This window comes from Macrobrachium rosenbergii, chromosome 43 (genome assembly GCF_040412425.1).
Source record: "Macrobrachium rosenbergii isolate ZJJX-2024 chromosome 43, ASM4041242v1, whole genome shotgun sequence".
Taxonomy (NCBI): domain Eukaryota; kingdom Metazoa; phylum Arthropoda; class Malacostraca; order Decapoda; family Palaemonidae; genus Macrobrachium; species Macrobrachium rosenbergii.
This window is the reverse complement of record NC_089783.1, coordinates 52,042,690-52,106,624: the sequence shown is the minus strand read 5'-3', so window position 1 is coordinate 52,106,624 and position 63,935 is coordinate 52,042,690. Positions and strand designations below refer to the sequence as shown.

General features: G+C 36.5%; 1 protein-coding gene across 1 annotated transcript; it reads left to right on the top strand.

Moving 5' to 3' along the window:
• Window positions 1-18,877: 18,877 nt before the first annotated feature.
• On the top strand, window positions 18,878-34,418 carry LOC136828901 (uncharacterized). The gene is made up of 2 exons (XM_067087219.1): window positions 18,878-19,011; window positions 33,230-34,418. The coding sequence occupies exons 1-2, from the start codon at window positions 19,000-19,002 to the stop codon at window positions 33,854-33,856; spliced, it is 639 nt and encodes a 212-aa protein (XP_066943320.1). The 5' UTR covers window positions 18,878-18,999; the 3' UTR covers window positions 33,857-34,418.
• Window positions 34,419-63,935: the final 29,517 nt, after the last annotated feature.

The window sequence follows — 63,935 nt, the reverse complement described above, 5'->3', positions numbered from 1 at the left end:
CTGTTTCTAACTGTTTTCAGTTCTTAGAGAGTATTTTTGTTTGAATGTGACAATTTGACTTCAAACTAGTGATTGCATTCAGTAATGAAATTGTTTGGCTTTGATCTTTGTTTTGTGTTTTCTTGTTTATGTCTATTTTTATTTATACATAAAGACATATATATTTCACCTTTCATACGTATATATTTGTATGTAGTTTGTGACTTATATATGTACATGTATACATATACATAAATATATATGTATATATATATATATATGTATATATATATATATATATATATATATATATATATATATATATATATATATATATATTATATATATATATATATTAAAGAGATTGAATTGGAGAGAACATTTTTCCTATCATATCTGATTTCTCCTTTCATCCAACCCGGTGAATGCCTTTCGTTTTGTCATTTCCCCGTTTTATTTACTGTTTAATTTGTTATTTTGCCATTAAAGCTGTGCTCTGCTTCCAAAACTTTCCTTTTTTTTTTTTTGAATATCCAGTAAAATCCATAAATTCAACTCTTCCTTTTTTATGGTCAGGAAATTTTTTTAAACCCACATGGAGCCTTGATATTTTCCCTTCTCTACTAAATCTCGTTTTTTTTTTTCTTTTTTTTTTGCGTAAAAACATCAAAAGCCCCAAAATTTCTCTCCTCGTGACCGCGTCATTTCCAGAATACGTTTTTCTCTGACTGAATTGTAACCTTTGTCGTTTTTTTTCTTCTTCTTTACATTCAAGGTTTTTATGCTTTACTGTGTACTGATTTAATCGCCATTTGTTTGGAAATCCTTTTATTCTCTGATCTTGCAGGTAAAATGACATTGTTTTATTTTCCCTTTTCATTGCAACAGATTATACATTCCTTCATAAAGATTTTAATGAAGGATAACCTGCCTAACCTTAGATGCAATTTTTATACCGATATAGTTTGCGTAATGCTATTTGCGTAGAAGTTAGTTTCATATTCATTTCGTAAGTTGGTGCTATTGAATATTTCATTTTTCCGTATAGGTCTCCATATCCACATAAGTTTGATTTTTATTTTTTACTCACTGTAGCTCATGTGATTCTTTCAAATTGACGCCATATTCTTTGGAAGCTGGAATTTCAAGTTGATGACCCCCTGTGTGCCTGTTCCATATGAACATGGGTGTATCTTCTGAATAATAATAATATATAATAATAATAATCCTCTGAATAATGATAAGAATAAGGATGACAAACCAGTGATCCAAAAACTATGGAATTCGACATTACTTAGATGAGAACGTCAGTAATCAATTGTAATTCGTATTTCGTTTATCACTTACAAAGTTCAGTGTCGATACTAATGTATGATTATACCTGGTCATGTTTCATCGTTTATTAGATTTTACCTAATTCACTTTGAAAAACAAATAAACGCAGTTTTCAATCATCAACTATTGCTCTTTTGATTAAAAGTGGCTGGACAACCGGTTAATATCCAAAGAAGTTATGACAAAGTTTGATTTCATAAATCCGAGTTTAATGTCATTTTGACGCCTGACAGCAGCTTGTCAGCTTCAGAACTAATTGCAAATAAATTTTACAGCTGTCGGGGATTACTGAGTCGAACGTGGTCGCCATTTTCGAAGGGCACTTCCCCCCTCTCTCTCTCTCTCTCTTACTGAGTACAGTAATCGAGGTTCCTTTAACTACATATTCCTTGAGATATATATATATATATATATATATATATATATATATATATATATATATATATATATATATATATATATATATATATATATATATATATATATAGAAATGAAGCACTATATATATATATACATATATATATAGAAAGTATTTGAAAACAGACTTAGGCTTTTGCAATTTCTTTTGCACACAACGATTTTGTTTATTATTAATTTTAATCTTGTTGGTTTTTCGCTGCGTTCTTCATGCAGTAGTTTTCTTCATTTGGCTGAGAGGGAAAATCTTCAGGCAAATTTATACTCGGAATATGAGAATGAAATCATGAATTATTTGAATAAGTATACAATTTCGGTTATCAGTTGATTATAGAATTAATGAAAAGTTCCTTGCACAATAAGCTGTACACACACACACACACCTATATATATGTGTGTGTGTGTTGCGTGTGATGTAAACATATGTACGTGTATGGACACGTCTTTATAAAATATGACGTCAGCAAAATTAATTTTCTCATATATTCTTTGTCATCGATTGTGTTGTAGAGTATTACCAAACTACGAACACGCAAAATTCTAACATGCTAATGAAAGCATCATGAGAGCATATCATGCTTAAAAGCATGCTTTTCTAACACGATAATAGCAGCGAGAGTGTAAAATCTTTTCCAGCACTCGCGTCCGGAAAGCAGTTACGAAGCAAGCAAGCAAACCGATTCCGGCGGACATGCAAGCGGGTAAACCTAGCCCGGGACTCCGAAGGCAGTGGCCGGCGCTTTTATTAGAAAATATAAACTTACTGAAGCGTAGGGAAGCATAACTTACTATCAAATAAGAGTCGGCGCAGACTCGCCATTACTCCTATTGCTCTGCCATTGCACTGAGCGGCCGACAGCCCGATATGACATAGTCCCTTTGCTAAATGACGTCACGACTGTACTATTTAGCCACTGCGCTGTCGAGGAGTAATGAAAATGGCAATTCCCGCTCATTACTTTCACGGTATTGTTGTTTTGTTCATTTCGGCTCGTCTAAGGCTTTTACCTAATTACTTGGTCCTGGCTAAATTGAGGATGAAACAATTCTTTGTATCCCCAGTTTACGCAGATCCAAGACATGAAAATATGAACAAGAACAGGTAAGAAATGGGCCAAAGTTCCTTCGGCGCAATCGAGTTTTCTGTACAGCCGCCACAGCGTGTAATCAAGGCCACCGAAAATAGATCTGTCTTTCGGTGGTCGAGTAATGCTGTATGAACTGCGGCCCATGAAACTTTAACCACGGCCCAGTGGTGGCCTATCCTATACCGTTGCCTGAAGTACTATTATGGCTAACTTTAATCTTAAATAAAATAAAAACTACTGAGGCTAGAGGGCTGCAATTTGGTATATTTGATGATTGGAGGGTGGATGATCAACATACCAATTTGCAGCCCTCTAGCCTCAGTAGCTTTTAAGATCTGAGGGCAGACAGAAAAAGTGCGGACGGACAGACAAAACCGGCGCAATAGTTTTCTTTTACAGAACACTAAAAAAGTGGAAACATATTTAATTACATATCTCAAACACCATGGTACTTGACTAGCAAGAAAATTTAACTTAAAACTCGAACACTTTTAAAACATGCCAAGAAAAGTTCCTCTCAAAAAAAAAAAAAAATTCCTATGGAAAAATCCAAATTTTTTTGTGGGGGGGAGCCATTTACGACGATCATTACAAAATGTTCCATTTACGGCATTCAGCTAAAGCAGTATAACGTTGATCATAGATCATAGCACATTCACTATGTTAGCAACGTCAACGATTGGGAAACACACAAATCTTCTGATTTAATACCCGAGATATTTTCTGCGCTTTATATCATCTGGAATATGAACACTTCGGGAAGCCGATGAAGGCACTGTCTAATTTCTTGTGGTTTCTTTCCATCTCAGCAATGTTAATGTCATCTAAGTGACAGCAAGAACCATCGGGATGTTTCTACATGTTCCAACAAGTTTATATTTAATACATAGTCATAATAGTTCAGGAACCCGAGATCGATCACAGGGGTATGCCAGCTGAAAACGACACACCCTGTTTAACTAACATTTTAATCCCTTGCTGAGGAAACGGTGACTTCCACAAGTTTGTATTGCTTTGGAAAGCAAATTATTTATGTCTTTTATCGTTGATAACTTCTCGTTTAATTTTCTTCAGATACTGCCTTCAGGAATGCACGATATCCATTTGGCAAAGGAAGACATCAAGAGTAATTTTGGGGAAGCCCATACTTCGTTAAAAGAAGAAGAAGAAAAAAATATATATATATATATATATATATATATATATATATATATATATATAATATATATGCAGATAGGCCTCATATAAGCAAAGAAAAGGCAGACAACAAGACGGTACGGAAACCGTATCATACGTAGAACAGAACAGAAAACGAAGGCAAGAGAACAGGAATGATACGAGCAACTAGGAGAGAGAAATAACCCTGCCAACAAAAGGACATAAGACATATCCCATAACTGAATTAAAAACGTGAAAAGCCCCGCGCTCCTTTCTAGCGAAATAGAATATTCAAGTAAAGAGATACAAGGTCGTTTCATGTTCCAAACGAAGGAGGATGCTCACCAAACTTCAGACGCGAAAGCAGGCCCCCGCCTTCAGTTGATGACGCAATCACCGGGAAATATGTTTCAGTGGATATCCATCCTCGGAAATCTAAGTAAATCAGCGCGATGCAAGACCGTAACTGGAGGCTGTCAGGATGAAAATTTGCCCGAATTGCCGATAATTAAAAAAAGAGCGAAAACAAAAGCTGACATAAAACGAACCGCGGATCCTTCGTGTCTGTGAATGAAGGACAAGTAAGAGTGTCCTTTTATGACGCCCTTGGAAATAAATTTCCCCTGGAACGTGTTACAGGAAAGGAGTGGATGGCTGCGTTCGGCATGGCGCCGCCCAAACCACATCAGCGTGAAAGAAACGGCAAATAAATAAATGGCGGGCAATTAAAAGCTCAGCACCCAGCCATAAGGGAATTGTCATCGTCCGACCGCCCCCTATCCCCAACCGGGAGGAGGAGGAGGAGGAGGAGGAGAAAGGCCCCCCCCCCACACAACCTTTCCAACCCCTCAACCCTCAATCCCCAACGAAAAGCAGCCGTATAACGATTCCCCTGGGTGTTTTAGGGGAATTCCATGCCATTTACAGCTGCAACGTGAAATGTCATTGAGCAAATGGACGATTTAGGTAAACGATGGACAATCAGGGATATCTCTTGCTCTCTCCTCATTTTGCAAATCAGTTGGACCCTTTTCGATGAGCTGCTGCTTAGGTGAATATGTATATATATATATATATATATATATATATATATATATATATATATATATATATATATATATATATATATATATATATATGTATGTATGTATGTATGTATGTATGTATGAGTTTTATCACATCACCGTGATTCATATACAAGCATTAAGCCGCAAACGTCCTTTTAATATCCAATTCGCCCTACCTCGGAAATGACATATTTTCATATATGTTACCCAAAGGGGATTTTTTTTTGTTGATGTTCAGTTCGTCGTCTCGTGGGCTCGAACTGCGGAAATTTCTGAGTTCTTGTCTTCCGTGGTTCGAGCCCACGAGACGACGAACTTATTGTCAACTAAAAAATGCCCATTCGGGTAACATATATGAAAAAATATTATTTCCAAAGTGGAGCGAATTGAATATTTGTATTTACTTAAACCATTTTTTAATATTCATGTATGGAAACCCACGGTAAGACCTTATTTATCTCTTCCACTAGTCGTAATTTCTCTCTCTCTCTCTCTCTCTCTCTCTCTCTCTCTCTCTCTCTCTCTCTCTCTCTCTCTCTCTCTCTCTCTCTCCTGAGAGAGCTGCCAAAGTCACAATTTAGGATAAACATGAAACCGGAAAAATAAGCAAAAATCAAATAAAACTTTCAAGATTTTTTAACAGATGTACAATGGTCTGCAATCTATGGTGACATAAGGTTAGCTCGCAATTCTCTCAATTTGCCTTCATGGTAACAGAATCCCATGTTCACTTCCGTCTTCATCTAACCCATTTTCATTTACTCTCGTCACCCCATGACCTCTCGTGACCTTGCCCTTCTCCTGCCCCTTCCTTATCTTGATCACCGACCTTCCTGGGCCATTCCTCCAACTTTTGCATTGTGCTTAAGCTCTTCCGTTTCTTCCAGTATTCTCTATCTTCACCTTTATCTTATTATTTCCTTGCCTCGCATTCCTTCCTTCCTACCCGGCAGGTCACATAACCAAAGACCCATAAATGGGGGTACAGCTTTAATGGTATTTTTTTATCTCTCTCTTTCTCTCTGTCCATTTTTCAAAACTCGTTTTTCTTAATCCATTTCCAATCTGCTGTCGTCGCCAGACACTTCCCAGATGCCATTGATCAAGACATCTCTTTATTTTTCATTCAGATTCGAGCCGAAAAGTAGGACAACATTGAAAGGGGATTATCATTGGCTTGATTGGGAGAAGCCAAAATGATTTTTCTCATTACGGACCTCAACCGAGTGCGGTTGTGGCTGCGTTTATACTGTACGTGAAATTACTATCTCTGTTTGTGTGTGAATGTACACTTCATGGTGCTTAGGGATACAAAGAAAGTGACAGAAATATGTAGTTATTTGTTTTGAAAAGACATTTGCCGGGTATTCAGAACGCCTTAAGGTGGATATCGACAGCACTTCTTCGGAAGTAATGCTTTGAGAATGAAGACTTCGAAATTTCCCAAATCTGCTGAGTTCAGAGCCCATGTACAATTTAAATAAAAAAAAAAAGTACTTTGCGTTCGTAGTTTGGCAAAATAAAATAGAAGTAGAATAGAATAAAATATTGCTGGAATTTGGTTTTATATTCTCTTAGCGCATGTACTCGATGACGGTTTAATTGAAAAGTATAAATTCTGAATTCCTAAAATAAGTACGTTATGCTCTCCGTTGCGTGATTTATTCTCTCTCTCTCTCTCTCTCTCTCTCTCTCTCTCTCTCTCTCTCTCTCTCTCTCTCTCTCTCTCTCTCTCCTAACAACAGTTAAGACCAAGGGCGTGAAAAATAATCCTCTTTTCCTTGGTCAAAAAAAAGACAAAGGAAATTCAAATCCTGTGCATTTGTTTTCTTTGCGTGTCATTGCTGAAGGTATGTTTGGGTTTGCTCGTACGTATGTGTGGGAATGCTTGTGTGGAATTGTTTGTGTATCTGCATGTGCCGGATGGAATCTCTGCAATTCCTTATATCTGCGATTGTAGTTGATTTTGTAGGTATATGCGTGTGTCGGTCTTTCTGCGTGTACGTTCATACATGCTTGTGTACATGTGTATGTGCGGGAAACATCACTATTATTATTTCCACTTAGCATGAGATAACAAGGTATTACAAATCGATCTCTAAAAGTATAAGTTAAGCGAAGTACCTTCCCACAAGAATGACGAAAAAAAAATAGTTACGCATCAAAATCAAACGAAGAAAAGAAAATATAAATCATCAAACACTGGAAGTCAAGCTCCGAAAAAAAAAAAAAAACATTCTTAAAAAATATGTTGAAGATTCCGACTTCAGTAAAAAAAAAAAAAACGAACACAAAAATAAGGAGAAAAAAAACCGAAACTTTGATTTCGAGAATTAAAGAAAAAAAGACATTTTTCAGAATGGGATTAAGAGACGGTCATTGAGGACTAGAAAAAGTTCTGTGGCCGGATTAGAGAAATGTTGGAGGAAGCGAAAGGAGTTACGCCAACTTTCCTGGCTTATGTTTTCGTGCTCGGTTAAACATTTGTCAAATACGTCATGGAAGTATGTAAACACTCATCATGTCTGTTGTACTGAAGCTTCCAAAGAACAGTGTCAGTCTGGTGTAAATGATAATGGGCTGTAATAAAGCATGAAATCCATTATATGCAAATTTTTCTACACGCATGACATACACCCACGTAGTTATCGACAGGCATCAATAAAACCTTTTATAAAAAACCTATTTACCTAATAGGAAAATTTTCTTCGTTCGTATATTCCTTTATAAGAAACTGACGGAATGTTACGTAATTTAAGGATCTTTAAAAAAATAATAATTTACTGGTTTTCATGAGGGTGGGGTCAAGGGTAGGGGGGTGTTCATGTCCATAAAATTAAATATTTGGGAATATTTTGGATCACTGTGGTGATGTCTCTTTTCAATATGAACGACTTTCTTTATTTTTTGTTTGTAAGAAAGCAAACAATTCTCCTTTCACGCACTTCACATTGCTCTTGTGAGGTAGATAACGGAAGAGTATTGATATCTTATTAAAATAATAATCTGAGCCTAGATATGAATGGTAGTAGCCAAAGAAACAAGAGGGTCCAAAGTGCACCTCCATTACTGTGCTAGCAGAAACCCCCTCACAATATGGAATTATGGGTATGGTGTGAGATCTGAATCAGTTTTTAGAAAAATTGGAAAACCAATAGTTTTGACGATCTCTGCTGTTAAAAGGTTAGATTGATTAGGAATTTTTTTTTTTTTTTGAAATAACACGTTTTTAATGGAAAACCTTGGTTTTAACTCTGCAGGTTAGATTGATTTCCATTTTTTTTTTTTTCTGAAATGAAGTTTTATCTTGGCCCCTTTGGGCCTCTTTGAAATAAGTTATGGCCCCTTTGGGCCTCTTTAGGAATAACTCCCCTCTCTCTCTCTCTCTCTCTCTCTCTCTCTTACTGGTCTAACTTCTCTCCTTCTGTCTCTCGCTCACTCAGTCAAACACAGACTCATTACTCAGTAATGGCCAATTTCAGGGTCTCCCAATTATTATGCCAGTTAACTAGCATCTGTGTTCATGCAATATGTTTCTCGGATTTATATCTCCGTTCCAGCTAGCGCTTAAATAAATTCAGCCTCATTTATTGCCTCAGTGAAAAGAAGCGTAAAGGCAGGGCTAACTGTACGAAGAACTGAGGCACAATACTGGTATTGTGTACCTGAAAAAAATTTAGCTTTATGTAGAGAAGAAAAGGTATTTGCCGTTGCAAAAGAACGTTTGTTCCACAGCAAAGAGATAAATGATGATTGAGCTTTAAAGAAATGTCCTTTGTTTTGGGCTAAGATAATCATGCCATTAAAAGATGGAAAAAGAATTAATTTAACAATAAGGTTTAGTAGATTTTATGTATACATGTATATATATATATATATATATATATATATATATATATATATATATATATATATATATATATATATATATATATATATATATATATATATATATAAATGCTACTTACTGTCAATGACAGTTGTTGTCATGTAACTCCTTCTCCACAAACTGACCTCTGGCTTTTAACACTTTCCCTTATTACTCTTTCCGTAGACGTGTTATACAAGAGTGTTCCGAGATCACAACGCTTCCCCAAGGCTGAGGAGCCAAGTCCGAAAAGGTCGATTTTAACCTTAAAAGTGATGTTATTATCTCTCCCAAAATCCAACAATTTTTTTCAGTCACGAGGCCCATCTTTTCTTTGTTTTCGTGAAAATCAAAACATGACGGTTAACATACTGCTCTTAACAAACAAACAGGTAAACAAACTGAAGTGAAGGCATCAGTTTAGCGGAGGTATCCATAGAAACTCTGTGAGTCCTTGTCTTGCTCCAGTTTTCTCATCAAACCTACCAGTTTGGTATTTACAAGCCACAATGCACACTTCAATGCCAAGTAAAACTAAATTGCATGTTGCTTATTATAGCATATTTTTTCCATTTGCTTCACATGCATTTATACGTTAATGTGCGTGTATGCTTGTACATGTATGTTGGCGTACTGTACAAACATACATCACAAGCGCATGATTATATTTTACGCATATGAATTGTAAAAACACAAGTTATAATAGATGGCAAAACTGTTATTGATTCGAAACTACTAAATTCCTTTAGTTGCAGGTCATTACAAATTGTTCCTAATTGTCCGCATAAATCTTTCTACAATTAAGCGTTGACCTCGCCAGAGGTATTAGCCTGTTATGACCCAGTTAACCAATGTTCTTTCCTAAGATTACATAATTACTGCAGTGTTTATTAACACCTTTAATTGCTTGATTCCTCCAGCACTCAGGGCATTCTCCCTTGGAAAATTCACTTCATGTTTTATTTTTACGCTATCTTATTAATTGCTAGCATGCAATGTTCAAGTATTGGGAATATATTTTTGGGTGGGTCCCTCTTCATTTTAACCAGTTAATTCCAATATATAAAACATGATTTTGGTGTTCTCCGTGAACAGTGCTGGGCACAGGTTTACCAATGGTATTAATAAAACCCTGATACAGCATAACAGTTATTATTTTTATTATTCGATAGATGAACCCTATTCATATGGAACAAGTCCACTGACTTGAAATTCGAGCCTCCAAAGAATATGGTGTTCATTAGGAAGAAGTAAGAGGAAGTAAAGGAAAATGCAGAAAGAAGAGATCCCACTTATTAAAAAGAAAAAAAGAATGAATTAATAAATAGGTGAATAAATGCAAACGTATTAAAATGCAAGAATAATAGCGTTAGGTTAGCAATGCATTGCATTTGAGCTTGGACTTCTGAAGTTCCAACTGCACGACATCCGAAGGGAGATTGTTCCACAGTCCAACGGTTTGAGGGATAAAGGACCTCTGGAACTGAGAAGTTCGACAGCGAGGCACTTAGATATTTTTCATAATAGAAGGGGAGCGATAAAAGAAAAACAGTAAGATTTGACGGATAGGACTGTGAATAAAACCATTTGCATGTTCTGGACGCATGGTTTGTCAAGAGTGAAAATAAAAGACGTTAACATAAAAATCATAATAATGATAATAATCACTAAAGATTTAACAGTGACAATATTGCAGGATAAAAATCACGATATAATAGCGAAAGGTATAACAAATTCCTAAGCAAGTGCGCAAAATTAAATCTCTGACTAGGCCATGCTTTAAATCATGACCTACGGATAAAAAATGTCACCTTGGGCCATCATAATTTGAAGTAGGTTAATGAATTCGGTCGGATGCTTTTGGGGAAAAACACTCGGGAATATACGAAAGCGAAAGTCTTTTTAATACTTCGCAACTTTATTTGGTGGGGAATTAATCTGAGAGATGGAGATGAGTAGAATAGGCCTACCTCTCTCTGCTGCCAAGTCCGCAGTCTCCCACCACTCTAGGATCTGAACTTTCAGCTGAGCTTTTTGGGCGTTTTATAGCACCATATTCTTTCTCAATTTTCACCTCTTCTGTATGATTACTATTTAATGGCTAGAACTACTATTGATTCCCGGGGATCTGCTCCATCTTCGCAATCAACATGGCATATGGAGCGCAGGGATATCAAATTGGATCCATCATCTCTTTGCCGATAATGGTTACCAAGACCGTTAGATAAATCTAGCAAATAATAAAGGAATTCAACACTACAGATGCAGATAGTTGAAAGTAACCATTGACAACACCAACTCTGTCAGCGTATGTCTTACAGACACCGGTGAATTCTTTAAAACCATAATTTGGAGGAACACAGAGAGAAATAACACGTACTACGTATTTAAACGCCCCGCCCTCTAGTCATTCTACGCAACCAAGTCAGTAAATATCCCTGGATTTCCCCAATTCCTATTGAATCAACATAAATATCGGATGTCTATTCAGTCTTAGATAGGGGATTGATTTCCAGAAACTGGGGACCCAGCAACTGTAATCATCAGAGCTGGAAATATATTACTAAAGATATAAGACTCGGTAACAGAAAAAGGTATATTCCTCTTAACGAAGTCCTTATGCGCGCATTCAGATAACAGCTAGTCAGGGTGTAATTGGATACTGTGTTTGCAATAAAGGCGAACTCTCTTACACAAATCAATATGGATAGGGAAGGTTTTCAAGATAGGTTCCAATAATCTTCTGGTAATTTGGCACTTATTTAAAAACTCATCATAACTAAAAGCACAACCTTACTGGTTTTTCCCGACAGAATAATTTTGTATGTAGAGCGTTTGGATATTTTTTGACAAGTTGGTTCTTCATTGCGTCAAAGAAACGAGAGTGCTAGAACTTTCAGAGTGTGAGATTTTCCAGCTTCTCCTCCTGGTTAGAATGTATATTCAACTCCCTTAAAGCCTTCGCTTTCATTTCTCATTAAATGTCCTCTCACTGTTACTGTGAAATACACGTACCAAGCTTACAATTAGGTCAGATCCTAAGATTTGGTCGATGACGAGTGGCGCAAATGGAATAAATCAAACAGTAAATTGAATTCCTTGAGCTCTGGGTGAGCCAGTGCTGGACGGAAGTACTGTACCTTGAAGGGAATGGCATGGTCAGCTTTGAATTCGCTTTTCAATGGAGGCTTTACTAGATATAGAACCTAGTCTCCATTTTTTCAATAGGCATTTCTGTTGTTTCTCGGCTGGGAAGACCCAAATCCTTTTTACTCCCTGGATTAAATCGCCGCTTTCGCCCTCTGCATTAAAATGATGTAAGCATGACTGAACTTCCTACAAGTATGATGTTCAAAAGAGCACTCATATTCTAGTAGAGAAACTCTTGTCTTAATCCCTTTTGGAAAAAAAAATAATTTCAAATGTACTTAGGGTAGATTCATGATCATAATAACTCGTTTAACATGACAATTTCGAATGCATTTGATTGAAGAAATTGATTTTAGCCAAACTATACAAAAAGGCTTTACTGCAATATTAATAATTCACTGATGCACTCTGAGCCCATTTTCGTTCATAAGTATGAATTTGTGTTCAGTACCAGCCAAGATTTTCCACACTCTAGGCGTCTTCTCTCTATATTTCATAGGAGAGGGTGTGATCGTCAGCCTGCCTCCCTTCAATGTTTCCTCTTCGTAGTTTCATCTCTCTCTTCTCCAAAAAAGCATTCACGTCTGTATTTATCAATCCCTCACTTCGTCAATTTATCCTACGTCTCATAAAGTCTACTCTTTCAGGATGTTGGCCCGTTTTCACTCTGAGGACTGAAGTCCCAGTTTCTTTATAATTGTTCTTGTTCCCGTCAGACATGTAGAAGATGAACACTTGTTGTCATTCAGTTGTCTTCATAAAAATGTTACTTGAACACTGGGGTTAACTATTGTCAATAAAAATCTAAATCAAAGATGGAGTAATAACAGAATCTCTGAGAAAGAGGGACGGTGATAATGATGAAAGTAAATAAGGCCTATGGCTGTTAGAGCTCAAGTAATTCGTAGAAAGGAGGAAGTAAAGAGAATAAAAGGCTTTGATAGAAAGGCGAAGGGAAGGAACAGAAGGAGAATAAGAAATAAGTAATGAGAAAGGGGGAAATCAAGATAGGAGATAAATTTGCAGGTAAGGAAAAAAAAAAACGCGAGAAATACTTCAGCGTAAGGGGGGACGACCGAAAAATGAGGTAATTGATGAGAATATATTCTCTCTCTCTCTCTCTCTCTCTCTCTCTCTCTCTCTCTCTCTCTCTCTCTCTCTCTCTCTCTCTCTCTCTCTTTTCCTCTTAGATTAAAAGGTTCAGCTTCCATTAGCCACAATATTTTTCTCTCGCTCTCCAAAGTAAAATTTTCCTATTGAAAAACATACTTTAGATAGAATAAAAGTAAACAGAGAATATATTATCCTAATTAGTGATACCGTGAAGAACTGCTTCTTCCTATGTCCTGATGAGTAAAATACGCCACTCCTTTTACAGAATCGTCACTATTCAATACTTATCAAAACATGAAACCTATATGGGCGTCAAGTGTTCTCAAACATATTGCGAAAATAATAGAACCAATTCCCTAATGCAAAATCTGATGCTTCAGTAAAATAATTTGTCAGGCCAAGTTCATGCAAATTTCAAAACTGCTTAAAACGATATTCGTGAAATGACATGAATTTCTGTACTGCTCATCCGGGAATTCGGAAGGACCAAAACGCCGGAGACCTCACCCACGAATTCATAAAACCGAAGCCGGTGGCAGCTTAACATTGTCCTTTCACTTCAAATCAAAACAAAATTCTGTCCAGCTTATCCATAGATTCGTTAAATGGACGCATATTTCACAAAAGATAATCCAGGTCATCTCTGAAATTGCGAAAGCGACGCAGAAAATAGTCGAGTTTATCGACGGATGCCTGAATTGACACGAGAAATAATCCGGGTGTTATACGACTTCATAAACTCTTGGCAAAATGCGATTTGGAACACCCACGAAATCGCCAATTAACTAAAAAATGGAATCCAGTCAATCTCAAATAACTAAAATAAGAATGATGATCTAAGCAAATGACAGGTCCGCCTTGTCGTGAAATAGAACCAAAAAGAAAGCATAGCTTTTCCACGAATTCGTGAATCGATGCCAATTTCAATTCAGCCTATTCATAGATTCGTGGAATCGACTCGGAACTTAGTATTGCTTATCCACGGACTCGCCGGCGTATTACCACACGAGGGCAGGATATAAGAATGAATGACCAAGTCACTTTATCAACAAAATCATTAAACAGCCTTCAAAGGCTACATAACCAACCTACGAATCGAAGTAGAAGAAAATCCTTCAACAATCTCTTGCAGAAGGTGATGCAACGATCTCCTGCCTATTAAATAAAAGGAAAAAAATGCAACTTACTCATCCAGCCACAAGCAAATAAGCTGCATGTTACGAGCTCGTCCAAAGGCAAATTCAAATTCGCAAGCAAATGTAATTAAAGTCATAAAATGGAAAAAAAACTCCCATGGGAGGCTAGGAGCTTGGGGTTGAATAAGGGACGACCTAGTTTTTGGGAGAAATGGAGGTGGAGGGGAGGGAGGGTGGAGGTGAGGGAGAAAGAAAGAGAAAGGAACCAGGATGTGGAAGGATTGAACAGGGGAGTTGGGGGAATTGCATGGACGGAGGTTCGGGAAGGAGACAACACTTCCCCCACCCACCCCACTCACTCCCTATCCTAACCCCCCCCACTTTCCTCTTCTGCCTCGTCCTCCCACCTTCAAAGTTTTCAATATTGGATTTTATCAATATTCAATACGAAGAAACATTGCCTTCAAACACAGAATAATGAGAGGATGATGGGACTTTCTCTCTCTCTCTCTCTCTCTCTCTCTCTCTCTCTCTCTCTCTCTCTCTCTCTCTCTCTCTGTTTATTTATTCATCAGTTTATTTTGTTTGGTCTTTTGCTGGACTGAGGGAGCACCGATGAATAATTCACTTCATTCAATTTCATTCATTCGATTACGGATGCAAATTGCGTGTCTTCGCTATAAATATTGAATCAGATATCAGGAGAATTTTATGGGGCAATATACGAGTCCGGAAGAAACAGGGTTGAGGCTTGGGGGGGGGGGTTGGAGGATGAGGAAGAGGAAACTGGATCTCAATGTGAGAATCGAAAAAAAGAGAAGAGGAGAAATACGAAAAGATTACGATGGAAAATCAAACTCTTGCAAGCATTCCCCCCCAAGAAAGAAAGTAATAACATCCGCTCAGATTCTCCCGCTAATAAACAAACAATTCCCTTCCTCCTGGATCCCTATATTTAGAAGCAGCAGCGTGTGTTTATATGGAACATCTCGAAGGAGATCGCAGTTGAAATCAAATGCTTGCAATCATTCACTAATAAACCGACAACGGCTTCCTCTCGATTGCACATGCACAAACATAAGAACTCTCACGGGGAAACAAGCACTCTCACGCACAAGAGGTAGAATGATACAGCGCCGGGCTTATCTCATAACATCCGCGTTATTCAGTACAATAAACAATGTTAATAATAGCATCAATAACATTATTTACAGTAAGCGTTCCTGATGCTGTAAACATTTGCGTTAAACACACGGTATATCCGACGAGAGAGGGAGCTCGTATCCTCCCTAGGCTGAGACAGTCTCTCTCTCTCTCTCTCTCTCTCTCTCTCTCTCTCTCTCTCTCTCTCTATGTACTTAGATGCCTCTTGTTGATTTATTGATATATTCGTCCGCCCCAATCGAGTAACTGACATGGGATCTCTCAGCAGCGGCTTCTTTTGGAGTTTATTCTCTCTCTCTCTCTCTCTCTCTCTCTCTCTCTCTCTCTCTCTCTCTCTCTCTCTCTCTCTCTCTCTCTCATATATTTGGTTACGGACGTTGGTAGCGGTGCATGATGTACGCATTGTTATTGTGATGCATTTACCAACTGTATTAATTTTTCATTACATTTGTTTGTAATTGAGATGCGTCGATACTTTCAATACTTATTTACGAAATTATGAAAATTTCCTACTACAGGATCATATTATCTATAAAATTTGTCTTTCCTTTTCCATTATTGTTTTCCTTCTTTACAGATTGTTATAATATGGCGTTGGTTTCTTTTTTTTTTTTTTTTTTTGCCTTGAGTTTATTTATCGTAATACTGTCTTTGCCATAAATGCTATTCTTCAGGACCGGATCTCACATGTATATGAAACCTGTTTTTACGCAGTTCATCTTTGTTTCGACCCTTATACGTCGTTATTGATCTGTTTCGTTTTTTACCCCATCTACGAATCAAGCAACAGCATTTTTCCTTAACGTGGGCCTTTTCTTGGGACAAATGTTTCATCTTTTCCTTTGGTACGGTTTTTTTTTTTCCTTAGATAAAGGCTTTTTTTTTCCTTTGAACTTCCCTTTGGATCAGACTGCTGAGTCTTTCTTTATTGTGATCCTGTCTTTGGATCAACTTGTTGACAGTTCTCTGCTGGGCTCCTTTTGTTTTGGAATAGGCCACTGACTTTGAAACAGTCGCCTGAAAATCAAATTAATCTCATTGCATCTCGGTGGATATCAGAGGGTTTCTCAATTAAAAATAAAATCTAAATTTCTGGTTTCGAAAATTTTTCCCGGTACACATTCATGGATGAAAGTAGACCTTAATAGGGTCGAAATGACAAAAAAAAAAGAAAGAAATTGGACAGGATAGAGAGGAATTGGATTGGGTACATAAACTGATAGGAATAGAAAGGAATGAACTTAAATGAACAGGAATTAAATTAAATTTGCCGAACTGGACAGATTGGAGATGAATTAACAGAGTTTTGAATGAATAAGAATGTAACATGCTTAAAATTCACGATGTTGCATTGATTTTAAAATTGATATCTACACTTTTTTTTTAATGTTACACACCTTTTGTAATTAATTTCTAGTAAAGACCATTCTGAATAGGATTGAACCTGCTTAGAAAAGAATGAACGTAAATACATAGGAATAAACTGATTATGCACAGAGGGGTATTACTGGATATCATCGAGTGAACGTGAATTGACCTAAGCCTCTCACTCATTACTTGTCCTATCCAGCTTTGGCAACTATTTTTACCCACGTACTTAGCGATAAAAAATGACAAAAATTCCCTCGCGGGTTTATTTGAAGCTCTTTAATTACAGCCGAACCACATGAGAAGCACGGTTGCCGCAAAAGTTTTCTATATTTATATACTTCATTTACGTAATTAATTCCATTTTTTTCTCCAACGCATCAGCTGAGCTCTCGTCAGAAAAACAGTTTGGTTGCTATTCATATTACATCAGTAATAAAAGCTATGAGTTATTTTGCCTTTTGTAAGTTTTAGTTTTTATATATATATATATATATATATATATATATATATATATATATATATATATATATATATATATAGTATATATATATGTGTGTGTATATATATATATACACATACATACATATATACATACATATATATATATATATATATATATATATATATATATATATATGTGTGTGTGTGTGTGTGTGTGTGTGTGTGTGTATGTATAACTGAATCACGAAAATATGGAACGTGATGAATACGTAAATAAAGACAAAATCCACGAAGGAAAGAGAAACACTGGAGTGCTGCGAGGCCTTTCGACTCTCGTCCTTTATACTTTTATATTTCTTCAGTCTGCTAAGTAATGGACGACAGTCGAAAAGCCTCGCAGCACTCCAGCGTGTCTCTTTCCTTCGTGGATTTTGTCTTTATATATATATATATATATATATATATATATATATATATATATATATATATGTGTATATAATGTGTATGTGTGTGTATGAATGTGTATGTAAGCCTCTGTATATAATCATATGAAGAGAAAGTATAGCGGTGAGGTTAATGTTAATGACAACTAATGACGCCAATATTGAAATATCTAAGACACACATTCCTTTTTATACAGCAGAATGATAATGAAGATAACAACGACACTGGCAGTGTCTATCAACAATGACGCAAATGATTCATAGTCTGAAAAAGAGGCAGAAGGAGCATAACTCACCCGAAGGATGCAGTTGTTTGCGGCATTTTCCGATATCTACGATCCTATAGGAGCGAGAGCCCCGCCCATGAATACAAAGAGCCGAATTAAACACGAGGTGGGGGTGGGGGGGATGGAACGAACGCCCGTATTGTCTCGAAAGCACGTACGAAAGGGATTGAAGCTGCGGGGATACGCACGGCTACAGTTCCTTCGAGCCGCCGAGAGAGAAACAGGACACGGAAGTTTTCGGAGAGAAAAGAAAAACATGGTCAGGGGCAGTTTTCTCTCGCTATATATATATATATATATATATATATATATATATATATATATATATATATATATATATATATATATATATATATATATATATATATATATATATATATATATATATATATACCTTTGTTCCTTTAGTTACGTGGTTTAAAACTGAAGACTGATTAAACGAATTCTGTAAACGTTAATGCATATGGCATCGTATATGTGATGTTCAGACTGAAACATACCTATGATTTGTGTATGTCAGTGTTTCTTTTATTTTATACTCCTCTTCGTACAGATGGTCTTTGGCTTCGTGGATATTCTACTGAAGTTCATTCATATCTTAATTTCTTTCCACTTGAAATTCTGTAGGCTTTTAGAATGGAGTAGAGATGACTCCCTCCCTATGCCACCAACTTTGCCAAATCTGATTCAGAAAGCGAGGTTTGATGTTTGCTTATAATCGCTAAATACCGTGGTGAACTTACTTATGTATGTTTTGTTTTTGCCTGCGTATCTCCCCCTCCCCCCACAACCACCACCACCGTCATTACACGCGATTAATATTCCGAGTTTACTTTGCCACCCAACGCCCCCCCCCGCCTTCAACCCTCCGAGATCAGCACAGTGCCTCAGAGGTTGCCAACAAGTGACGTAAGGTGTCACCCGGTCCATTTCAGTTCTCCTCTGATCTCTCTCTCTGTTCGGAAGTCATATCACTCCGCCCATGTCGATCATGGTAAGTGTGCTCTCTGCCGTTGGCGACTCTGTGTTGCTTGGGTGTGTGGTTTAATGTTGGTAATGCAAAAGCAAAGCAAATTGATGCAAATGTAGCCTCGCGTGAATGATCTCAATTCGTGATTATTTATTTGCCTTAAATCGGAATGACGTCGTCTGTCTGGGTCGATGAACAATGCTTTTGTAATGGTGTTGTATTTTAAAATCAGTCCTAGTTAGGGTCGATGAACAATGCTTTTGTAATGGTGTTGATGAACAATGCTGTTTTATTGTTTGAAAATCAGTCCTAGTTAGGGTCGATGAACAATGTTGTTGTATTTGAAAATCGATCCTAGTAAGGGTCGATGAACAATGCTGTCGTAATGCTATTGTATTTGAAAATCAGTCCTAGTTAGGGTCGATGAACAATGCTGTTGTAATGCTGTTGTATTTGAAAATCAGTCCTAGTTAGGGTCGATGAACAATGCGGTTGTAATGGCGTACTTGAAAATCAGTCCTAGTTAGGGTCGATGAACCATGCTATCGTAATGCTGTTGTATTTGAAAATCAGTCCTAGTTAGGGTCGATGAACAATGCTGTTGTATTGTAATGAAGTATTTATATCTAAATACGCTTTTCGCGTGTATTTGGAACTGTATAAGTTTTTTTTTTTTTTTTTGGGGCGGGGTAGGGTAGCTTGGAGAGGGTAAAGCTTTCCTTAAGATTTCAAATTTACAAAAACTTGCAGTTGAATGACGGCAAGTAACACAAACTGGTTTACAGTTCTCATTTAGCGTTTTGCGGGCTGCTTATTTTTCTATTCTTTTACAAACTCAAAACCAGCAGTGGTGGTGGTTTTGTAGCAATGGCTTAACGAGTCAAAAAAGGAAATGAGCTCGTATGACGAACGACTTTCAGATTCTGGATTCCTTTAATAGAAAACCCCCTCTGTCAACCGATCTATGGTTAAGTAATGGAATTTCCAAAAAAACTTGTAATACTTCGGTTTAATAAAATTCAGCCATGGTTAACATATTGTCCTTGAAAACGATGAGATTAGGTAATAATATCAAGCACACCTGTTTAAAATATGCCTCATTACTGAATCACTGGTGAATTTTTATTTTTATACTATTTTCTTCGTCTTGATTCTCGATAGATTTAAACATATACCGTCTTAAGTTTACTGCAATCATTCGAAAACAAACAAAATACTCTAGACGCGATAATAATAAGTGTATCGATGTTTTCAAATCTAAAGACGATAATCTATGCCTAAAACCCCCTAGCGGATCGGAGGGGGTAGGCATCTGGGCACGTGGCCCCCCCTCCCCATGAAAAATAATGACAAAATAACAGTATTGAAGATTTAGATAACAGTAACATAAATGAAATATAAAAATGGGAAAAAAATAAAAAATCTATTATGGAAATAATAAAATTGAAAGAGGGAGTATATAATAAATATATATGTGTGTATTATGTATAATATGAAAATTGGTGAAACCCGCCCCCCCCCCCGCCCTCAATGAAATTTTTCTGGATCCGCTAGTGCTAAAACCTATATGAGTATAACCTATTTTTCTGTCACTCAATTACTGTCATTATAAACAGAGATACGGTTTCGTTTCGTAATCACCACTGGTCGAAGTTCCCCAGTCTTTCCTCAGACGTCGACAGACAGGACTGGGGAGAACTTCGTGTGATGATTTGATAAGGTCTCGATAAGATAAGCCGCGAGTCGCGATAAGATAGAGAGAGAGAGAGAGAGAGAGAGAGAGAGAGAGAGAGAGATGTCCACCGGGAGGTCTCTGTTATCGCTTTTATCTGAAGAGCCACTTGAGAAAGACAATGCTTGTCTTCTAATATTCCCCAGGGACGTTAAGTTTTGACGTAAGGTGACGCTTGTGTTAATTTCGAGCGTGTATGCAATTGTTCGTTTTAAATCTACGCATATTCTTGAGCTGTGCCGGAGTATACCAGCGTATTCAAAATAGATTTTTAATATGTACGAATTTGCATAATTCCAATGTTGGATTTGTTCAACCCAGACTACAAATACTATCCTCGTATAAAGACGCTGGATTTAAACATAAAAATGTTTGAATTCAGTTTTAACGTCTAAAGTACAGGTTTCATGATCGTGTGAACATTCCGCGTGTTCCTCATGAAACAGTTTATGATAAATCATGTTTTTTTTTTTAGATAAAATTGTATTCATTTGACAGTCTACAAAAGTCCCCATTGTCGGCAGATTAACAGTTTGTGGTATGTAGATCGGAATTTTTAATGCATTAAGAATGTATTATGAAAAATACACTACACACGTGCAAACGCGCACACAAATATATTATATATATATATATATATATATATATATATATATATATATATATATATATATATATATATATATATATATATATATATATATATATATATATATATATCGCCTCATATGCCAACATATTTTGCTTCTATTGATCGCTGGTTTTCCAGGATATTGACTCCCGTCTCATAAAATGCTATCGCAGGAGCCGCACATTTATTCAAAAACAACGACAATCTCTCTGTAGTCTACATCTGCCTACAGTTGGCCGCTATCTGTTCACCGCCTCGCCCCGCCATGTTTCATTCGTATGCCTGCGCTATGGCCGAACAATCCGAATGGCCACCAAAACCATGTGGCGATTTTCACACGATTTTTTTTAGAAACATTATTCCTAGATAGCTAATTAGTCATTGTAGGAGCATTGTTTCTCTGTGACTATTCATATCATACAAGGATATAATGACAATGTTGAATAGTACCATATGCTTCACTAAACAAAGAAAGTCATTATGTAATGATTTTTACCTTCATTCAGTGAGGAAATGCAGTTATGTGATGATCTTAACATTCAGTCTCAAAGAAAACGATGTACTAATGCGATGGTAATTAACCCCGTGTGATGTTCTTCACATTATTCAGGGAGAGAATAGCACCTTAGGCCTATATGGTAAGTTTCAAATAACTCCTTGAAAAAAAATACCACCATTATCAGACGTCTTATATGACCCACTGAATAAACTGAGGACTCTTCGGTGGATTTCATAATACTCAGCGTGTGTGGAGAAAGCGCCACTACTCGGTAGCTTTTATATCAATCGGTGGAGATATAGTGCTTGGTTATCTCCTCGTTACGCACTGGGGATAATGCGCTGTTTAATTCTCAGCATTACCCAAGAACAATACGGCCAGGTTTCTAAACCTTGGAGGCAGCATATCGTCATTAAAGTCTCTTCCGACCCGGAACGTTGCGCATTAGTGTCTCGGGACTTTGGCATTACCGAAACCGATTGCCCACATCGTAGTAGCAGCAGCAGCCATGTTTTTATTTGGCAGTGAACTTCAGTGCTGAATTTTTGTTACCATGAACATATGAACTTCAATACTGAATGTTTGTGGTTGTGCTCATAAAAACATATGTATATCAGTAAAGACTAACGCAAATTGCCATGGAAAAGCAGTAAAGGCTAAAGCAGATTGTTCTGGAAAAGCAGTAAAGACTAAAGCAGATTACCATGGAAAAGCAGTAAAGACTAAAGCAGGTTGCCATGGAAAAGCAGTAAAGACTAAAGCGGATTGCCATGGAAAAGCACTAAATACTAAAACAGATTGCCATGGAGAAGCAGTATTGACTAAAGCGGATTGCCATGGAAAAGCAGTAAAGACTACAGCAGATTGCCATGGAAAAGCAATAAAGACTAATGCAGATTGCCATGGAAAAGCAGTAAAGACTAAAGCAGATTGCCATGGAAAAGCAGTAAATATAAAGCAAATTGCCATGGAAAAGCAATAAAGACTAAAGCAGATTGTCATGGAAAAGCATTAAAGACTAAAGCAGATTGCCATGGAAAAGCAGTAAAGGCTAAAGCAGATTGCCATGGAAAAGCAGTATAGACTAACGCAAATTGCCATGGAAAAGCAGTAAAGGCTAAAGCAGATTGCCATGGAAAAGCAGTAAAGACTAAAGCAGATTGCCATGGACAAGCAGTAAAGACTAAAGCAGATTATCATGGAAAAGCAGTAAAGACTAAAGCAGATTGTCATGGAGAAGCATTAAAGACTAAAGCAGATTGCCATGGAAAAGCAGTAAAGACTAAAGCAGATTGCCATGGAAAAGTAGTAAAGACTAAAGCAGATTGCCATGGAAAAGCAATAAAGACTAAAGCAGATTACCATGGTAAAGCAGTAAAGACTAAAGCAGATTGCCATGGAAAAGTAGTAAAGACTAAAGCAGATTGCCATGGAAAAGCAATAAAGGCTAAAGCAGATTGCCATGATAAAGCAGTAAAGACTAAAGCAGATTACCATGGTAAAGCAATAAAGACTAACACAGATTGTCTTGGTAAAGCAAAGCTTGTTGTAGAGGCTTACGCTTCTTTTCAACATAAGTGATTAAAAGCAAAACTTACTGAAAATGGACGGTACATAAACCTAGTGATAGAGAAGGAACTATAAGGAATAGGCAAGTATTTCTTTTAAACGAGTTTCTTTGATTTAGTCCAGTGAAAGATAGAAGAAAGTAGCACTTAAAAAATGAGAGCACTGTTTCAAACAATAATGGACAAAGTCAGTGCATTACTATAATTACTGGGTCAGTTCATAATAATAAATATGCAAAAAAACTGAATTACTTGGAAGCAAAACATCTGATTTTCCAGGAACAGATTTAGCCATTTGAACTTTGCGATTTTTCAGAGTTGCTGTAAACGAAAAATACCATAGGTGAAGAGTAGATGTAGCAGTAATGGAAATATATTTTCCAGGAGCTGCCACTAAGGGCTGGGGTAAGAAGGAAGAATAATAGATGAAAACAGGAGGTGGCAAGTAAAAATAAGCAGAAATAAAGCCGAGGGCCAACTTTGAAAATGAAGAAGCAAGCAGGTGTTGACCTATCAATAACATGAGAGACGGAAAGATTGAATAAAAGCCCAAAAATACATTTGCAGAGTAAAAGAAGTAAAACAATTTGGAAGAAGTTGCGCTGACAGCTTTGTCAAATTCCATAAAGATGTCAGTGGTGAAAAAAAAAGTCTGTGAGAACCTCCAGAAAAGGTAACAGCGATTATTTAGACGGAGAACAAACTCCATAATTGATCGGTCCATATAAAAAAATAATATTGATCTGGAAATAAAGATTTAATTTTGAAAAGGGGGCAGAACAATTAAATATTCAGTTTTAAATATTTGAGCGATATCAAAATTGAAACAGTCGGAAGCTAAAGTTATTCACTAAGAACACATAAATAACTACGCTAATCTTATTTTTATTACTTTTGAATACCTGGATCATACAGGTAAAGCCTTTACGTAGTCTTCACCTGATTACATTTTCCTGTTTAGCTATTTTTTTTTTTATAGTAAGCAACCAGATTTTGTTTTAGGAATGTGACGAACGAACAGCCATCTTAAAACCCCATCTAGCACAGAGCCAATAAGATAAGGAGAGGAGAGAGAAGAAATATATACGACATATCGCTTCAGTAAAGACAAATCTTAATTCTATATATCAACTTTAAGACTTGGCATTCTCTCTCATCGAGTCTCCAGTCTCTGTTTCCCCGAGATCTCGAGTGACTAAAATATCGTCTCATCATATTTCTCTGAACTTGGTTTGGCCTGCTACTCGAAGTCTCAGGCTGTCAATAACTTTTTCTTGCATCTCAAGCAAAACAAAGTTTACCAACAAGCAATCATCTCTCTCTCTCTCTCTCTCTCTCTCTCTCTCTCTCTCTCTCTCTCTCTCTCTCTCCCAAAGCTATGCATCTTTTTATGATTTTTCTGTCCCACGTATTTAGACGTTTTTATCTACCATATTTTATTTATTTCACGGTAGTTTGGATCTTATCATATATATTCATTCTCATCACGAGTAGTTAGTCATTAGACTTTAACACTGTTAAAATTTTATGCAGTCTTATTTATCTACCCATATATATATTATATATATATATATATATATATATATATATATATATATATATATATATATATATATATATATATATATATATATATATATATATATATATATATATATATATATATATATATATATATATATATATATATATATATATATATATATATATATATATATATATGTATGTATATTAACTCCTCGTATCTGGTAAAAAGTGACCAGTAGATTCTAATTATGTATACATATATATATATATATATATATATATATATATATATATATATATATATATATATATATATATATATATATATTTATGTGTGTGTGTGTGTGTGTGTGTGTGGCACGAGGAAAAACGAAATAATATATTGTCCGGACTAGTTTCGTTAATTTTAGAATATTAATTACCTACGTACGAAAGTATGTAAATATAAATACGTATGTGCGGCAGTATGACCCCTTAAATATAAAATAATTTCTTCTTTCTTTCTTTCATTTTTTTTTTTGACCCCCATCGTCCCATCCAAAGTACATCGAAATTCTTCGAGATTTCCACTCTTTCTTCCATCGTACCCTGTCAGTTGTCAGAAGCCTCGAAATCAATGAATCATGCATCACTATTGAGTGATCTCTCTCTCTCTCTCTCTCTCTCTCTCTCTCTCTCTCTCTCTCTCTCTCTCTCTCTCTCTCTCTCTCTCAAAGCGTTTTGCAAGATCGATATATAGATAAGATTAATAGTGAAATCAGGTTCAGTATATAATTTTAAACACATTCAGTTGAATGTTGCTTTTCAGTCCTAATTTTATAGTTTGGGGTTTTTCTGTGGTGAAGGTTTTCTTTAAAGTAATTTGCATTTAAATTTGCTTAGAGCTGTTTTACATTCGTGCAAAGTGCTTGGAAGCACTCGATGAGTATCAGACAATTATGATGAGTCTTGGTTTAGTTGTGGCTATTTATAAATAAAACTGTATTTTTAAAACTCTGACATTTTTTTGTGCGTGCAGAAGCATGTTTCATGTGATAAAAACTTTGAGAAATTTAGAATCTTAACCTACAAGAACTCAGCACTGGATAACGTACTTGATATGCTGAATTTAGCAAGATCGACATAATTCAATTCTTATTTTTTATTTTCATTTATTCCTTCAAAATACTGACAAGCCCACATCCCGCAATTCAAGTTCCAGCGTTCATAATATCGACTGGCAGTCGACAACAAAATATAGAGCACTTTAAAATGTATATAAAAGGACCTTCCCTTTACTGTTTTTATCCAACCAGTGCACGCACACACAAACACACACACGCACAAACACACATACACGCGCGGATTAAATGTCACCCTTTGTATACACGACTACGGGCATATCTGTCGCGATATTTTTTAACTCTTTGCAGCTATTTCTCTCCAACGTCCCGGCATTTCGCGTAACGCAGGCATTTCCGTGTGAGTAACCGCTCGATCGCTCTTTTATAGTCGCTATCGAATCGCCGATCGCTGAAAACAAAGTCTTTAGGGTGGAATTGAAAACAAAAAACCAGAAAACCAAAAAAAAAAAAAAAAATTAAAAATGGGGATTTTCCGATCACTTGAAAGCATAACGTTGTAATATTTTTCGACTGGAATTAAATCTGAATTGCAGAAATCGTATTTTCTTGCTCAATATGAAATATCTTTAATGCTAGGTTATTTGTTGAAAACAAATTGATTTTTTTTTTTTTTTACAGCGATTCATATACTTTTATGTCCAGTTTGCCTATTTTGTTCCATGTTATTCACAGGCATTTCTATATATGTATATATATATATATGTGTACAATATATATATATATATATATATATATATATATATATATATATATATATATATATATATATATATATATATGTATATATATATATATATATATATATATATATATATATATATATATATATACTGTACATATATATATTATGTATGTATATATATGGATGTATGTGTGTGTGTGTATGTTCCAGCATAATTCTGAAATTCACTGAGCAATTTCAACCAATTTTGTATACATATGACTTACTGTCTGGGAAAGAATACTGTGGGGTTAAGACATCACTGGCACCAAAGGGAGTGGGGGTTGGAAGGAAGTGACATGTAAAAATGACCGAAAATGCAGATATTAGTGTCTAATCCATAGTTTTCGAAGTCGCTGAGGTGAATAGTGACACTCCCGATGTCCTTAAGCCAAGTTCAGCCCCAATTGGAAGAGGGGGTGAGAAGGGGAAGGAAGGGGATGACATGTAAAATAACAGAAAACGACAGATATTAGTGTCTAATCTACAGCTTTTGAGATCGCTTAAATGAATAGTGACACTCCCAATGCCCTTTAAGTCCAAATTCAGCCACAGTAGGAAGGGAGGTGAAAATGGGGGTGGGGGTGGGGGCAGGGGAATAAAATGTTAAAAATGACAGATACTGGTGTCTAATCCATAGTTTTCAAGGTTGTTGAGATGAATAGTGACACTTCCGATGTCCTTTAAGTCCAAGTTCATCACAGATAGGATGGGGGGGTGAGAAAGGGTAAAATATAAAATGTCAAAAATGCTGGGCTATGTAATTGAAGCAACTATCTTAACAGGAAAGGGGCAGGAGAAAGAAGGAAAGAGAGAGAGAGAGTTTATCGGTTGTCATTCAGAGTTTTCCCGGGCAGCACTGGGTTGGTCTGCTAGTCTATATATATATATATATATATACAGTATATATGTATATATATATATATATATATATATATATATATATATATATATATATATATATATATATATATATATTCCTCCCCAGGGCAGTCAAAGACAGAAACAGGAAGAAATTTACTTATCAATCCAAGGTGCCGCTCTTCACCTGAATAGTGAATTAAGCGCCTGGATGTTAGTTGACTGTTACGAGTGGCAGCTAGGGTTGAGAAGGGCATGTTGCTAGGAAGCTCATGCCAAAACGCTTGTTGAAAAACGTATCCAACCTCTCTGCATGGAATACACACACACATATATATATATATATATATATATATATATATATATATATATATATATATATATATATATATATATATATATATATATATATATATATATATATATATATATATATATATATATATATATACAGTTATACCAATATAAATATATGTAAATAGCGCATGTACGTATGCGTACGCAGATATGCAATACGTCTTCTCTAGGCACGCTGTTAAAGGCCTCAATATACTGAAAATACTTTTAGGACTGTCAGGAAACACAATCTAATACATTTATCTTTCAACGCTCGAAGGAAAGCTTCGAACTTCCAAAGCATTTCATTAGTCTTCGTGTTATGTCTTAAGCTATGATAAAAAAATTACAGTCCTTGTTGTTATCTAGAGAGCTTAAAGTTCACGTTCCCCTGGAAATATAGTTAGCTGTGCTGGAATCCTGGAAATTCCACCCTTTCAACAGACGCGTTTTTTTCTTTACATTTCCTGGTATTTGGTAATGATCATTGAAGTCCCTATTATATTATTATAATAATAATTGTTTTGTCCTGAGGTTTGCATTCATGAAGTACGATACTATATGCATCTGTATGTACGTACATATAAATATATGCATACATATATACATAAATATATATACATATACAAGTAAATAAATAAATATATATAAATATATATATATATATATATATATATATATATATATATATATATATATATATATATATATATATATATATATATATATATATATATATATATATATATATATATATATATATATATATATATATATATACATACTGTGTGTGCGTGTTGTATATAATTAGATAAAAGAGGTCTCTTTCATCAACATCAGTTATATGAATTAGTGAACCCAGGAATGTGAGTATGAATCGTCAGTGAAAGGAACTGGCGGAATCATTCAGACAACTGAGAGTAAATGTAACGAGTAACAGAGAAAAGGAAAATCCTGGAACGGTGAAGTATGGAAGGGTGAAGCAACACATCAGAAGATGTGGGGAAAAAAATTATTTATGTATAAAATAAATGGAATTCACGATGAAACTGTTGAGCCTTGTCGTCCTAATGGAAGAGAAGTATGGACGAAAGTGAGTTAAAGAATAATTGGAAGATGCTGAATGAAATAAAATCATTGGAGACCGAATGTATTTAGAAACACAAACAGTTTCGGAGCCTCGTGCTCTCTCTTCAATGTGGAAACATTAAAACCCAACTGCAAACCAGTATGAATGAAGGTAACAAAAAGAAAATAATAATAATAATAATAATAATAATAATAATAATAATAATAATAATAATAATAATAATAATAATAATAATGATAATAATAATAATAATAATGATAATAATAATAATAATAATAATAATAATAATATAACACAGGAAATAATAATAATAAAACAGGCTAATTTCAAGGATAAGTATCCCTTTGAATTAGCCTTTTATTATTATTGATGTTTCATTTATTATATTATTATTTTTTCCTCTCCGTTAACTTTATTCATAATGGACTGTAATGCGGTCTTAACGTCTCCACACTGACGCTCCGAACCTGCCTGTGCTTCTCGATATATTTGTCCTCCAATTCGTGGTATTTTCCTTCAAGTTTCAAAAGTCGACACCGATTTATCATCATCTGCATATCCATCTAGATTCAGCCAGCCTTGTGCTGGCACGGGCTCTTGCTCTACATCAGCCCGTGAATGTTAGCACCGTGAAATAAAATCACTCGGAAAGTAGGTAGACAAAAACCTCCGCTCGCCCTCAAAAGGAACCAACGAGTGAGGGAGAGAGGCGTCACCCCATCAAACGGGAACCAAGCCGGGCGAAAAGAGGAAGCGGGCCGACCAAGCAGCAACCAGTCGGGAATTCAACAATTGATTAGTCACTTAATCAGGAAAGTTAATCGCCAGCTCCAGAGAATGTCATTAGAGTAACAAGTTGGACGCAGTTAACTTCATTGCCACCTGAGCGCCCGGCCTTTCGGCAGATTCGTCCATTCCCCCTTTGATCTCTGCTTCCCGTTCTCGAAAACTGTTGTATAATTTTAGGCGCAGCTGTTCTGAATTATTAATATAGACACAATTATGCAGTAATATACAAGTTTTCATACGTTTATGCGAGGGTAATTTTGCGAGTAGATTCTGTATAGATTCCTCAGTTCATATGATTCTGGGAAAAATGAAAACAATGTCTGTCCTCTAATTCAACCTATTCGCGTTTCTTAAATTATTTTAGAATAATTTCTTATTTATTACAATTTAGAAAACTCAGGTACCGCATGAACCCCGGCTAAAAAAAAATCGCCGTAAAAATAATATTTTCCACTTACAAAAAATTTTTGTTGATGCGTGAGTAATTTCCCATTATCTCTCATGCGCACCGCTAATGAAATCTCAAAGAAGAAAAGTTTAATTCTGTCTGTTCTAACGACCTGAAAGAGACAGAGGCTATGAGGATCTTGTTTAATGACAATAACAGACGCAGACCTTAAGCCTTCGCTTTAAATTTACTTAAGAGGAGAAAAGCTCCTTCTGTCTCTCGCACGGACCATTTGTTTCCATGCCTGATTTCTCCTGATCCTGCAACTTAGGCGATACACGCCTGTTAAGTGATGAGGAACAAGTCCTAATGTATACACATTGAACATTATCTACTAAGAGCTTCAGTTCCTTATATACGAAGATGAGCTTCTTATAAGTATGATAATCTTTTTGGCAGTTTGATAGGAATAGTTTTTTTTTTTTTTTTTTTTCTTCCCAACGATGTCATGACTAATTTACTCGTGTAATCTGTTCTTCAAAATATGTTTTATTTGTCATTTAATGAAACTACATTTCAAAGTGCTCCAGGGGCTAGTTAGCCAAAGTTCCCTGGCAATGCTCTTTTTTTGCAAGCATGTCAGTGAATGATAGAGAAGTGCTGTATGTTTTAATACAATAAAGTTGTAACTTTCAATGCAACGAGTGTGGGTAATTTTTATTTTTATTTTTTATTTTGCAATTATCCTCTTAAATGTACCAGAATGACTTATTTTCACTTACCATGTGAAACAGTTAGGGCCAAGACAAAAAGACTTGCAGCCTCTCCATTCATTTCTGGGAGCCTTTAGAAAAGTGGAGGAACTGGTGGTGAATTAGGTTTTGAGATTTTTAACCAAGACCTGCTTTGATACAGTAACTAGCAATAGCTAGCAATAGCTTGCAAATATATATATATATATATATATATATATATATATATATATATATATATATATATATATATATATATTTTTTCTCTCTCTCTCTCTCTCTCTCTCTCTCTCTCTCTCTCTCTCTCTCTCTCTCTCTCTCTCTCTCAGAAGCATACCTGATTCTGCAAAGGATACAGATTAATGCAGTTCCTATTCTTATGAGAGAATTAAACTGTAGTCTCTGGCTATGCTAATGCTGAATAGTAAAATATGATATATCCACAACTGAGAGCAATGCCAAAACTGTATAGAGTATGTGTGTTTACTAGACAGTCAGTCTGGTTGTTCTCCACTGGTTACCACGAATCCTACAACAATCCTTCATTTGGGTTCCTTGTTCTTATAGATTTTAGAATGCTTGATTCTTAAAGCATTACAACTTTGAAATCATATATATATATATATATATATATATATATATATATATATATATATATATATATATATATAGTATATATATATATTTGAAGTATTCTCCACTGACTTTCATATATAAAAATGATTTGCTCTTATTTGTCAGCTAACTCTCTCTCTCTCTCTCTCTCTCTCTCTCTCTCTCTCTCTCTCTCTCTCTCTCTCTCTCTCTCTCTCTGTCGAGCTGAAGGGTTCTCTGTTTATTCCGGATGTTACAGGTACTATATTTTTAGCTGAAGTGATCTTCACCTCTCCCTGTGGTGTGGCTGCTGTCAAATATAACAAAAGTGCTCTACACATCTGATTGTAATATCTGTTATTCTTCCTACTGACGTGACTTCTGTGTCTCCGACATTTTATAGCGCCCTGTTTTCAGCTGAAATGTTTTCCACCCCTTTTGCTCTTAGCAGTTTTTATCATTTATACTGAATTGCTCTCCTTGTTATACTTCTTTAACTTATTATTATTATGTACATTTGTGACTAAAGCTATCATTCCACTTGGATATTTCAACCTACCCGTGTTTTCTCTGGCTACTCTGTGTGTTGAGAAGTCATGAATAAAGGGTATGTGTCATGAATAAGGCGGATAATTTGACTGGTATGCCAAAAGCCGACGATTTGCTGAATTTGCTTATGAAGGAATTCGGGAATAACTGGATAACTTGACTGATACATCAAAAGCTGCGATTCGCCGAATGTGATTATGAAGGATCTCACAGTTTTTGAAGTAGAATCTGATCATCTTAATAAATGAGGCATCCGGTTATGACAGAATCACTGCAGAGATCACTTGAGCTGAAACTGAAATGATACCTAGTATAGTTATTAATTGTTTTGCAGAGTAAGGAATGATGAGGAAACAGAGTCTGAAGAATGGGAATTGAAAGTCATAGCTAAGGTGCCAAAGAAAGGTGACCTAATTTAACGTGGTAGCTATAGAGGCATTGCACATACGTCGGTTGTGATGAAAATATTCAAGAATCTATGTTTATTCTCAACAAGTTGGAGAAGGAAAGTGTTAGTAAGACTAGAAATAAACGAGCTTGTTTTAGAAATGGTAGGAGTTACACACGTCAAATATTTGTTTTAAGGTAATATTATTAATATGAGGAACTAAGAATACCCTTCTGATAGCTGTCGTTGATTAAGAGAAGGCATTTGGCAGCGTCCACATACCAGTTCTGTGGAAGTCTGTCTGTATATATATATATATATATATATATATATATATATATATATATATATATATATATATATATATATATATATATATATATATATATATAATATAGTGTGTGTAAATATATACAAATGTGTATTTGAGTATGTGTATGTGTGTGCACGTGCCCTTGTTTAGAATAGTATTTTAAATCTATTCAACGAGTAACGAATTGAGTAAACATTGCACATATACTGGCGGAATTCTGTTTTTAATTTTTAATGCTTTTACATATTTATACCTTTCAAATTTATGAATGGCGCAGGAGCTACTTAGACCCAGTAATGCATTGAAAGAAGGTTTGAACTGCTTTGGTATTCTTATGTTATGCAGCTTTAAGTAGTGTCATCTCTTCATTTCTCTTTCAGGGTAAAAGCTTCCAGGAACTGTGTCGAGACATGCAGGCTTTCCCGATAGTTTACCAGCACTCCATCGCTTTTGAAATACCGACAGACAGCTATTACCATTCACCCAACAGCGAGAATATCCAGAAGGACATTTGTCAGGCACTGGAACATCAAATGAACGTTCCCGACTACTTGAAAGGCTTGCAGTACTTGTCTGAAAGGGTGATTCTCTTAACCCTAGACTCCAGCACTGAATACCCAGAGTATTTCAAAATTCTGCTGATTCAGTATTTCCACAACAAGTTCTGCGAGCCGGGCAAAGTCGTCAAGATCTTCCATCCCAAACTGGTCGGTCACTCGAAGGTGGAAGCTCTGGTCACCGGAATACCGCTTCCAGTGGCCGAGTCGGTGTTTCTGGACATTCAGAAGCAGATCCCGCGGAAGTTTCCTTATCTCATCGACGTCAAGGCCAAATTCATCAAGATGAAGGACCACGGCACGAATGCCGGAGACATCTTGGTGCAAGCAAACACGGACGACCTCATACAGGTACACTGTGACCTCTGCCCAGGGAAACCGCTCGCTTTCCAGGGTCACAAAGGTAATATCAGGTACAGGTCTTCAGACCAGATCAAAAAATTGTTATGACTCGAAAGACTTCCTTCCATTTTGTAACTAACAGAAATCTCGCTCATGTTTCTCTGGCGCTTACTTCTTTAGGTCTAATTGACCCGTCCTTGGCCACTCGATCGGTTTAGATGGTGGTTGTTTGTTAAACATGCCGTATTCTGACATCATTTTCCCTGGAGGTATTCAAGAAATGCTAAACTATTTTAGGAAAAGTATTATAGGCCGAGTAACTTGGTTGAAATACCCTTGGAAATTCTCAGAGAGGTTTATTTTCTTTGCATCATCGTTACTCTGTAAACAGAGTTCAGTTGCAATCCATTTTGAATTTAAGGCACCGAAGTCAGCATTCACAACTGTAGCTAGTAAGATTAATAGAAAAGAATCCATAAATATCAGATACACTATGAAAGTCTGCTCTTTATTTACCGATTCAAAACAGTAATCGACATACTGGAAGCGAGAGACGGGCATATACAAATATAGATATGACAGTTATATTTTGCAGTTAGGCGTTGATGTACGCCAAGGCTTAAACAGCGCAACATTGTTACTTTTTTCATAATAAATCTTATAATAAAAATCAGACGATCAATAGCCTTTCAAAACCAGACTGCTGTTTCAGTCTCATCACTGTTTTTCACCTAGGATGAAATACTAACAAGATATGCTTCTTCACATAAGCGCAAAGAGCATTTGGTAGGTGGTTCGTAATCGTAAGAGACTAAGAGTAGTCACATAAAAGATTTTCCTGTGTCTGCGTGCCTTTGCAAATCAGCCATTAAATTGCCTAGCCATTACGTAATAGGATTAAAGGGAATTCTTTTCTCTTGCTGTATTTTTGGCAACTCATTTGCGCTGCTGACCTTTAATTTGATAAACTTTGTTAGTCAGATATTTTTTGCTCTTTTTATTGTCAACAAAACGACATCAACGATGCCTTAAAGCATCCATAAGATTTGGCAACTTTCCTCAAAGTTGGGGGCTTTTATGGCGTCCTCAGAATCGCTCAGCCGCAATTTTTATCTAGCGTCCTTTCTTTGTCGAACATCTCTGATAATTCGTGCAGTTTTCCGAAGGTTTGGTAATCCCTTTTCCCCGCATGTTATCCCAATCAATTCCGGCACAGCTTTCCCGTTGTTCGTTACCCAATCCTATTTCCCGCATCCACTGACACGTGCCCTCAGAGTATGTCCACAATAAGAAAAGTGGATCAACAGATTCTCACACATTTCCGTAGTTCACTTCACGTCCAAAGTCAGAAAGAAACCAGGTCAGCCAATCTCCTTTAAACGTTCGTGTTTGTTCATCGGGGAGTTTCCGTGGTACAAATATTTTTGCAACGGGTAGATTTCCTACAAATCACACAGCCAATAAATGATCCATCACAGTTAGTGGATGTCGAATTAGCAAATAGTTCACAGCGTACGATCGAACCTTTGCCAGGAACCTAAAGTGAGAGAATGCAGTGAAGAGAACGCAATGAACAGTGTCATTTGTAAGTCCAATTTATTTTTTGTGGTGGAAATGTCTTCTTTTTTTTTATAACAAATCAGTAATCTCATTGTTATAAATACTATAACAAAATTTAGGTTTTACAATCGCGCTTTAATCAGCAGTAATGAAAGCGAAACTCACGATTAAGTAAAAATAATTTTCAATCAATGTCGAATTAAAATGTACAAAAACGGATATCGCCCTTTGCCACGTGAACTGTGTCTCTCTTTAGCCAGTTTTATTGCACCTAAAAAAAGTGAATGTCCAATTTTGATGAATATGACTGAACGTTGCTACAAGTTCTGAGTTCATTATGGAGCTTGTGATTATAAAATTAAAAAAAATATGAAAACAGGATCAAAATGAGACCTAACTTGGCTTAACGTAAGATTAGGGTAAACGTGTACCAGTCAGAGTCGAGGAAATATCCATTTATTCTGTAAGTTCGTGTAGCGTATGTGCGCACAGACAAGCAAAAAACTGCAGCAAGGTGAAATTCCCACAGCCCACTGGTGGTGGGAAGAAAACAGACGTCCGATCGATCAAAAACGGGATTTTTGTTATGCCTGACAAGGAGACAGGAGGTGCTGCACAGATATCTCTAAAGTTGACGAACTCGTTCTCAGCTCAGTGCAGTGATCAAAGGAGTAGTTATAGAAGAATTCTGAGTAATATCCTTATGTGGACAAAATTATTTACACTCGGAGGATGTATCCTGTAAAAACCTCTGAAAATGGACGATTTCAGCACTGAATGTCAGATTTTAGTTTAAAAGCAAGACCTTGCAGACATCCGGGATCTTCCCACAATCCTCCCACCAACAGACCGAGGAATCACAAAGCGCAGGACGAAGCTTAGATGAAAATTCAGGCATTAATTTAGTAAAACTTCAGCAGAATGCTCACAGGGGCAGGATTTAGCTCCCAAGTTTCGAAGAGGGTATTTAATGTAATTAAAACAATAAAAAAGGGGTAGGGTTAACTGATTTTAACTAACGGGATGCATTTACGAATATTGTCCACAGATCACTCTAGATGTGATGACTGGACAGCTGCAATATCTTGGCTGAAGTGTCGGTTGGTTTAGATTAAGTCAGCCTGTGCCAGCTCAGGCCTTAACCCAAGTGTGATAAGGCCTTTAGATACTTATCTTATGTAGAGAATAATATGGTTATTGGCTCCTTGGTTCCCATTTGTTAATTGCAAGTGGTTCGAGGAAGTTAACAATATATCTTGATCATTCTTTTTAATGGCGATAGAATAGGCCTAATGGATTTCACGACAGCTCTGCATTTGGTTGTCTATGGTGTCAGCCTAATCTGCCAAGCTTCCTTCATGATACAGGTTGGTGCGGGACCTTCTTTGGATCTCATTATACAGAAATGGTGGCTTAATTTGTGCTTTCACCAGGCGGGAATCCACGAATAGTGGACATACTGCTTCTGCCCACCTCGCAGTTATGGTAGCCTACGAAATTTCGTTCCTAAATCGACGTTCATGAATAAAAAAAAAGAATAAAAGTATCTTGTTTAGAATGATGTATGAAGATGGGATGGCAATACTTGGTACTAGCTTGATTAAAGAGGTGGTGTGGCCTGAGTGAAAATTAGACAATACACGCGTAGATTAAATCTACTATCTGGCAAGACCTTCTCTTTTTCTAAATTCGAATCTTGAGCCGAAACTGCATTTTTGTGGCTATTTTACATGTGGGGACAGACTCTGTAGAAATTCACAGTGCTCAGTATAATGAAACAGTTATAAGAAGCTACTTGAACGTAAATTTAGTATACGTTCTCTTTTGAGAACTCTTCAGAAATAAACGTTGGCGTGTGATTTCTACGGAGAAACACTAACTAACAATTATAATTCATTTCAGTTCAAAATCGGTAGCTGTACTTGAAATATCTTCTATCGAACATCAGCGCGATACAAAGGGTTTCTGGGAAATTCCACCACTGGAGTCTTTCCTGTGTTTTATCTTCCACAAATCACCACTCATCTCCAGCCTCTTATCTCATAGTTTTTATTCGAAAAGTCAGAGTCATCCAACTCTTCTGGTGCTCACAGCAACTCAGCTGACGCTATCACGTACGAGTCTTCCAGGTGAATTTAGGCAATAATGGCACAGGTAAAATTAACACAGGTAAAAATGGCACAAGTGAAAAAATAGGAAAAAATGGCACTAGGGGAAAAAAATATATTGATTCATCTACAATGTTTCGCCGTGTTTAGTACTAGCCCCTCGGGTATCAAATGTCCGTAAGTGCATCTGATTCCCGAGGGGCTAGTAGTAAACACGGCGAAACAGTGAGTGGTCTACAATGTTTCGCCGTGTTTAGTACTAGCCTAGGGAATCAAATGTGTTTCGCCGTGTTTAGTACTAGCCCTTCGGGAATCAAATGGGTTTCGCCGTGTTTAATACTAGCCCCTCGGGGATCAAATGTGTTTCGCTGTGTTTAGTACTAGCCCCTCGGGGATCAGATGGACGTAGGGACATTTGATTCCCGAGGGGCTAGTACTAAAGTCAATATATTTTTCCCTTGTGCCATTTTTCCTAAATTTTTACCTGTGATTACCTGGGCCATTATTACTGTTCACCCTTCCAGATGCATGAAAAATATAGAAACTATAAAGATAAAATAAAAAGGTATTTTTTCAGAAGTAACCAAGATATCGCCATGCGATTCTCCCCGATTTATTCTGATGGTTATGTCAATCAATCACCTGTTATCCCTCTTTCCTTTCCTTACCTTACCTGCAAACTTTCCTGGTAGCAGTTGATGTCCCTGTACTCTTATTTTAAAAGTTCAGCGTTTAGCTGATTCCCCTGGCGAATGTTTTTGATGGCGGTGTTTTTACTTTAGGGAAAATCTAGTTTTTTTTTGTCGTTTTTTCATAGGTATTAGTTTTAGCATTTATCTCAGTTTTTTGTTAATGATTTTGATTAGTGCGGTTACATTTTGTTATTTACCGAACTGACTTTATAACAACCCCAGCCACAAACTTTTTACATATATATTTTCCTAAGTATACTTTGCAAACATAAGTGTAAACGTAATAAATGTTTGTGCAATTGATAAAAACAGTATAGAAGAGTTTATCCAGGCAAGAATACTTATTGCTCAGAGATCCGGGCAGCGTCTTAGTTCATCCAAGACGACCCACACCAAGATTAAAAGACTCAGTTATGTCTTTTGCTTCTGCTATTTATAATTCCCAGCACCTCGCTTAATTTAACTTCAGAAGCAACATTATTAACATTACTTTGTCATCACTAGTTTTATAATAACAGTAAATGATAGAATGTTCAGTCTCATATTAAAGGAGCCAAACACGAGAGCAGAACGCTATCATTTCATTTCAAATATCTTCAGTTCCTTTACTTTTTTTTTCCCCCAAATCCAATAAAGTATTACTGACAGGCGGACGGTTCAAAGAGCATAATAACCTTTTGTGCTTCCCACCGATGATACGAAAATATATTTTGGCTCTCTCTCTCTCTCTCTCTCTCTCTCTCTCTCTCTCTCTCTCTCTCTCTCTCTCTCTCTCTCTCTCTCGTCTCCTGAAGGCGGATGCTATCATCCCCCTTCTTGAACTTATAACTTAAGAGATAAATAAAGGACGTAAAAGTATTATGGGCCAAAAATCTATATTCATTAAAAAAAGCAATTTTCTTAATAGACTTTCACAAAAGAAAATCCACTTTGAAAAGAGATCTTATTACCTGGAGTATATTCAATTTGAGTCGATCGCATTTCCATTAATGAAACAGGAGGTCTCTCTTTGAGGCTTTGCTTGCCGCAGAACAGATATGCAGAAAAATAGAAAGTAATAAAGAAAAAAGAAAGAGAATCACTAAAATTTTGAATTTTCTGGGTGAGGAAAAAAAGACAAAAAAAAAAAAAATCCCTATATATGGGGGGGAAATAGGGAAAGTCAAATTCACACGTGGGGATTTTTTTCTCCGTTTTTCTTCAATTTTATCCCTAAAAAGAGGGGGGGAAAAAGACTGGTAAAAAGATGGAGGCTTCAGACAATTTATCGTCGAGAGGAAAAAGGAGAAATCACACGGACGCGAAAACGGAAAAAGGATAAAAAAAGTGAGGCCCAGGTGTTCGAGGCCTTTGAAAATAAAATGTGGATGAAATAATAAACCAGTTCTGTATGTGTGTCTGTAACTCTGTACATGTATACGTGAGCGTACATAAATATATTCATGTACGCACGCACACACACACACACACATACATATATATATATATATATATATATATATATATATATATATATATATATATATATATATATATATATATATATATATATATATATATATATATATATATATATATATATGTATATGTATATACATGTATATGTGTGTATGCTTGCACCTATGTGCGTGTATGTATGAACAAAAATTACATTGACACACCGTATCACTCCTCAACTTTCATTGTCTATACGAGACTTCTATAAACTTTGCAAAGGTATCAATAAATACGAAAGGCTGTAAAGATAAAAAAGAGAGAGAGAGAGAGAGAGAGAGAGAGAGAGAGAGAGAGAGAGAGAGAGAAAATCCCAAAGAGAAAGAACCCGGGAGAGGAAAGAGAAAGCCGACAAAAACCCGACGATTTTCTCCAGGTTGAAAATATTGTCGCGAACGGCGTCAAATGGCACCTCACTCAATGAGACTTGGAATCACGCAATTGCTAAGTTTATTGATCCATCTGGTTCTGTTCGGTGGCTTCGAGGTGGTGGAAGACGAGGAGGAGGAGGAGGAGGAGAAGAGGAAAGAGAAAGATCTTTCATAAACGAAGATCCGGAAAAATGATTGCGCGGATTAGGATCAGTGAGTGAAAGAAGGACATTTTATAGGTTTTTCCAACTAAAATTTAATACGGGAGACGCGATACATAACGAAAGTTCACTTTCCTTTACTCTCCAGTGTCTTTAATACACAACAACAATGTCAGCAACACTTTTCTTTAGTTTAAAGGTTTCTGAGAACAACAACGACAAATAATTGATGAGTGTTCACTTTCTTGCACTCTGAGGTTTTTAAAAACAATACATTGAGAATTAGCATTGTTGTATTTGTTTTTAAGACAACGGCATCAACAAATTCACTGTTCTGCACTCTTTAAAGTTCGTTTGAAGGACCAAACCAAATCAGCAAATATGGTAAAGAGATTTTAAGTTTACCAGAGGCTGCCACTCGACGCCGCCATTACTTAATGCAATTGCATTTAAGTGCAATCAATCCGGCATGTAACTATGAAAAATGATTGTGAGAATAACTATCGTTTAATGAATGGGAGTAAGTGGAACACCTCCACCCTCCAAAGCCTCCAGTCTCACCTTCAGGTCTTGAATATTATACGTCACGGCACAGACTGAAACCAAAAGCATTTAATTATCATATTTCTAACATTTAGAGAGAGCAAAAGCTTAAATTTCCGCATTTAAATTGAGTTGCACGATAAAAAAAAATGTCGAAATTATAACCTCGTCTTTCAAAATTGACTTAAGACCTTGAAAAATACATGAAGGCAAAACGTTTTTAAGGAAAATAATCGAAAATTTCCAAGGTACCGGTAATGGCTTCCGCCAAAACATAGGAAAGTAGTGTGCTTCCCTTCAAATTGAATTGTGACCTTGAAAGTAAGGTGAAGGTCAAAAGAAAATGCTTCCCACACATAATGGTGAAATCTTAAGTCCTGAGACCTCTATCATAGTTTCTGAAGTCTACAGAAAGAAATACAGGTTGTTCATAAAGTCTCTTTACAATTTAAAACAAAAAATATTACAAAACCCAAATGACCAGACAAATATGTGGAAATTATTACAAAATGAGGAGTTGATAGTGATTTTTTTTATATAGTGATTTTTTTTTTTTTTTTTTTGCCCCATTTAATACACCTCTGTATGGGCACCATTAGTTGCACGAAGCACATCAAGACAGTACTCGACTTCTTGCCGTGTTCGCTGTAGCATAGCCTCATCAATGGTGGCAATGGCATCAGTGATCTTGTGCTCGAGATCATTGATGTCCCGTATCTTTGTTCGAAACATGGGGATGTTCTGGTCCCCAGATTCTCACATTATGTGTGTCCAGTTTCCCTGAAACATGAAAGGTTGCCTCATCACTAAACAAACTCGGTTGAGGAACGTTTCATCCTCAGAAATTCGTTCCAGCATGTTAACTGCAAACTCTTTTCGTCTTGGTTTATCATTTGGCTCAAGTGCCTGATGAGTTGCCCATTGTAAGCGCACAATTGCAAGTTCTTGTACAGGACTTTGTGCGCTGTTGAACGTGGTAGCTGTAAGTATCTGGCACCATTACGGATGAACTTTGTAGGAGAACGATCAAAGGCTTGTCTTGCACGATCGGTGTATTCCTCAGATGTTCTTGGTCGACCACTCCTCCCTTTATCCAACACTGCCCCTGTCTCCATAAATTTCTTGTGCCATGCACGAATTGACGGACGTGACGGAGGATCTCTTCCATACTTAGTTCTGTAGTTTCGCTGAGTCTGCGTATCCGATTTTGTTTCAATAAACAATGACACACACACTGCCTTTTCTTGAGGAGTGGCCATTTTTTAGGGGTTCATGTAACAGTACCTCTTTCGTCAACAGGGTACCTGAAATACACAAATGCAATGTGATTAAAAACTTTGATAACTGCTGAGCACATAGAACAAATTTGATTAAGATATCTTATCAATGGCTTTTGTAATATATTTTTTTAAATTGTAAAGAGACTTTATGGGCACCCTGTATTTTGACCTTGGAATTGACACGAGACTTAGAAAATAAGGTCAAGGTAGAACATGTCTTGGAAAAACAATTATATATCTCAAAGCCTCCATCCTACCACTCTCATCAAAATCAGAAAACAAATAATAATGTTATGATAATGCATAACTGTAAAAATAAAACTGCAATAATAATAAGAGGTAAACACAAATCCCCTAAACCGAACTGCAACCATCTCCTTTCACCAGCAATTATCGATTACAAATTAGAAAGGAATGTTTTCTCTTGTTTCCATGTCAGAGGGTTAGGTGACAGATTAGCTTCGGTGAATTTGGGTTTCAGATCTTAAGCAGATTTACAACCTGAGAATGGTTACTGTTCATTAGCTTCTTCCCGTTGGTCTTTCAATTGCAGTTGTTCCTTCTTATCTCTCCTCGTCCTCTTGATTCTTCTTCTTCTTCTTCTTCGTCTTCTTCTTCTTCTTCTTCTTCTTCTAATACACTTCCTTTTCCTCCTTCATCTCCTCCTCCTTCTTCTTCTTCTTCTAATACACTTCCTTCTCCTCCTCCTTTTTTTCTTCTTCTTCTTCTTCTTCTTCTTCTTCTTCTTCTTCTAATACACTTCTTTTTCCTCCTCCTCCTCCCCTCCTCCTCCTCCTCCTCCTCCTCCCCTCCTCCTCCTCCTCCTCCTCCTCCTCCTCCTCCTCCTCCTCCTCCTCCTCCTCCTCCTCCTCCTCCTCCTTCTTCTTCTTCTAATACACTTCCTTCTCCTCCCTCATCTCCTGTTGACGACGTTGCTCCTTCCCTCCAATTGTAATTTCACACGTAGGAATTCGAGGCTGATAAAATCAGCGATTCTGCCCCAGCCGTTTGATCAAGATCACAACACGAATTATGCCACTAAATCCTCCTGTCTCATCTTGGAATTTCAGGATTTCTTTCCTTCCTTTTTATTCCTCTTTTTATTTTTTCCCTCACGTTTTTTCTCGTTTTTCAAGGAAAGAGATTTTGGCGTTTCTTTTACTAACGACAAAAATAGAAGTGCGTAATCGCCCTGCATTTGTTTTTTTCTCATTCTTCAGGGAAAGAGATCTTAGCGTTTCCTTCACTAACGACAAAAATAGAAGTGTGTAATCGGCCTGCATTTGTATAAAGTGTGCTTTAACTTTCTTATGGAAATAACGCGAGGAACTTGACAAGCAATATGGAGGTGCTGTAAATCTTTTATTCGCGTTCGTCCTTTGCACTTTCATTGCGGGAATGAATAGATATTTTGTCCAATGACCATCACAAACGTAAATTTAAGATAATTGCCCTCCTTTTTTTTATGTGATTTCACAAATACATATTCCTTTGAATTACCGTCACAATGAAAATTTAAGCCTTCATTTTCAAGCTAACATACGACTGCTGGTTAGAATGCTACAGTTATTTGTTATTTTCGTTTGCATTTGATCGAATGATGGCGTTTGGTATTTCTTAATACGTAAGCACTCTTAATTCAGTTGAAAGTTAGTGATTCTTTATTTTACTTTTATAGTTACGTACCCCTACTAAAAGAATGTTAAACTATATAATTTTCTATAATGACACTGTAATTTTATAAACACTCGTATTTGTTTTATCTCGAACATTGACCACATAGATCCAAATTTTTTTTTTTTTTTTTTTTTTGCTTTTTAACAATACCTTTATTTACATTATAATAATCATCTTTGGGTGTATATTGCTAGTTGTTGCGTGGCAATTTCTAGCAAGTTGCTTTAATGACGTTGCTCTATTTCTTCTTTGTCAAAGATTAAGTTAATCTTGATTAAGAAAAATGAGTATAACGCTTATTCCAACCTCACAATGACTTTGAAACCACATCCACCAAACAATAACATAAGCAGGGCAAGAAATGTTGAGATTTGCTAGGGATAAACCAAACGACAAAGGAATGTACGATATTTTATGATCCTTTCTATTCTAGAAAGGTTAATGAACTGGGAAACGAGATTTCGATAAGGCGTAAAATGTAAAGAATGGCCGATGGACAAAAAAAAAAAAAGTGAAACCTTGTGAGATATGATATTGGAATTTTGCGCCGGGTTGGTCAGCTAGTATATATATATATATATATATATATATATATATATATATATATATATATATATATATATATATATATATATATATATATATATATATAATACCATTATCAACTAAGAACTGATCATCAACAAAGACAAATAAAAACAGATACTCTTAATTTTCCAAAAATAATCTAAACTTCATCAACGAAAGAATCTTTAAAAAAAACTTACTTGGAAAAGACACCGTCATTATAACATATTTCTAGATAAAAAAAAATTGTCCGAGATATGCAAATTGCTTTAAAAAAAAAAAAAAAGCTAAAAACCTGAATAGCTCAGATCAGTAAATGAAGGAAAAATTCGCCCTCGAAGGGAGGGCGGAGTACGAAAGGATCATTTTCGGCGGAAAGTTTTCTCATCTCTCGATTTTTGTCTTTCCTTTCGTTCCCGTTATTATCTTTTTTTCGCGAATCTTTCGTTTCTTTTTTTTTTTTTATTCAGCGATACTGGAGCTCAGTTTCTCAGTAGAATGTTGCTTTAGTGAGCGATGTGTTTAGAAAGGAATGAGGGAGGAACTTTAAGAAAAATTACCACGAATAGAGAGAAGAAAAATATACTTTCGGATACAAAGGTGGGAATGCACGAGGAGAGAAGAGAGAGAGAGAGAGAGAGAGAGAGAGAGAGAGTAAATGGATATCGACGTGACAAGAGGAACCCTCCTCCCCCTCCCATTCACCAATTTTTTTTATCTTATTTCAACCACCATAAGTAAAATGGAATGCTCGGCATTCCCCTGAAATGTTTTCTCATCTTCACTTTTATTTTTCTTGCGTCTTATCCTCTACCTGTGCATTTGTATGCCTCTCTCCTCTCTCTCTCTCTCTCTCTCTCTCTCTCTCTCTCTCTCTCTCTCTCTCTCTCTCTCTCTCAGGTTGTCTGATGGCTTTGGATCAAAAGTGGCACCAGAACTTTAGATTTTACAGACAGTGCACTGCGAGAGAGAGAGAGAGAGAGAGAGAGAGAGAGAGAGAGAGTGAAAAATGTCAACGTCTTATTCTTTTTCTCTTCTTCGTTCTAAGGCGTGCTCGACCGTGGATGGAAATTCCTCCTTCAGTTTCCCAAATCTTCAGTTCACTCATTAGTAAAAAGTTTTTCTTACCACGTTTTCTTGAAGAATTTTTTTTTTTCCTTTCTCTTTCTCTCACTTTAAGGGGATTCTTGAATATTCCTTCACTATACACTCATCCAAGCGTGTACAGAAGAAATACACATGTGTATATATATATATATGTGTATATGTATGCATATCTATGTATATATGTATATATACATATATAGAATATATATATATATATATATATGTATATATATATATATATATATATATATATATATATATATATATATATATATATATATATTAATTCGCCTCCAGCTCCATGTGACGCAAAGACCCTTTGAGAAATTCCACCACACGTCTTTCTTGCGCTTTCATATTCACAAATCTCCACTTATCTCTGGATTCCTGTCTCACTGTTCTAATCCAAGTAAGCCTAAGTCTTCCAACTCTTCTGGTGTCCACAGAAGACTAGTTGACATTACCATGAGCCAGTCTCCGGGGTAGGGAGAAGTACATGTTCAAGCCATCTCCGTCTCATTTTCGTCGTTAACTCATATACATATTATGAAGCTTTCGTAATCTCCCTTATGGTATTTCTCACTCTATCCTGCCATCTGACAAATAATATTCTTTTTAAAGCTTTATTTTCAATCCAACAAATCATTAAATTTACAGTTTCATTGCAAAATCATGAGTCATGCGCTTTTAGCGATGCAACTCATACTAAAACAATGTATAACCTTACTTTCGCAAGCAATTTCAGTCTATTGATCTTTAAATCTTATTTAGTCAGCCTATTATTCGAATCGCTTTTTCTTCTTCACTAAATTCAAAATCAAAAAAACACTCTCACCCTATATTCTGCCAAACAGTACATTAGTATTCAAGGTGTCAGTCCACGGTGATTCGCATAGCCTTGTACACCTTATCTCAGTTTCTTTATTACTGATTCCACATCGAATTCGGACGGATGTGTCACGTGTCCTTTCGTTGCGTATCAGACACGTTAATACATTCAGGTCTTTTTCAGCAGCTGGTATATATCTGTAGAATGAGCCGCCCCCCCCCGTATGTCTTATTCATGGCTTCTCGAAAATGTTGTACCAAGCGTTGTTTATCGTTTTCGACTGTTGGTTTTGTTAATTCATGGCTCCTTTCGAAATGTATTTCCTTCTTTTTCTTTCATTTGTGGACGCTTCATTTATAATACTTGAACTGACCCAGCAGTAGAGTGTATATATATATATATATATATATATATATATATATATATATATATATATATATATATATATATATATATATATATATATATATATATATATATATATATATATATATATATATATATATATACATATATATTTACATACGAGGTTACGGCCATTGGTGATGGTTGTCTATATGTGTTTTTCATGTGAAGTATCTTCACGAAGGGTGTGTTTGTTTGGCCTATGTAACTCTTTGCATGGGCTTATTTATAGGAATAACACCTTTTGGGTTTTCACACACACACACACACACACACACACACACACACACACACACACACACACACACAAGGCATGTATATGCATATAATGGCATATCACATTAGACATTTTATGAAATGCTTTCAATATTAATTGAACTTGTCTCTTTTCAACTTTTACAAATACAACTATTTTCCGAGAAACTGGAAATAAGCATGAAAGTAATTTGCGACAAATGCATTTTTTCAGGAAAGAATGACAAACCACGCATAGACAGAGACAAAACGGACAGTTTGCAATAATCAATTTTTTAACCAGAATTTCGCCCATCGCCGCACCCAGATAAAGAATTTCAGCAGTATATTATTGGAACATTACTTGCCTAATGTTCGCGCGAATAAATTGCAGGCTTTGAAAAATCGAACCTCGCCCTAAAACTGAACGGTTCCTGGACTGGTATTTTGTCGCTATTTGTGAAAATGGATATACAAATATTTTCCCCAATAATTAATTTGTTAAATGATAACAGGGGGTGGGCTACCCACGCTGCGTGAAATTAGAACACGCGATATAATTACTACGCTGAGAGAGGCACGCGTTCAATGTTTTCAGGGATTTTCACCCACTACTTACCGTTATTACCTTTGTTATGTTCTTCTGTGGTGATGATGATACTGCCTTTTTATGGCTGGAGTTGACGCTGTTGTTCTTTCTGTCGTTATTGTGTCTGTTTAAAGCTCTCTCGTTCAGTTGTGGTGCGTATGTTTGATGATGGCGTCGCTGATATAAATGGTGGGGATGATGGGGACCTAATGTGAGGCTTCTCTAGATCTTCCTGCAGTTGCAATTTGCAACATGATTGTGGATTGTTGTGGGAATTGATGGCGACTATGGAGAGAAGTGTACTTAATGGTATGGAGTGTCCTGTACCATTAGATACTACAGGAACCGCAGTTAGTCAGTTAGTACTGGCTGAATGTGTTCTGCGGTTAAGTATATCTTAGTTTAACCAGACCACTGAGCTGATTAACATCTCGCCTAGGGCTGGCCCGAAGGATTAGGCTTATTTTACGTGGCTAAGAACCAGCTGGTTACCTAGCAACGGGACCTACAGCTTACTGTGGAACCCGAACCACATTATGACGAGAAACGAATTTCTATCACCAGAAATAAATTCCTCTAATTCTTCATTGGCCGGTCGGAGAGTCGAACGCTGGGCCAACAGCGTGCTAGCCGAGAGCTCTACCCACCCCTCCAATGAAGAACTATTGCGTCCTGTGGTAAAATTTTAACAAGGAACCGCGTCATTTCCAACATTCGAAGGACATCGGCGTCAATGACCACAGGTGTTGTGACGACAGATTACAGTACTAAACCAATCATTAGTGATGGTGATCGTATCGGTGATCACGACAGATGGTACGGATTAAAAGGGACGAGTCAGCAGAATGAGGGTGATGATAAAATTAGAGATTTTGTGATGATCACAAAGACAGCTTTGTGTGACTCCCTTACCCTGAAAGTAAAATGCACAGACGTTATGTCAGTGAAACTGGCTGTTAAATTATGTCAAGTAAAAATAGAAATTCTTCTCAATTCTGACAAAAAAAAAAAATCTGCAGAGGACTTTTTGGTTCAAATAAACGTAGGAATCTCTTTTAACATATGCATAACGACCGTGTGTACGTCCGCTCCTCCGGGCGGTACGTAATGTCCCTGTGATCAGGATTTACTCTTATGAAGCTGTTATATGTTGCTGTCATTTATGATAGCTTGATTCGGCGCACTAGTTTTGTGTGTAATATTAAAGGCCCCTGAACACTTTTAACAGAAGTCCGATAAACTGAGTTTGCCCTTAATATTTTGCCCGTAATATATTTCTGGAATGTAAAAACGACGGGCATAATGTTATAAATGAATCTACATTCGCTTCAAATGTCAAACATTTTAAAATGCGGTTCCTGTTCAACGTGTAAAATGGAAACCAACGCAAATGATTTCTCACCATCGAAAACCATAAGTCTCCGGGCATTACGGAAATATAAAACGCAAAATGAATATAAAGATATACAAACAGTGATATTCGCACGAGTGCTGTGACGAAGTGTCTAGGTTTTATCAATGCATTTCAATGAACTCGTAACTCAGTGTTCACAAGCTTTGCGCGTGGCTCGCTCCTGCCACATATTGTTCACATTGTTCACATTGTTCGCATGCAGATATGGACAGTTCAGAGCGAGTTCCTGTGGATAAGATTATTCTTTGTTCGCTCTGTTTCGCTAAAAGAGAATTTAGACTTTTTCAGTTTATTTTTCTCGGTGCTCTGAGGGGCAGACTGTTCATTTCGTGACATATTTTTGAAAGGTGGTCTATAAGAATGTTTTTGGAAATAATTCCTCAATAACCTGTTTATTTATTCCATTAAATCACTCTGTGTTTTGCGAGTGCTTTTCATAATTTGACACAAAATAATCACCTTTACATGTTAGCCACAATTAGAACAAGTAAAAAATGCGAGGAAATTTCTTCGGCGTAATCGAGTTTTCTGTACAGCCGCTGCAGCGTACTGTAATCAAGGCCACCGAAAATAGATCTATCTTTCGGTGGTCGAGGTATGATGCTGTATGTGCCGCGTCCCGTGAAACTTTAACCACGGCCCGGTGGTGGCCTGGCCTATATCGTTGCCAGAGACACAATTATGGCTAACTTTAACCTTAAATAACATAAAAACTACTGAGGCTAGAGGGCTGCAATTTGGCATGTTTGACGATTGGAGGGTGGATGATCAACATACCAATTTGCAGCCCTCTAGCCTCAGTGGTTTTTAAGATCTGAGGGCGGACAGAAAAAGCGCGGACAAAAAAGTGCGGACAGAATAAAGTGCGGACGGACAGACAAAGCCGGCACAATAGTTTTCTTTTACAGAAAACTAAAAGTTGATTTACATTAATCACAAGTAGAAAATAGATATATTCGTAGGTGAAGTTATCTCCTAGTCACATTTAGAAAAACTGGTGTACATTTACTGCGTATGGAAAAACACTTTTCTAGTAACTGATCCCTTCTTTCTGTATTTCCTGTTACCCTCTGTTACTTCTTTTAAACGAAAACGATATTCTTTGGAATCTTGGATTTCAAGTCAATGGCTGTTGTGGGCTTGTTCCATGCGTCTAGGGTTCATTTAAACGAAAACGATATTCTTTGGAATCTTGGATTCCAGGTCAATGGCTGTTGTGGGCTTGTTCCATGCGTCTAGGGTTCATTTTCTGAACAGTAATATAAGTAACAAAGTAGATACACTTTACTTCCTATTACTTAACCAAGGAAAGGGAAACAAAAGCTTAAAGCGACGTTAAGCTTCTGTTAGAAAAATTATCTATTGTAAGGCGTTTGAGAGAAAAAAATAAATGGGTGCACGATACTTTGGCAAAGCATAAGAGCAGCTGTCACTATACTCGAAATAATTCACAGGTAAATCGTTCGTAAAATATTAAAAATTTGTGTTAGGCATTATTCATGGAATGTATAATAAACAAAAGAAATTATACAAAGTAGATGATTACAGAGCATTCTAAATAGTTTTCTATTAAATACTTTTTAAAGAGCGGTTTAATTATTCTCTCTCTCCACCCTCTCTCTCTCTCTCTCTCTCTCTCTCTCTCTCTCTCTCTCTCTCTCTCTCTCTCTCTCTCTCTCTCTCTCATGTTATAATTACACTCAATGATTTTTGCATCGTCAGTGGCAGTATCGCCATTAGGGCTAGCGCTTTCTGTTCATGGTGAATATATATATATATATATATATATATATATATATATATATATATATATATATATATATATATATATATATATATATGTGTGTGTGTGTGTGTGTGTGTGTGTGTGTGTGTGTGTGTGTGTGTGTGTGTGTGTGTGTGTGTGTATGTGTATAAGAACCCAAAGTTGAGTACACCAGGCACAAAAATCAAACGAAGATCAAGAAGAGATAGGAGAGAATATTTGTATAAAGAGACGGATGATAACAATAAAGCCACGTATTCGGGGAATGGCGTTGATATGAGGGTAGCCATAGGATTGACAATGAAATATGCATGGATGAAAGAAAAAGAAGAAAATACCTGTAAAAAGGAGGGATAGTCAATAAAAACAAACTAAGACAAAAGACAACGCCGGGAGGAACCTTTTTCTGAGGTCATATAGAAGAGATTTGAGGGAGATGATTTGATTGATATACCAGAAAGCTGGCGAAGACCTAAATGTGTTTATGAGGGCATTCATAGTTATTGAAGTTTAATCAATAATAATGAAAATCTTACAAGATGGAAAACACCAGTCTATGACTGAATTCCAGCACAGATGATTTCAGCTGGGATTGAAATGAACCTTCACAATCTTTTATCAGAAGGAGATGGGTCAAGACTGGAGTGAAGAATGGTCGAAGTTGACAAAAGATACTCTGATGATTGTAGACATTGAAGAGGAACTTTAGAAACTCGTGAAAGGATTTCAAAATGTTTGGAAGAAGGGAAAGTAAATGTGATCAATGGAAAGGTTATGAGTGTAACTAGAAACCAGGAACATAGAGAAATAATTAATAATATCGATGGTGGTAGAATGGAAACATTTTAACAGAATGGGTGTTTGGGGTGTTTATAACTGATCATGGTGTGAATAGGTGATGCAAAGAAGTTTCAGGGTGTGTGCAAAAGGTTAGGAAGAGTGTCTACGGAAACCAAGGTGGGAATGCATGATGAAAATGTTGAGCAAACTCTCCGTTAGGGAAGTGAAGTGATATAAACTGTTTTGTGTAATATCTGTAATTTGTGAAGAATGTGACAGGTAAGAAATATGGTGATGCTTCGAAGTGGGGAAAAGGTTAGTGTTGGCAAAGGGAATGATCAGAGGGTTTTAAGATGGTTTGGTCATATGGAAAGAATGAAGGACAGTAGGTTGAAGGAAAGTGTTTACAATGCGGAAGAACTAGGATGAGAGAGGAGAGAAAGAACTAGAGTCCTGAGTATGTAGAGTGGAAGTATTGGGAATGAAGGGCACTTAATATTAATAAAAATCGTGTGTGTGCAAGATAAAGGCTAATGGCACAGCGAGTGTGCACGGGTGATCAGGGCGTTAGCTAATGTGGAAGTATTCTGCACCTTAGTTTTATCCGTTTATTCAGCAGTTATTATATGAATACAGCAAACACCGCTGTTTATATCTTCTCCGCAGCCGCACTTGTTAGGGGGAAAGGGCTTGATGTTGAAATACAATTTTAAGGCTTCAACACAGACGTACCATTCTAATGGCAGCTGTGCACAATACTAAAGTCAAAACAAATGAATTTCGAGCGGCACCAAAAAGGAGAGGCGGTCGGGGAGGAAAAAATGCTGGTGAAAACGCCATTGTGTGAAATCGTACTTAATGACCCTTGCGAACCGAAATAATCATGGTGGTGCTTTTAGTATTACAAAAGGCACATTAGAACTACGTAATGTTCCGCTACATACGCAAGGTGGGGGGGAGGGCGCTGGATGGGGGGACGGGGGTTAGGGGAGGGATGATTTGTAAAAGGTGGAAGGGAAGAGGCGTGAGTGGGTGTCCAGGGGGCGCATTCCCCCATTCCCTCCCTATTCTCCCTCCCCCCCACGCCCAACATTCTTCCCCTTCCTAAACAGAACATTAATAACATAGCTGGGATTTATTTACAAACCCCACCGCACGCTGCAACTTTATTTGGCATTTCGTGACATGGAAATAACTTATGTAAATTGCGTTGTGTATGAGCAGCACTTTTTATTCCTTTTCCTTTAATTCCGAATCCTCGGAGACATAAATTGTAGGATTTAACCGTACTGGATGATGTTTTTTTTTTTTTTTTTTTTTTTTTGTCATCATTCAGACTTCTTGGCCACGAGTGTCATATTCGTCTACGCCAACCGACTTTTTACAACATTACGCAGCCTCGTTTTATAGCTTTTCGGATAAGAATAAAGCGTTTTATATCTGAATGTATCAAAATATATCTCACCTAATAGAAGGAGGAGTAAAGTTCGGAAAAGTATTTCGTATAACTGTCTTCTTTGTAACCAAAACTTGACACTTAACCTGAAGTAAAGACAGTCAGTTTTAGATATATACAGATATGGTTAACTTATAGACATACATACATGAACAATGAAAATATGAATACTAGTCATTTGCTAAAACTCATACAAATAGTGACAAATGTACCTCATTCACATTTCTTACACAGAAATGATACTTTTCTCAAGAACTCCAGTTTATCCATGTCAGCTTCTAATTCTCTTGATAGCTGGGACGTCAAAGTCCCTTTTTTGTTTCTAATGATGTTTATGAATGACTCCATAGTTTTTTCACAGTGGGATCAATAATAAAGAAAACTGAGAGAATTGCTACACAGAGGATTTTAGCTAAAATTAAAATGACAACTCGCACTGGGCCATGACTGCAGAGAAAAATGGTTGAAGTTTGCAAATGATACTCTGTTTATTGGAGACATTGAAGAGAAACTGCAGAGACTCGGCAAAGTATTTAAGAGTATTTGAAAGGGTAGAATGTAAATGAGAGTTTTTATGGCTATGAGGGTGACTGGAAACCAGGAGCATGGAGTAATCAAGGTTAATGTGGATGCTGGTAGAATGGAAGCAGTTAATTTGTATAGGTGTTTGGGAGTACTTGTGATGCACGATGGTGTGAATAGGTAGAGTAAGAATTTCCGGGCTGTGTGCAAAAGATTAGGAAGAGACTTAAGAGAGTCTGTGGAAACCCAGGAGTAAATGTGAGATGAAACGAAGAGCAAACTCTCTGTTAGGGGAAGTGAAGTGATGACCCTGAATGCTAATAAAAAGTGACTCACTCTTTTGAGAGAAACTATCTGTGCAATATGTGCAACATACAAATAATGCGACAGGTGAGAAATATGGATATGATTAGAGCATTACAAGTTTAGGGTTAGTAAAGAGAATTTTAAGATGGTTTGGTCAAACGAAAAGCATGAAGGATGGCAGGTTAATGGAACGGGTTCATAATTAGGATTTAGTAAAAGGAAGGAGAGAAAGAGCGATAGAGTTCTGGGTAGGGAAAATCATAGATTTATTGAAAAAAAGGGTCCTAATATGAGAAAATCGTTAGTGCGTGCAAGATAGAAGTTAATCGCACAGTGATGTGTGTGTGTGTGTGTGCGTGCATAGGTGATCAGTGCATTGCTGATAGGCCTACCATGAAGACATATAAAGTCGGTAATGTTGTGGAAATATTACGCACATTAGGTTTATCCATAATTCAGAATATAATATATGAATGTTACAGGGACCGCTGTTTTTTTTTCTCCGGAGCCAGCCTTGTTGGGTGAAAGGGCTTCATGCAGAATTGCAATTTTAGGGCATCAACACAAACATACCATCCTAATGAAAGCTGCGCATAACACTTAAGTAAAACAAATGGATTTTCGAGCAGCACCAAAAAGGAGAGGTGGTCGGGGAAGAAAAAATGCTGGTGAAAACGCCATTGTGTGAAATCGAACCGGGACAATCATCATCGTGGTGCTTTTAGTATTACAAAAGGCGCATTAGAACTACGGAATGTTCCGCTACATAACCGAGGAGATGGCACTGGGGGAGGAACAGTGGGTAGCTGGGATTTATTTACAAACCCCAGCGCACTCTGCAACTTTATTTGGCATTTTGTGGCATGGGAATAACTTATGTAAATTGCGTTGTGTATGAGCTGGATTTTTTTTTTTTTTTCCTTTTTCTTTAACTCCGAATCCTCGGAGACATAAATTGTAGGATTTAGCCGAATGGGATGGTGATTTTTTCTCCTTCTTAATCATTCAGACTTATTACGAATGTATTATTTATGTTCTTTTGCGTAATATCTTTTCGCGAACCGAGTTTTTCAACATTGCGTATCCATTTTGTAAAGCGTTTTGAATACAATAGAAGCATAATCTTATCATTTTAATATAAAATTACATTTCTCACCTATAGAATACAAGGTAACCATCGTAAAAGTATTTATTTTTTATTCAAGTTTATTCATTGTAACCGAAAACAAGTTCTTTTTTGCACAAAGTAAAGAAAGTAGCACCTGTATTAATTATTATTAGATGTATACAGATATTCTTTTTTTATGGAAATGTAGAAATGCCCACAGAAACTGGATACTGTTTTTTGGCTAAAACTCCTTCAAATAATGCTACATCTACCTTATTTACATTTCTATACAGAAATAATGTTTTAATCTTATGATAAACTTCAATAAATACCTGTCAGCAGAGCCGATATCATCTTATAATTGCCTTGATAGCTGAATGGGTAAAGTCACCCGTCTATCGTCGTTTCTAATGATGTATTTAGGAAAGAATTCATAGCTTTTACAGTGGAACTGACAATAAAGACAGTTATGAGATGGAAAACACCAAGCTATAATAGAATTACTAAGATCATTTGAGCAGAAATTAAATGTCACCTCACAATATGTCATTTTAATTTCCGCTAAAATCATCTTAGTAATTCTATTGTAGCTTGGTGTTGTCCATCTCGTAACTGTCTTTATTATCAGTTCCACTGTAAAAACTATGAATTCTTTCCTAAATACTATGTTGTACGGTTTGAAGAAAGTTCACGACTGGAGTGAATTATGGTAGAATTTCGCCATTGATGCTGTAATAATTAAGGCATTGGCGAGACACTGACGATTCTTCTGAAGAGATTTAAAAGCTTTTGCAAGGAGAGAAAGTAAGTGTGAGCGATGGATAGGTTATGAGGGTGACTAAAAACCAGGAAATGGAAAAATGAATATTGATATCGATGGTGGTAGAATGAAAGCAGTTAATTTGTACAGGTGTTTGGGAGTACTTATGCCGGGCGACCTTCTGAACAGGTAAAGTCAGAAGTTTCAGGCTGTGTGCAAAGGATTAGGAAGGGACTTACAGTGTCTATGGAAACCCAGGTGGAAATGCAAGACGAAAGGAACTCTGCTTTAGGGAAGCGAAGTAATGGCAATATAAGCAAATATAACAAGTAAAAAATGCGTCGAAGTTTCTTCGGCTGCTGCCCATTGATCTTTAACCACGGCCGGTGGTGGCCTACCCTATATCCTTGCCAGAAGCACAATTATGGCTAACTTTAACCTTAAGTAAAATAAAAAAAAACTACTGAGGCTAGAGGGCTGAAATTTGTTATGTTTGATGATTGGAGGGTGGATGATCAACATACCAGTTTGCAGCCCTTTAGCCTCGGTAGTTTTTAAGGTCTGTGGGCGGACAGAAAAAGTATGGAGAAAGAAAAAGTGTGGACGGACAGACAAAGCCGGCACAATAGCTTTCTTTTACAGAAAACTAAAAATAGCCACTCTTTTGAGGCAAACTGTTTTGTGTAATATATGCAGCATACAAAGACTGTGGCGGGTAAGAAATATTGTGATGCTTCGAAGTGGAAAAAAAACTTAAATGGAATGATCAAAGAGTTTTAAGATGGTCTGGTCATGTGGAAAGAATGAAGGACGGAAGGTTGAAGGAGAGTGTTTATAAAGCTGAAGAACTAGGATGAAGGAGGAGAGAAAGAATCACACTGCTGGGAATTTAGAGTGATAGTTTTATTGGAAAGGAAGGGTCCTTGTTGTTCAAGATAAAAGTCAATGGCTCAGTGTTTGTGCAGGCAAGAGCAATGCGTTCCTCATAGGCCTACCGTGAAGATATAAAAAGTCATTAACGTTGTGGAAACATTCTGCACGTGAGGTTTATCCACAATTCAGCAGTTAATGTTTGAATGTTGCAAAGATTGCAAAGACCTGACGGGTGAAAAGGCTTGCTGAAATAATTTTAGGGTCTCAACTTAGACATAATAGCATCACTCTAACGGAAGTTACGCATAATACTTAAGTCAAAACAAATGAATTTCGAGCGGCACCAAAAGAAAAAAAGGAGAGGTGGTCGGGGAGAAAAAAAAAAAAATGCTGGTGAAACCGGTAGAAGGGGATGAGGCGTGGGTGGGTGTCCAAGTCATATATCCCCTCCTCCTACCGCTCCCCCCCATCCCCTACCCCAGCATTCTCCCCCTCCCCTAAATAAAACAGCCATAATATTACTGGGATTTATTTACAAACCCCGGCGCATCCTGCAACTTTATTTGGCATTTCATGACGTAGAAATAATTAATGTAAGTTATTTTCTTTTTCTTTGTTTCCGAATCCTCGGAGACATAAATTGTAGGATTTAGCCATCCTAGATGACGGTTTTTTTTTATTTCTCCTTCGTCATCATTCAGATTTGTTTGATTATGAACATCATATTTATGGCGTTTTACGTGATATCGTTACACAAACCGACTTTTTTCAAAATGGCGCATCTTCATTATACTGAGGTTTTTGGATACAAAAATAAGTATTGTCTTTTTATTTGTACATATCAAAACATATCCCACGCGCTAGAATACGGGTAATATTTGTAAAAGTATTTGTATAACTTCGTTCATTATAGCCAAAACTTCATTCTTTTTATGCAAAGTAACGCCAGTAGTATCCCACGGCTATAGCCGTGAAACCAAATAACCACTCACATATAGATTTATAGATATTTTGTTCGTTTATAGACATAAATATGCGCCCACTAAAAATGAATACTATTTATTTGCTAAAACCACTACAAACAGTCATAAATCTACCGTGTTCATGTTTCATACACAGAATAATTCTTTACTCATAAAATGAACTTTGATAGATGCTATATATATATATATATATATATATATATATATATATATATATATATATATATATATATATATATATATATATATATATATATATATATATATATATATATATATATATATATATATATATATATATATATATACATACACACATTATATATATATAGATAGATAGATAGATAGATAGATAGATAAATAGATAGATATATAATCATGTGGGTAGATATCTGATCAACTGTGCATTATACCTGTTGCCCATAAAGATGGGAAAAAAATTTTTCATTAATGAATATAAGATTATCTAGATATGTTTAACTTAATTTGCGAATGCCAATTATTATTGAATATTTACTAAAATGCGTGTATATCAATATACTCCAGGAAAATGACTATTCTCTCATTTTTCCCCCACAGAAAAGGACAATTTTTTTTTATAAATATCCAAAAACCAGCACAAAGGTATGCGAAGCAAAACATCAGGAGATTCAGTCATCAAATAAGTCAAAATAATGACAACTGCTTCGCAGTCGTCCATTTTTTTTATTCGTCAATAAAAAGAGAAAGCGCAGACATCAGAATTTGCATCATTCCGACTGTACAAATTTTCAGATTTAAGTCTCCCAGGATCCAGAGCAAAAATATCCAAGAAAAAAACACACACAAAAAAAGCTTGGCTCATATACAAGCCGTTTACATAAGTTACATCCATGCCATGAAATGCCAAATAAAGTTGCAGCGTGCGCTGGGGTTTGTAAATAAATCTCAGCAATATTATGAATGTTCTGTTTAGGGAGGGGAAGAATGTTAAGGGGATGGGGAGGGAAGAAAGATTGGGAGGGCGGGGGCGGGGGAATAAATGCGTTGGTCACCCACCCACGTCTCTTCCCTTCCACCTTTTCCAAATCACACTCTCCCCTAACGTCACGCCCCCTCCCCCTCCGTGCAATCCCCTACTACTCCACCCCACCCCCGCGTATGTATCAGAACATTACATAGTTCTAACGTCACCCCACGCCCCCGTGCAATCCCCCACTACTCCACCTCACCCCCGCGTATGTATCAGAACATTACATGGTTCTAATTCTAATGTGCCTTTTGTAACACTAAAAGCACCGCCATGATTATTTCGGTTCGCAAGGGTCATTAAGTATGATTCAATACAATGGCGTTTTCACAATTTTTTTTTTTTTCTCCCGCCCCATCTTCATTTTGATACCCCCGTGAAATTCATTTGTTTCATATTCCAATGCAAAAGTTTTCATTAGATTGTTCTGTACGTGAGATTGTTTTAGATTGTTTTAGAAACTTGACATTTCGGTATTTGGATGGTTTGTTTATCTGTGCATTTTCTTCATTGCAGGTCTCAACGGTAACAGAAGTTTTTAGACTCCAGGAAACTTAAACAGGACACTTAGACCCTTGTAAGTCTTACATCGCAGACGGCTGTTTCGATAGATCTCTTGTTTTTCCGAGCGAGAGTTTTACTTCGATGTGTGGACAATCAGGTAAGTTACTGAATCTAATTTCCAGTTACTGATGAAGTCAGTAACTATATGGTTAAACATTTGCCTCTCTCTCTCTCTCTCTCTCTCTCTCTCTCTCTCTCTCTCTCTCTCTCTCTCTCTCTCTCTACCGTCTGCTGCCTTAAGTAGTTTTCATCGTTGATGCTGCTAAACTTGTGCAGTCTTGTTCCGTATCAGGTGTTGCTCTCTCTCTCTCTCTCTCTCTCTCTCTCTCTCTCTCTCTCTCTCTGTCTTTGACTAGAAGGCATGGGGGAAATATTCATCAGTATCAAAATCTGACCATTTCGCAGTGATGCTAATATTTTATCGTTGTTCCATTATTTTTTTAGGGTTATTGAAATAGCTTTGTGTTAGAAGTAAAATGACCATATTCATGGTGTCTTCGTGTATGAAAATTATAACAACGTCCCCTACACAGAGATAGGTAAATCTTTAATTTCAGTACCTCGATTGCTGAGTTGTAGTAGTGTGGACAACATAACTGGGGTTTGAGGGACTCACAGTTCCATAATACACATGTTAACTTAGTTAAAATGCATTTCCCCTCAGTGTCAAGGATGGCATCATGTTAGGAGAAATGAAGTTTCTGATCCAGTTTAAATTGGTCCAAAAGGAGTAGCCTTTATTGCATTCATTCTATTGTGTGTAATAACTATATGTTCCTACAAGAATGCAGACCTTTGTCCAAAAAAGCTGCTCTGATTGACGAATCTTGATGACAAGCCATAATCGTGCTTATGGCAACGATATAGGACATGCCACCACCAGGCCGTGGTTAAAGTGTCGTAGGCCGTGGCTCATACAACATTATAACCGAGACCACCGAAAGATAAATCTGTTTTCGGTGGCCTTGATTATACGCTGTACAGAAAACTCGATTGCGCCGAGGAAACTTCTGCGCATTTTTTACTTGTTTATCTTTTCCTGCCGCAATTCGGGTGAATAACCTTCACATAGAGAATGATTGCTTTTTCATCTATGGCTTTACTCCGTACCTAAAAAGACATGCATCAGTAAGTTTTCTGTTTTTTTTTTTTTTTTTTTGAGATATTTTAGTAGATTTTTAGAAACTTTTACGAAGTGGTAGTTAGATGGATTTACAGCTTCGCAAGAATGCTTCCATTAAAGATAAGGCGTTTTTTTTTATTCTTGAGGAAAACGTTATTCCTATCACAGGATTTTCTGCTTTGCGGGATCTTTGTATAATTAAAATAAAAAATATGCCCCACCATTAATGCAATAACAACAGAATAAAATACAGTTTACATTAGTAGTAATTAACAGTAACAATAAGAATTTTATCCCTTCCTTGCATATTGAGAAATAAAACACCCTCGTAAGACTTTCAACACCATTTGCAATCACACCCAAACTGCAGCCTTCCAACTCCCGATACAAACTCCAGTAATTAACGTCATTAACCAAACTTCCGGAGTTACAAAGGTCATAAATATACAGGATTTTAAGTTCAGCGAAGCCATATTCTTTCTCCACTTCCCAATAAGCGAATGGTTGTTGACAAATCTATGGTCCGGAATATGAGAGAGGAGGAGGAGGAGGAGGAGAAGGAGGAGGAGGAGGGGGGAGGGAGAGGGAGAGGTAAACTTTCAAATCATATGCCTGAGCTGTGATTTTATGGGTCCTTTATAGTAATTTTCCCAGATTTTACTTTATGGCCCCACAACTTCTCGTCATTTACAGCCGCCCATCCCTTCGCTGTCCAGGAGCGAACCATTTCGGAAAAAGAAGCGACAGGGAACGGAACGCTGGATAGACATTTTCTCTTTCTTCCTCATTTTTGAAAAATAAAGAAAACTTTTTTCCTCATTTTTTTTTTTTTAATTCTCTTCTTCCTTGCCTTATGGCGGAAAAACCTCACATACCTTCTTCACGCGGGGAATCTTATTTACATTTCAAGTTAAATATTAGCGAGCTGCGATGCAGAAAAAGAATTTCTCTCTTATTCACTCCGGCTCCCACCCACCCCGCCCACCCCCCCACCCCTCCTCGGGCCTTCTATCCCAGTTTATGACATTTTTATTTCCGCCCTCGTTAATCTGATTTTCTCTTCATTTACATCAGTCGCTTCGCCTTATCTTCCTTATCTGTTTATTTTCTTATTTTATGGCCATCTATAATGTTGTTGATCAACACTGGCATTATAATCTTTGATAAGGAAGTGTGGCTTGGTGTGTGTTTGACGGTTGTGAAGATTACGTTAAACTTATGGTTTGGTCTCCACGAATGTTTAGCCCTGGTGATATCTGGATCTGGGCAAGGGGCATATGCCCGCTGAGGTACTCTGTTCAGCCTTGGCTGTGGTTTGCGCTTCTTGAACGAACGAAGACATGTGTCTCTGTTCTTCATAATTTTATCTGTTTGTTATTGTTGTATTTGTATAGAAATTATTATTATTATGAATAACAATTTGAGTAGTAGTGGGAATGCAAAAAAAATTCACAATGTCGTGATTACATTTTTGCACTAGTGGATCCAGGTAGGGGGGCACTTGGGCACGTGGCGCCCCCGCCCCCCCCCATGAAAAATAATCATAGAATAATAATATTGAAGATTTAGATAATAACATAAATAAATATAAAAATGGGAAAAAATTTAAAAATCGATTAAAAATTTATATATATATATATATATATATATATATATATATATATATATATATATATATATATATATATATATATATATATATATATATATAAATATATATATATATATATATATATATATATATATATATATATATATATAAATATATATATATATAATATGGGTGCCCCAATAAAATTTTTCTGGATCCGCTAGTGATGATTGTTATTCATTTAAAAATCCACATTCATACAAATAAATGCGGAATTTTTTACTGAACATTAGTATGTGTATTCTTAAACGAACTGAATATATTGTTACAATATCCATCGCTATATCGCTATGCATGTTCGAGGGAGAATCTTTGTCCGTCCTCCTCCTCCTCCTCCTCCTCCTCCTCCTCCCCTCCTTTCTTTTCAATTTTCAAGAGACGCCTCCAGAGATGCCATTTCGTTATTTCCAAACGTGCGCTGAAATTAGAGCTTGGGTCGCATATTCTTTTTGGCAACGCAGGAGAAGCCTCCAGGATCAGACTCATCTCAGCAGAGAAGTCCAAGAAAAATTCCTCTTCCTTCGTGATCTCGTGTTTCTGTTTTCCTCGTGAACATATTTTGTTCTCGGATACGACGGCATACTCACGACAGTTCCACTAACGCGAGAACGCGTGGGAAACAGAAATGACGTAAATGAGATCATATTAGATCAATATACAACATTAAGTAAAGCACACTGCAAATCGTTAAGTTCTAGGAATAGAGTTTAATCCCCAGAATGGTTTCGAGACCTCACGTCTCTTCTCAAGTGGGGTTTCGAGCCCCGCTTTGGTAATCATACTCTATTCCTAGAGATCATTTGCAAGCAAGCTTGTGTTTGTTCCCAAGCAATTTTGGCATGTTCAGAGTGACTGGCCATGCAAGGGTGCTTTCGTCCATTTGTGATGCAGTAACGGTGGGGTGGGATAGGATCATATAGCCATTGCTTTATAATGTTTTTTTTTTTTTTTTTTTGTGGGTGGCCTGGGGTGGGGAAACCAAGTTTATCAACCCAGCTATATACAAAATGTTTCTTTGAGTGAATTTTTTTCTTTTTATTTAAATTTTGAGTAATTTATAATCTTGAAAGTGAAAATTTTGCTTCACTTTTTATTGCTCACCCACGTCATTTTTTACATTCAGATATTTATTATATATATATATATATATATATATATATATATATATATATATATATATATATATATATGTGTGTGTGTGTGTGTGTGTGTGTGTGTGTGTGTGTGCATATGTGTGTGTATATGTTTATAATTGTGTGTAGGTTGGTAATTTCGTTTATGTCTTGAATGTGTTCAATAAAAAGATTCAAGGTAAGTTTCCAAAAGTTGCCATCTTACATTACCACAACCAAAGATTATAAGGCCTCTGATCAACATAGTTTACTACTGAATTTTACAGTTTTGTTAAGACAGAAAACCTGTGTATGATGTGGAATTAACGGCGCTTTATGTATTCTCTCAGTCACGGGACCTCCACTTTCAGAGTGGCCTCCAAATCTGGACTTATTCTTTTTCGTTTCAAATATATTTAAACTTTAGAACTGATATACTACTTTTCTTAATAACATAAGAGTTTTATTATTTCTTTCGTTTTTCAGTGTGTCTACTTATCATATCCCTCTTAATACAAATGTTATTATCAATATTAATTTGTTACTTTTGGTTCACTGTCAATTACTATCGTTAAAACTAAAAACAAAATTCATCTCTCTCTCTCTCTCTCTCTCTCTCTCTCTCTCTCTCTCTCTCTCTCTCTCTCTCCATAACGTGTGTAGCATATTCAAGCATTCCGTCCCCAGGAAGAGGCATATACTATAAGGAAACTTGTAAATTTACGTAACATGTTTCAGCTCTGGGCAAACACCAAACTTTGACGATACACCGCCAAGTTTTCTTCTTCTCCTTTTTCTACTGGTTGAATTAGGTTTACCGGAGCTGCGTACACTTATGAAAGACTGTGTGTGTGTAGTCGTTTGAGGCCGGGCTTGTGCATACACAGCAGTCGGACAAAATATACGTTAGATGCCAGATTAAATGGGGTCTGCGAAGTTTTGGCGCGTCTGCGATAGCCTTTGAAACAGGCTAGAAAATAACTGCTTGCATTTTTGTAAGATCTCGTAGGATTTTTGGGAATTTTATACGCAAAGTTATATGTAATAATGGAAACACTGAGTAATTGTTTACAGGGTGCTAATATAGATTTTTGGGTATTTTATGCGCGAATGTATGTGTGATATTGGAAAGATTGAGTGAGCG